Consider the following 66,330-nt stretch of genomic DNA (forward strand, 5'->3'; position numbering starts at 1 on the left):
TGACGACTAAAATTAAATAGATCGAGGTAGTCAATTTTTTTGTTTAATCTTATATTTGAAAGAACATTGTCACGTACAGATTCACACATTTCTAAAATTAAAATAATGTTTTAAATTAGAAAACTATAAATTTGCAAGAAAGGTTAAATTGGGGACATATTTTGAAAATTAAACTTAAATTATGATGTTATCGATTTAAACGAGGTTAGAGAAGATCATGCGTAATGTAATGGTCGACACATATTTGAACACTTCAATTTTTTTTTTCTCTAAAAATATGTCACGGCGCAACTTTTCAAATTTAACACACCATGTTTGATAAACAAATACTGGAAAGTTAAGACGAGGCGAAATCATTGAAAAATATATTGTAGATTTTTACACTGTGTTGGGTTAGTATTAAATGTCAACCATAATAGTTATGTAATTAAAACACTGAAATAGCATGTCCAGCGTCTGTAGTCCAACGGTTAGGATAATTGCCTTCCAAGCAATAGACCCGGGTTCCCGGCAGATGCAACTACTAATTTTTACGTTCGACTCCACCAGGCGCAATTGTTTTTATTTTTGTTTATATTCAGTCGTCGACTAAATGAGAAGAAAATAAAAACAATTGGTTATACACTGGTGCTTTTTTTTTTTGACAAACTTATGCTTTTAATTTACTTCTACGTACAAGTTTGATCAGCTTATACGTAGTACTCGTATAAAACTACCTCCTTCTGCAATCATTATAAACCCCAAAATAGTAATGTATGACGATTAAAATTAAATAGATCGAGGTAGTCAACTTTTAGTTTAATCTTATCTCTATTCTATAAGGGAACATCTAAGGTCAATTTAGTAATTGCACTTTTGGTACCCCTATGAAATAGACTCAAGTGCCCTCCACAATTAATTCACAATTTAGTTCAATTAAAAACTGATCAGCGCCTTTTCTGTCAGGCGGCCTGACGGCCACGCGCCTGTCAGTCCGCTGACTCCCCCACGCGCGCGTGGGATTCACGCGCTACATAAAAGCGATTTTTCATATTTTTTTTTCTCTCTCCTTCCTCCTTCCTCCTTCCTCCTTCCTTCTTCGACAACAGCGAATTCCTTCTTAAACCCTATTCTAATTTCGCGAAATTCTTCAGCTTGCTCCGCCGCAATCGCCGCCAACAACTTTCAGATCCGACATGGCCGACGGCGGCTATGAGCAATTTCAACCACCAATACCGATATTTCCGCCACAATCGCCGCCGACAACTTTCAGATCAGACATGGCCGACGGCTTTCAACCACCACCACCAATATTTCCGCCACAATTTCAACAACCAACACAGATATTTCCGCCACAATTTCAACCACCGATTTTTCAACCTCGCCACCTTCAACATTCTCCTCGATTTCTACCACCACCGAATTTTCAACCTCGCCACCTTCAACATCCTCGATTTCTACCACCACCGATTTTTCAACCTCGCGACCGTCATCCTCCTCCTCGATTTCAACCTCCTGCGCGATTTGATAACCCTAATCAAAGCGACCTTCATCCTCCTCCTCGATTTCAACCTCCTGCGCGATTTGATAACCCTAATCAAAGGGCTTTTACAACAATGCAGCAAGTAACTACTGAAACAAGTTCTGGAACAAAGGAAAATACATCTGAAACAAGTTCTGCAACAACAGGAGAAACAACCTCAGCTTATTTTTCAGGTTTTAAAATTAATTTAATGAATATAGTTAACTAATTGATTACTTGTCGTAACTAATTGGATTGTGCAATTAACTAATTGGTTAAAAAACTACTCCCTCCGTCCTGGAATACTTGACCTGTTTTCCTTATCGGGTCGTCCCTTAATACTTGACCTGTTTCTAAAAATGGAAATATTCTAACAATATTATATTATTTCTCACTCCACCCCTATTAACCCACCTACCCCCTACTCCATACAAAAAATAATTAAAAATTCAACCCCTATTCTCCCCCAACCCCACCTCTTAACCCACCTCCCACTAACTATATTAAAATAATACCCCACTATCAACTACTACCTATTAAATTAAATAAGTCAATTCAAGTCCCTTAAACTCTGTGCCGGTCAAACTGGGTCGAGTATTCCGGGACGGAGGGAGTAAACAAATTGGTTTAAAATAAAGTAATGAATGTCAAAGTATAACTAATTGCTTTGAAAGAATCACTAACTGGTAAAATTAGTTAACTAATTGGATAATAAACTAAATAATTTATCAGGGAACTATTTAAATAAATCACTAATTTATTTAAAAACTTAGCTAATTAATATCAATACTAAACTAATTTTTTTTAATGCTACTTTTCAAATTTCATTTTTCACTAAGTTAACCTTTACCATCAATTAGTTAACATTTTCCATCAATTAGTTAACTTTTTGCAGCAATTAGTTAACTGTTTTCATTAATAAGTTTTCGTTACTAATTCATTAGTTAACTTTTATCATCAATTAGTTAACTTTTTTCATCAATTAGTTAACTTGTACCATCTGATGTGGCCTAAAAGAATGCCACCTGACTGTACTGTCAAAGCCCAGAAAAAAGGCCCAAAAGCTTGCCTGCGGGCCTTTCTCAACTTCACAGGGCCCAGGCCCAAGCGATTAAGAGGTCCACATTGGTCCTAACCAAGCCTCCAAAACCTAAGCAGGACACGTGTCCCAATCTTGCATAAACACTCAATCATGCAGGACCAGTTCCCGAGAAACCCTAGCACTATAAATAGTGCAGATCCCTAGGTAAAAGGGCATTCAATTCATCCCCACCAACAAAAACTTATCTTTGCTCTGCCTTCTCTCTACAAATTACTTATCTCTCTAGCTTATACTTACTTAAGCATCGGAGGGAATATTCCTACGGGAATATTCTTGTTTTGCAGGTTGCCAGAAGTTCGTGCCAGGTCATACTTGATACCTCCGAGGAACGCGTGCCACGTCAGCACCGTAAAAGATCCCACAACATTTGGCGCCGTCTGTGGGGAGGTACAGTGTCATGGCCGAACTACACTCTGACAGAGAGTACGCTGGTGGAGAAGAAGCGAGACGGCACATTGAAGAAGCCAATCGAATTGCAAATACAGGGAACACACCGCGACGGATGCAGGCTGAGGTGGTTGTAGAAGAAGAACCAATAACCGAGGCGTCTCCGCCAGGCGGCCATCTAAGCCCCAGCGTCCGAGACACCGTGTTAGACGAGAATCTAGATTTGCCAGTCTCGGTGGGCTCCCTATGCGAGATCTTAACAGGATTCCAACAGCAAATGAATCAGACCTTTCGACAACAGATGAGCACTACACTGCAAGATGAAATTCGGAAAAATATGCTAATCTACTGCGCTGAGAGGACGGCTCCGCAGAGGTCCCTCAGTCTAGGCGTCAACCGGATAAGCAGAATGCCGCTCAGGTCCAACGTTTGGAGAGCTGGAGAAGGTTCTCGTCCACAAGCAAGCAGGGGAGTCAGCCCTGTGCCTGAGCACTCGGGAAATGGCCGTGACCCCCCCACCTTCTTACCTCGAAGGGACCCGGTCATACGACCATCATCTAGGGGAAGCCCACCAGCCGTCTTACGGCCAGCCTCAAGGCGTCAAGAACATTATGAGGCTGAATCTGAACTATCAGACACCGGGTCCACTCCTGTGATGGAAGATCTGCCATTTATCCCACTACACGTGGACCGACCCAGATGACGCCCCATAGGGTAAGCATGCGCCCCCGCCTGCTATCTAACCGCCGTGAACCAACTTATCATATTCAGCAAGGGCTCAACAACCTGACGTTAAGGCACATGAGTACCCCTTTCTCTGACGAGATCATGAACGCCCCGAAGGAACCCAAAGTAAAAACTCCTACAATTGAAGCTTATGACGGGACCACCGATCCCGATATGCATCTTGTCGCATACCGCCATCACATGTACGTTCATGGAACCAATGAAGCCACTTGGTGCAAATACTTCCCAGCCACGCTCAAAGGAGTAGCGTCTAAATGGTTTGAACGGATGCCCCCAGGACCAATTGCCTCTTTTAACGAACTACAGACTTTGTTCTCTACGAGGTTCATGGCACACAAGGAAGAAAGGAAAACCAGCATGCATTTGGGACGGATCCAGCAAGGGAAAGACGAGGCCCTAAGAAGCTACGTGAAGCGTTTCAATCTGGAGGCGGGACAGATCCCAGACTTACCCGATGGCGTCTCTTTTGATAATTTTATCAGGGGATTGAAGAAGGGATCCTTCAAGTTTGACCTGGTTAAGAAGAGTGTAAGGACTATGGCCGAGGTCCTGGACGAGGCTGAAGCATTTATCCATGCAACAGAAATATGCAGCGCGTCAAAGGAAGGGAGGATTGGAGAAACAACAGACTCCTCCGGGAAGAAGGATAAAGTGGACCGAAAATCCCCACGAGTGAATGGCACATGGGCTATCTCAAAAGAGCACGATACCAACTTTCCTGGGCACAAAAGAGAACGACCGCAAGAAAGGGAATATTTTGAGTACAACACAGATCTTCTCACCATACTAAAAGACGTGGGGACAAGGTACGACCTTGATCGACCTTTCCCCATGAAGTCTCCTGCTGAGACTCGAGATCCCAAATTATATTGCCAGTTCCATGAAGATATAGGACATGAAACCAAGAATTGTAGAAGCTTGAAGAGGGCTTTAGATGGCCTAGCCTCCAAAGGACACCTCAAGAACTACTTATAGAAGAATGCTCATGGCTTTGGAAAAAACCAATACAAAAAGAACAAGTCACCTGCCTCGCCGACTAAGGGACAACACAGCGACGGAGGATTTGTAGCCGTCATATCTGGAGGACCGGCCGCAAGAGGACCTACCATGAGAGGACAGAAAGATTATGCTCGCCGCTTAGGACAAGTGCTGCTGTCAGCCAAAGCGCCCATGGATCCATTCCCAAAGATAGAAATATGTGAGTTAGATGGCGGACGGATAGCCACGCCGCATGATGATCCCCTTGTGGTTGAATTCAAGATATCTAACATGAGAGTTAAACGCATACTAATAGACACGGGAAGCTCGTCCGACATAATGAGTCTAGAATGCCTCAATCGCCTAGCACACGACCCCAAAACCATCGAAAGAATTCACTATCCCATCATTGGTTTTGGAGCGAGTATCATTCACCCTGTTGGCGTCATCACTCTGCCGGTTCGAATTGGGGATAAGAAGAATGGGCGAAAGATGGAGGTGGACTTCCTAATTGTTAAAGACTTGACTGCATACAATGTCATCCTGGGACGACCCACCTTAAACAAGATCAAGGCTGTAGTCGTCACCCATCTGATGCTTCTGAAGTTTGTGTGCGATGATGGAGTCATAGGCACCATACATGGAGATCAACAACAGGCTAGGGACTGTTACCTGACGACCCTCAACCCGTCAGCATGGAAGCAAGATTCTGCTGAAGTCAGAGGAAAACGTAAGCATGAAGATGAACCCCAAGTCACCAAAGAAACTGGACCCGTCCAAATAGAAGCGGTCAAAATTGAAGAAAGTGGCTGAAAGTAGAACATCATTAGGGTAACTATTGTACTCAGAGCCTACAAAACGGCCTAGCTATTGTACCAGAGCCCACAAAACGGCCTGTAAATGCCCGCCTAAGACGCGGTGAATGTAGCAAGCAATTTAGTAAATTAACACTTATCTGACGAATACAAGTCTCAGTTGAACCTTAAAAAAGGAACACTTAAGGGGTGAAGAAACTCACCAGAAAACAATCCCTAAAATAAGTGGCGTCCATATCTGCTAAATAAACAATACCCAGTGCTAATAAACACGAAGGGTTTGGATGTACCTAGTGCTAATAAACACAAAGGGTTTAGACATCCAGCATGACGCCTTTTCTTCGAAAGGCGGCCAAAAAAGGAAAGACTCAAACAAGAGCAAAACATTCAGACATAAGACCTCCTCCTTGGATGGCGTCTAAAAAGACTAATCGTTTGACGACCTGAGAAGTGGCTTAGATTAGCGCCTCAAATTAGGCTGATCACCTAAAACACTGAGGTTTCTGTCCAACAATTGGACCCAAAGAAAGAATTCCTAAGAAATCAGTAACGAACTGATGGAATTAAAATAAAATAAAGTGCACAACGGCACGAATTGTTTATACATAGCGCCCAAAGCGCAAACAAACCAAATCAAATAAATGCCAAAAGGCACCAAAGTTATTACAAACGCCCATGGCGTCATTCAAACCAACTACAAGAAAAACCGCTCAAGGATGAGGGGCAATGGAACTCCCGTCCTGGACGTCTTGGCCTTCAGGGGAGTTCACCTCGTCTTCTTCTATGTCCACTTCCCCGTCACTGACGAACTGGGGGGGATCTAAGCCTAAGCGCCTAGCCGTCGAGACGACTATCTGGTGGGAGATACGGCGTTTGAACCAGGAAAAGTCCTTCCCGTCCATAGACTAATCCCACGCCTTTTGAGCACTCTCCAAGATGGACTCCTCGCCTAACTTAAAAGAGCTTGCAGCCTCCTTGCGCACGGCCTCAATCTTCCCCTGCATGGCCTTGAGCTGACCTTCAAGAACGTTCACCTTGGAAGAGAAATTAGTCACCCGTTCCGAGACGGAAGAGTACTCCTTTCTCAGCACGGCAAGCCACCCCTCATGTTCCAGCAACTTCTCTTCATACTTCTCAGCGTCCTCCTCGGCCTTCTTCAGATCTTCCGTCGTGGATTTGATCTTCTTGTCCGCGTTCAAGTTGATCAACCTGGCCGTCTTCTCAGCATATTGCTCATGATTCTCGATCTGGTCCTTGTGCTTGAGCATCTCATTGTGCATATCAAAGCGATAGTTCCTACTCTCGGCACAGCGAATGAAAAGCTGCCAAAGACAACATAGAATTAAAAATAGCGTACATATATAATCATAACTACAGAGATCCAGGAGTAAGTGTCTCACATCAAGGACGAGAGACTGAATGGACCAAAAGAATCCCAAGTCAATCCCGGGGAGTGACCTCACATATTCCTCAGGGATGGCTGCATACACGTCCGCAAGGATCTTATCCTTCGCCTCTGAGCTAAAACCGGCAGAAGGGGGAATGCTCGCCACCTCGGTCCGCCGCATCCGCTTGAACATCTCAACTGAACCAAACGCCAAGATTAACAAACATCGTGCAAATTCCAACCTGACATGACAGATTTAAAGTACAGAGACACTAACCAATGGGCGAAGCTGCATGAGAAGTAGAGGCATTATCAGTAGAAGGAGCCTTAGTTTCCTTGCCTTTACCCTTGTCCTCCTTGGACGAGGTGGTGGCGTCAGCAGCCTCAGTCTGTTCGACTGCTACTTCGTCAGCAGCTGCTCCGGCAGTACCATCCCTTTCGGTGTCCACCTGGGAAGGAGCCTCCTTTTGCTCAGGAGGAGGAATGGGCGTCTGGGTAGGAAGAACCTCCCCCTCAGCTAGGGGAGCGGACGGTTTTGGTACCGACGGCTTGGTGACAGCATCGGCCGGACCCATCTTCTTAAAGAAGGGTCGTTTTGGCTTAGGAGCCTCCGTCGAAGATGCCGGACGCTTCTTCGTAGCTGGCAAAGTGGGTTCCTAAAGTTGAAGGAAATCAGCGACCAAATCATGATCAGAGGAAAAAAAATATTACCTTGGCGACGTCGCCAGAGGCACCCTCGCTGGATTTCTTGGAGGAGTCCTTTTTCTTGGCCTCCACGGCCTTGAGAATGTCCTCGGTATACACCTCGGACAGCCAAGCGGGTACTTCCACTACACACTTGTCTTCGGAGGATAAGCGATCCATGGCAGAACCTACAAAGCCAAGGGTTAATAAAAAAAATAAAAATAAATAAAAAAAATAAAAAATAAAAAAAATAAAAAAAATAAAAAAAAATGAAGAAAAAATGTTGAGTGAAAATCTATGGGGAACTACCTCTACTCAAATAGGAACAAAGACCAACGACCGAAAGAAAGACTATATTGGTGAACTGGCCGACATGGGGAAGCCAAGCATTAGGCACCCAAGCATGGCTCTTTGACGACAGCTGATACATCTCAGCCTGGAACAAGGGCTTCACTAGTCCCCACTCTCTAGACGAGAGGCGAGGGTAGGCGTCAGCTCTAGACAAATAGCGGGGCCAACGGTTCCACCTAGAAAGACGTCTGCAAAGAGAGAGGTCTTCCATTCGAACAACAGACCACTTCTTCCTCCACCAAACCCAACTAAAGGTCTTACCCACCACCGTTTTATATCCCCGACGGCTGTAAAGGGTGAACCACCCCTGGGGAGAACGAGAAGAAGGGGCAATGACTATGAGACGAAGGAAAGCAGGAAAGGAAGGGGTGACGCCGCTCAAAGCACACTTGGCAATAAAACCAAAAACATTTGCCCAAGAGTTGGGCGTCAATTGAGCAAGGCCAATGTCATACCCCTCTAAGACTTCCATCACAAAGGGGTGCAATGGAAATCTAAGACCCAACCTAAAGGCAGCAGTATAAACAGCTACCTCTCCTTGGGAGAGTTGGTCCACGGAGTCATGAGGTCGAGGGCTCCTAAGACTAAAACCTGGGGGCAAGAGCAGAAAACGCTCAAAGTCACGTCCCTGCTCCCTCAGGTACCTCAGCCATTTCATGCCGAGAAAGATATCAGATGGAAATAGATTGACGTCCTCCTTCCCCCGGACCATAGGAGGAAGGTTTTTTGCAAACTCCTCGTCTGAAGAGCTAGAGGAGTCATCTTCAAAATCCTCGCGTGGAACGCGGGGACGGGAAGCCACATTCTTCCTTCTTCTAGGAGAATGTGCCGTTCTTATGGCCCCGTCTCCTGTATTATGGGAGGAACGGACTCCACTCTTACTTCCTTGGGACGGGTTCGAAAAAGGAACCCTATCGTCCCCCTCTCGCGGTGCAGCCCATGCACGCACGTTGGTTGTTTGTCTAATTCGAGCCATGCCGTCCTGCATAAGGGACAGGACGTCGACTTTAGCAAAAGAATGAAAGGGATAGGTGTCATAACCCCCAAGACGCCTCCACAGAACACTGTAAACAATAAACAAGAGAGGTCCCACAAGCATGCAAAAAACAAAGTTTTGATAGAGAACTTACCAGAAAATGATCAAACTGATGAGAAGTCTTGACAAATCCTCTAAACCCTCAAGAACACTGGACAGCAAATCCAAGAACACTCCAGCGCAAGCACAAGCAGATCTTTGGCAGGACGAAATTTACTTTCTCTCTCTAAAGAAAAATCGCTCTGAAGTAACAAAAGAAAAATGAAAGAGGAATTGAAGCTTTTAAAGGAAAATATAAGCTCTGAAAAGCCCTCACACGTGGCGCTCCCTCCGATCAAGCAGCCTACCCCACAGGGACAAGGGGCATCCTCCTTGAGGGGCAAATGATGTGGCCTAAAAGAATGCCACCTGACTGTACTGTCAAAGCCCAGAAAAAGGCCCAAAAGCTTGCCTGCGGGCCTTTCTCAACTTCACAGGGCCCAGGCCCAAGCGATTAAGAGGTCCACATTGGTCCTAACCAAGCCTCCAAAACCTAAGCAGGACACGTGTCCCAATCTTGCATAAACACTCAATCATGCAGGACCAGTTCCCGAGAAACTCTAGCACTATAAATAGTGCAGATCCCTAGGTAAAAGGGCATTCAATTCATCCCCACCAACAAAAACTTATCTTTGCTCTGCCTTCTCTCTACAAATTACTTATCTCTCTAGCTTATACTTACTTAAACATCGGAGGGAATATTCCTACGGGAATATTCTTGTTTTGCAGGTTGCCAGAAGTTCGTGCCAGGTCATACTTGATACCTCCGAGGAACGCGTGCCACGTCAGCACCGTAAAAGATCCCACAACCCCATCAATTAATTAACTTGTTCCCTCAATTAGTTAACTAATTGATTTCATTTTCAAAAGTTAAGTTACTGTAATTATTGTTGATGTCACAATATGCAGGATGACTATATTTAACTAATATTGTTAACCTAAAAGTAGTTAACTTTTTGCATCAATTAGTTAACCTTTACCATTTTGGTAAATTAGTGAAAAAATTCTTAACTAATTGGTTCCACTACGTAACTAAATAGAAGATTTATTTAACTAATTGATGACAGAACAAAAATAAAAAAAAATTTAATCAAAAAACATTGTAGTTCAATTGGTTAACTAATTTCCTCAATTTTGTAACTAATTAGTTTCTTTTGTTAACTATTACTTTTGTTCATTTTACAGGTTCAAAAGATATTTGGAACAATTTAACAGAGGATGATATTAGAGGACCTTTGACTGGATATACTGGCATAGTAGATGAACTACATGAACTTTATGACAAACATTCAATACTTCTTGGATTTTCAATAAGAAAAAATACATTAAGGAGAGATCAAAAAACGGGAGAGATAAAGGAAAGATACTTTTGTTGTTCAAAGGAAGGAAAGAGAAAGGAAAACACAAAGAACACAAAGAAAGAAGAAGCAACAGTATCAAGTGAGAGCAAACAGAAAGGGCAGTCAAAGAACCCAAGGCAGCAAAACCTTACTAGAACAGGGTGCAATGCATCTATACGATTGAAGTTACAAAAGGATGGAAAGTTTATAGTCTTTCATCATGTTATAGAACACAATCATGACTTAACAAGAGAGTCACTGCAAAACTTTGAAAGGTACAAAACAAAATACAAGTAATTAGTTAACCATTCAATATATTTAGTTAGGCTTTGACATTAATTACTTAAGCGTTTAAATAATTTTGTTTTAATAATAAACTAGATAAAACAATTACTTACCTTTTTCCATCAATTACTTAACTTTTTTCATAAATTAGTTAACCTTTTTCATGCATTAGTTAACTTTTTAAAACATTTAGTTAACGTTTTGCATCAATTAGTTTACTTTTTGCCTCAATTACTTACTTTCCAAAACCATTAATTAACTTTTTCATCAATTAGTTAACTTTTTCATCAATTAGTTACGTTTTTGCATGAATTAGGTAACTTTTGTTTTAATAATATATTAGTTACTTACCTTTTACAACAAATAGTTAACTTTTTGCATATATTAGTTAACTTTTTACAACAATTAGTTAACTTTTTGCATCATTTCCAGATCACAAAGAAAAATTGATGAAGAAAAGGGAAAAGTAATTGAAGGACTCACACTATCAGGAATAACACCAGCAGATTCCTATAGATATATGTGTAATGAAGCTGGCGACGCAAGGGTGGTTGGACACACATTAGTTGACCACATGAATTTCACAAGTAGATTGAAAATGAAAAGACTAGAAGAAAAAGATACACAAGCGGTTGTGAACATGTTAATTAAGAGAGGAGAAGAAGATCCAACATTTTATTTTCGAGTAAAGGTGAACGAGGCAAACCAAGTAATAAGCATGTTTTGGAGGGATGGAATGATGCAAGAAGATTATGACGTATATGGTGATGTCTGTGTCTTTGACACAACTTTCAGAACAAACAAATACAATTTAGTTTGTGCGCCATTTGTAGGTGTCAACAACCATTGGAGTAATGTGATGTTTGGTTGTGCTTTTATTGCTGATGAGAAGACACACACTTTTGTGTGGCTATTGGAAACATTCCTGGAGTCTATGGGAGGAAAAGCACCTATAACTATCTTTACAGATCAAGATCAAGCAATGGAAAATGCTATTGAACAAGTAAGAGTCTATTAACTATTTGGGTTTTATAGTTAACTAATTGCTAAAAATTGTTAACTATTTGCTACTGGTCTTTAACTAATCAGTTGAAAAGTTTAACTAAATTGATGACCATTCATCAGTTGCTTTTTCCATCAATTACTTAACTTTTTCCATAAATTAGTTATCCTTTTACATACACTAGTTAACTTTTTAAAACAATTAGTTAACTTTTTGCATCAATTAGTGTACTTTTTGCATCAATTAGTTACTTTCTAAAACAATTAGTTAACTTTTTGAATCAATTAGTTAACTTTTGCAATGAATCAGATAAGTTTTTGCATGAATTAGTTAACTTTTGTTTTAATAATATATTAGTTACTTACCTTTTTACAACAATTAGTTAACTTTTTGCATGAATTAGTTAACTTTTTACAACAATTAGTTAACTTTTTGCATCATTTTCAGATCACCTAACTAATACAGAATTCTGTTCTGACTTAACTAAATAGTTTAAATTCTTAACTAATACATTCATCAAAAAAATTGCAGGTGTTTCCTAATACCAGACAGAGATTATGCTTATGGTACTTACAAAAGAATGCTGTGTCAAGATTTGGAGACTTAAAAGCTGACAATACCTTCAAAGACACATTCAAGAAGTGCTTATATCGTTGTTACAATGAAGAATAATTTGAAACCACTTGGTTTGACATGATTACTAAGTATAACCTTCAAAATCATGATTGGTTTACAAATCTCTATACAATAAAAGAAAAATGGTGTACGGCTTTGAACAAAGATTTTTTCTCAGCTGGAATATTGTCTTCACAAAGGTAAATGCTTAAATAAAAGTCCACTAATTTTTTTTAATGCTAAACTAATTGCTCAGAATACTTCACTAATTGCTATGAATACTTCACTAATTGCTTTGAATACTTCACAGAATGTTTAACTAATTGTTTCATCTACTTAACTAATTCCTTTGCCTGCTTAACTAATTAATCAGAAAGATTAACTAATTTAACAAAATGTTTAACTAATTGTTTCACCTTCTTTACTAGTTCCTTTGTTTGCTTAACTAATTCCTCTACCTGCTTAACTAATTGAATAGAATGTTTAACTAATTGAATAATAATCTTGTTACACAGGAGTGAGAGCACTAACAATGCAATTGGATTTAAAGGGAACAAATCAACTTCACTAACAGAATTCTTTCACATTTTTGGAGCAACAGTGGATCGTTGGAGATATCAAGAAGATCAAAATGAATATGATTGTGGAAATGCTTTGCCTAAATCTGATTTTCCAATGGTCGGAATGATAAAACATGCGGCAAATGTTTACACACTTACATTGTTTAGAGATTTTGAAAAACAATTCAAGTATGCAATGGGTTGTATCTCAAATGTCAACTACATCAATGGAAATTTCTTTGGTTACAAAGTGCAACATGAATCTTGGCCAGAACATACTGCCCATTATGTAGCATTTGATCCAACAACAAATTCCATTAAATGCACTTGTAGGAACTTCGAAGAATCGGGTTAGTTAATTCTCTTAACTAATTGCATTTTTACATACACTATTTGGTATAAAAACTTAACTAATTGCTTCTAAAATGTAACTAATTGAATTGAGATTTTACATGAACAGATAATATGTTTAACATGTTCAATTAATAAAAGTGTATAACCTAATAGGACAAATAAACTAGTTAACTTTTTGCATCAATTAGTTAACCTTTACCATCAATTAGTTACCTTTTTACAGAAATTAGTTAACTTTATTCATCAATTAGTTTACTTGTACCATCTATTAATTAATTTTTTTCATCAATTAGTTAACTTTTTCATCAATTAGTTAACTTGTACCATCAATTAGTTAACTAATTAATTAAAATATTTTGATGTCACAATATGCAGGATGGCTATGTTTCCATGCAATACGAGTTCTACATATACATTCTATAGTCAACATTCCAGAGCAATACATTTCAAAAAGGTGGACAAAGTTTGCAAAAAGTGAAGTATGAAAGAGAATGGAACATAGAGAAGATAATGGAACAGAAAAGAGAAAAATTACTCCATGGCGTTATGAGATGGCAAGAAATTTGTACAACTTGGTTATTAAATGTCAAGGGAGTGATGCAGCTAAAAAGGTTTTTACTAACTATTATTTAACTAATACATAACAATAAATACTAAATACTTCAAGAGTCTAACTAGTTTGCTTTAAATCTTAACTAATAGGTGCTTAAAGAGGCTTATGCTCATGCTAACGAAAGCATAAATAAGGTTCTAGAAAAAGAAAAAGCAGCACAAAAGGAGGCAGCACAAAAGGCACAAGACGATGTTGAAGCACAACAAACCACAATCAACATAGCACCGTCTACATCATCATCATCATCAAATGCACCACAAATAATAGTTGAAAATCCACCACTAGTGAAGACAAAAGGAAGAAGTAAAAGAAAAAAAATGATACTTTGAGATAAGGACATCGTCAACAGCACCTACAGAATTTGGAACTTTTACACCAAAAGAACAACTTTTTTAAAGCATTATATACTATTGAATGACATTGGATTGAATTTTAGTGTTTATCAAATTAGTTAACTTGTACCACAATTAGTTAACTTGTTCCCTCAATTAGTTAAGTAGTTGATTTCATTTTCAAAAGTTACTGTAATTTAATGAAATATTGTTGATGTCACAATATGCAGGATGACTATGTTTAACTAATATTGTTAACCTTACCATCAATTAGTTAACCTTTACCACCAATTAGTTAACATTATCCATCAATTAGTTAACTTTTTGCAGCAATTAGTTAACTATTTTCATTAATAAGTTTTTGTCACTAATTCATTGTCTAATACCTCACTAATTGGTTTATATACTCCACAAATTAGATTGGTATTTCTAATTGTTGTAAAAGTGTATAACCTAATAGCACAAATAAATTGGTTAACTTTTTGAATCAATTAATTAACTTTTTCCATCAATTAGTTACCTTTTTATAAAAATTAGTTAACTTGTTCCCTCAATTAGTTAACTTTTTTCATCAATTAGTTAACTTGTACCATCAATTAGTTAACTAATTGATTTCATTTTCAAAAGTTAAGTTACTGTAATTATTGTTAATGTCACTATATGCAGGATGACTATGTTTAAGTAATATTGTTAACCTAAAAGTAGTTAACTTTTTGCATCAATTAGTTAACCTTACCATCCATTAGTTAACCTTTACCATGAATTAGTTAAACTTTTCCATCAATTAGTTAACTTTTTGCAGCAATTAGTTAACTATTTTCATTAATAAGTTTTCGTCACTAATTCATTGTCTAATACCTCAGTAATTGATTTATATACTCCATAAATTAGATTGGTATTTCTAATTGTTGTAAAAGTGTATAACCTAATAGCACAAATAAATTGGTTTACTTTTTGAATCAATTAGTTAACTTTTTCCATCAATTAGGTACCTTTTTATAAAATTAGTTAACTTGTTCCCTCAATTAGTTAATTTGTTCCCTCAAATAGTTAACTTTTTTCATCAATTAGTTAACTTGTTCCATCAATTAGTTAACTTTTTCCCTCAATTAGTTAACTAATTGATTTCATTTTCAAATGTTAAGTTACTGTAATTATTGTTGAAGTCACAATATGCATGATGACTATGTTTAACTAATATTGTTAACCTAAAAGTAGTTAACTTTTTGCATCAATTAGTTAACCTTTACAATCTATTAGTTAACCTTTTCCATCAATTAGTTAACTTTTTGCAGCAATTAGTTAACTAATTGAATTTGATATTTCACTAATTGAATTTAATGCTTAACTAATATATTGAATTAGCTTGACTGACTTATGAAATATACCAAGTAAATAATTCAAAATAAGCTCCTACTAAATATATATATATACTTCAACACAAAAGAGCTACTTGCCCAAAATATTCAAAGATTAAATTTCTGTTTTAAATGACCTATTTCTCAAAATATATCAACCAAACAGAGCAGTTAATAAAAATATTCACATATTAAATTGTTTACTAAATAACAACTAAAAACAACCTGATAGATAAGTTTACTGATTAACTGGAAGGTGGCTTATGATGAACAACTTTTGGTCTCTTTTGTTTCGGTCCAAGAGTAGCTTTGTTTTGATCCATATCAGAGAATGACACTGCTTCTACTGTTGGAACTGCTTCAGCTGCTGCCACTGGTTCCTTGTTCTTGGAAATTTTCCTTGATGACTTGTATGTTCTCAAAGGAGCATTGTCATTTTCTTCTAACTTCTCTTGGGCTGCTGCTTTCCTTTTTGCAATTGTTTCTAACCTTTTCCTCGTAGCTTCAGCCTTTTTAAAATCAGCCTGCTGTTTCAACTTAACAGCCTCTTCTTCTTCTAGCTTCTTCTTTGCTTCTGCTTCTTTTCTCTGTCTTTCTTCTTCTTCTTCTTTCTTTTTCTTTCGGCGATCACGAACAGCATGGCAAATACCAACTTTAATCATGTTGAATGATTCCATTTCCTCCAGCACATTAGCCCGAATTTCATTCATATCAGAAAGGACTAAGGCTGAACAAATCTTAGCCCGTAACATTGTCCTTGTACCGCGCTGAAATAAAAACATAAAAATTTAGGATAATGTATGTGTACTAAATACTGTTTGTATGAAACAAAAAAATAGGTTTACTAATAGATTAAAAAAGTTAACTAGTTGCTGTAAAAAGTTCACTAATAGATTTAAAAGTTAACTAATTGCTGTAAAAAGTTAACTAATTGCAGCAAAAAGTTAACTAATTGCTGTAAAAATTAAGTTAACTAATTGCAGTAAAAAGTTACCTAAATGAAATTGGTTAACTACTTGATGGAAAAAGTTGTTAAAAAAGTTAACTAATTACTGTAAAACGACAACTAATTGATGAAAAAAGATAACTAATTGATGGGACAAGTTAACTAATAGATGGAAAAAGTAAACTAATTATTATAAAAAGCTTAATGGATGCAAAAGGTAAACTCAGTAATGTAAACAGTTAACTAACTGAAAAAATGTTAACTAATTGAAGAAATAAGTTAACTAATTGAAGAAAAAAGTTACCTAATTCATGAAATAATTAATTTGAAACTATTGAAATTAGAAAAGATAAACTAATTGCTTGAAAATCTTAACTAAAGTACACTTACATAGGAAAGATCCAAGGGAATATTTTTGCCATTAAAGTACTGCATTGCTGTCATCAAAAAAATTCCGCAATCTACATGATCAGGGTTATCTGATCTCCCAGGAAAGTCCAGAATTGACATTTCAAAATTTAAGCAATCAGCAGCAGCCGCATGGCCAATCTCTAGCAGAAACTGTGCGAATCCTTCAATAAGCAATGACACCATTGCCATATAATCATCCTTAATCTTGTCACACCAAATTATGTTGTCAACATAGACAATACTTTTCTGATTTATGTTCACAATCAACAGAGAGAGGTGTTCTTTGTAATGAATGGGAAAGAAAAACTGCAAATGAATCAAGGAAAAAAAGTAAGAAAAATGAAACTAAAATATATAAAAACTTAACTATTAATTATCACAAATTAACTATTACATATAAAGACATAACTACTAAAATAAAAACTTACCATTCCCACATTTTTCAGATCAAATCTGTGGTCATTGATTTGCACCCAATATTTCCAACTATTGATAAGTTCTTCAATAATTCGATTTAGAGCTTCAGCTGACTTCGTCTTAAGAACACCTTCAAGCTTCCTCTGGCATAAGCAAAAAACCAAATTTAATTAGAAAACAGTATAAACAAATTAACTGAACTGAATACAAAACTAGGTACTTTAATAGTGTAACTAATTGATGGAAAAGGATAACTAATTAATGGAAAAAGTTAACTAGTTGGTAGAAATAGTTAACTATTTGATTGCAAAAGTTAACTCATTGATAGCAAAAGTTAACTAATTGATAGAAAAAGTTAACTAGTTGTACAACAAACTAGCTGAAGTGAATACAAAACTAGGTACCTTAATAGTATAACTAATTCATGGAAAAGGCTAACTAATTGATAGAAAAAGTTAACTAATTGATAGAAAAAGTTAACTAATTGTACAACAAACTAACTTAAGTGAATACAAAACTAGGTACCTTAATAGAATAACTAATTCATGGAAAAGGCTAACTAATTGATAGAAAAAGTTAACTAATTGATAGAAAAAGTTAACTAATTGATAGCAAAAATTAACTAATAATACCACAAACTAACTGAAATGAATACAAAACTAGTTACTTTATAGTGTAGGTAATTGATGGAAAAACTTAACTAATTGTTTGAAAAAGTTAACTAAATGATTTAAAAAGTTAAAAAGTTAACTACTTGATGGAAAATGTTAACTAATTGATGTAAAAAAAAAATAATTGTGGTAAAAAGATAAGTAACTGATTATTTAAACGATAAAATAATAAAACATAAAAAAGTAAAGGACATTAATAAAAAAAAATTACGTAAAATAGAAACAAACCGTGTACTCAAGACCAAAATAGAAATTGTTTCTTTCTTTATTCAACATGAACTGATTTTTGTTTAAGAGAATAGCCCAAATCTCAACAATGTTGGATAAGATATATTCCTCAGGAACCAAACATTGCATTTCCTCCCTTGATATTTTGTGAAGCATCCCAAAAACAAAAACATCAGCCCTGTTACACAAAAATTAAAACAAATAAATAAGGAAAATATTGAATTATGTAAAAATCATAACTAAATGACATATATAGTTAACTAATTCATGTCAAAAGATAACTAATTGTTAAATTACCCTTGCTCAAGTACCTCATCATCCAATTAAGAAACAGAAATCAATAACTTCTTTTTCTAGTCTCCTCAGACGACCGAGGATCTTTGGAAATCTCTCCATTAACTCAGATACGCAGAACACTTCTTCTGTAGCAGAACCAATGGGAAGACTGCTATAAAAACTCCTAGCTTCTCGTTCAGGTTCAGCAACTTCGGGAGCAACATTTCCAGAACCTTCAACATTCTTCTGAATTGGCCCCTTATCACCAGGTCCATTATCACCGGGACCCTTGTCGGCAGCACCAACATGAGAAGGAGACTTCTCAACAAAATCACCACCAGCGTTATCACAACGAGCATCATCATCAACAGCATTGTTTTCTTTTCTCAAGTGTTCAGCATAGGCAAAAATTGAGTCAATAATCTCCAAAAACACAGGATCACTGTATCCTGGACTGTCTGATAATTCTTGTCGCCGACTATTTAACAAATTTATACGGTCCTTATGGAAACTGGCCACAACATATAAATCACGGCAATATATTCTCATTGCTAATTGCAACTCTTTCACACAAAAAAAAGAAAAATATTAAGAAAAGAAACAACAGCTAAATAGTTAACTAATTGAATTATCTAAACAAATATATAATTCATGGAAAAAGATAACTAATTGATGAAATACATTAACTAATTGCTGTAAAAAGTTAACTAATTGAAGGAAAAGGTTAACTATTTGATGAAATAACTTAACTAATTGATGAAATGATGAAACTATTGGAAAAATTCATTAAAAATTAAGTTAACTAATAGAGAAAAAATAGTTAACTAATTGATGAAATAAGATAACTAATTGCTGAAATAAGTTAACTAATTCATAAAACAAGTAATACTTGGTTAACTAATTAATGGAAAAAGTTAACTAATTGCTGTAAAAGGTTAATTAATTTAAGCAAAAGGTTAACTATTGTGAGAAAGGTTAACTAATTGAATAAAAAGGTTTACTAATTCATAAAAAAGGTTAACTAATTGACAAAATAGGTTAACTATTAAAAAGATTCATTAAAAAAACAATACAACAAAAATAAATATGAACATTATAATGACTTACATCATCGCAGGTATCTTGAATTTCAGCATCAGTTTGAAGACTTTCCGGAATTTGGAACTCAATAATCCTGCTTCGATCAGCTTTGGAATTATCCGGTGCACCTTCCGAAGGTTAAGCAGAAGCAGCAGGAGCACCAGAAGCAGCAGGAGCAGCAGAAGTAGCAGGAGCAGCAGAAGCTTCAGGAACCTCGAGTTTGATAGGGTTAAGACCCCCTAACAAATCAGCAAAAGTCTTAGACATGGGATAGCTGGTTATATCAACCAAAGCTACCCCAATACCCATCTTCTCCTCGGAGACCAGACGTTCAGTCACTTGTTCATCATTCCAATGTTGAACAAGTGGGATTTTCTTAGGGGGGACTACACCCCGAAATAACGATCTTTGGAGATAAATTATCTCCAAAAATAGAACCACAGCCACCAACTTTGTCATTCTTGACACTCGCACTCCACCTTTCAACAGCAAACCCAAGCTGGTTTAACACATATTTACACCAATTTTGTTTCACAATCTGTGAAACATCCTCAACAGCCTTCAGAACCTTGATGTCTAACAACCGGTTAGACGTAGGAGCCAAAAAGACACCTATAAAAACAATAAGATAATTACAGAAATCAATTATTCAACCATTTATTTCAATCAATTACACTAAGAAGAAATTCATTAACCAACCAAAGAAATTAGTCAACAATACTCATTGCTGAAAAAAGGTAACTATTTTACGAAATAGTTTAAATAATTGATGAAAAAAGTTAACTATTTTAGGAAATAGATTAACTAAATTATGAAATCGGTTAACTAATTGATGTAATGCTGAATATGAAAATGATAAGAAAATAGGTTAACTAATTGATAAAAATACTTCACTAATTGATGTAAAAAGTTAACTAAATGATGAACAAAGTTAACTAAATGTAAAATAGGTTAACTAATTGTAAAATAAGTTAACTGATTGATGAAAACAGTAACTAATGGATAAAAAACGTAAGAGAGGACTAAGACAAGAAGACCCTCTCTCCCCTCTCTTGTTCACCTTATGTATGGAATATTTTTCCAGAGTAATGAAATTGGTTGCAGCACACCCCAATTTCAAATTCCATTCCAGATGCAAAACTCTTCAACTCAATCATCTTTGCTTTGCAGATGATCTGCTGCTTTTCTGTCATGGGGATGTGACTTCTTTTAAGCTGATGTTGGAAGGCTTAAATCTCTTCTCCTCTACTACTGGTCTACAGGTGAACCCTAGCAAATCCTCTATATACTGCAGTGGGTTAGACTCTTCCACTAAAACTTGTCTCACTGAGCTCCTGGCTATACTGTAGACACTCTCCCCTTTAAATACCTAGGGGTGCCAATTAGCTCTAAGAAAATTCAAGCTGGTGATTGCAATTTGCTGGTAGAAAAAATGGTTTCAAGAATTAAAACATGGAGTTCTAGGCATCTTTCCTTTGCAGGAAGGATGCAGCTAGTGAATTCTGTGCTTATGAGCATTAGTGTGTACTGGTGTCAGCTGTTCCTCATTCCATCCACCATAATCAAGAAAATCAATGCCATTTGCAGATTTTTTCTCTGGTTTGGAGCTTATGATGATGCCAGGCCAGGGAGTGTTAACTGGGATAAGTTGTGTTTCACCAAAGAGCAAGGTGGGCTTGGCTTTAGAAACCTTGCTGTTTGGAATCAGGCAGCTGTTGGTAAATTGGCTTGGGCCATTGAGCAAAAACAGGACAATCTTTGGGTGAAATGGATCCATGCTCTCTATGTTAAGAACAAAAACTGGCAGCTCTATGTTCCACCATTAGCTGCTAGCTGGCCTGTCAAGTTCATTTGCAAAGTCAAAGATGTCTGTAATGACAAATAACAGGGGTCTGCTTGGCTTTCTACTCCCAACTACTCGATTAAAAACACTTACACTAGTCTGTGTACTCAACCTGAAACTAATCACTGGTCTAGTTTTATCTGGAACAGACTGACTATTCCTAAACACAGGTTTTCTCTGTGGCTTGCTCTACTTGATAGACACAAAACCAAAGCTAGATTATTCAACTATGGCATAGGGGATGACAACCTGTGTTATATGTGGTAGTGCTCCTGAAACCAGTGCTCACTTGTTTTTTGAGTGCTCTTACAGTACAGATTGTCTGGTTAGAGTGCTTAACTGGCTAGGTATTAATCACACCAGGAAGAATGTGTTACAAGTCCTTCATTGGACAAGAAGATACTGCAGGAATGATTTCAAAAGGAAGTTCATACTTGCTGCTGTTGCTGGCTTGGTTTATCATATCTGGAGAGCAAGAAACAGCTCAGTTTGGGAAGGAGCTATCCCCACAGTTCCTACTTTGATTCATGCCTTAAAGAGTGATGTGAAACATCGAGTTCAACAAGTCTGTGCAAATAGACTAAACAGTGAAAATAGGGAATGGCTACAAGCTTTTTAATTAGCCTAGGTGTGTTTTTTGGCTCACTGTGTTTGAGTTTGTTGCTGCTTTGGGGTGCCTGTTCCCCTTAGCCTGTGTTTTTTATAGTGTTGTTTCTAGGCTTAGGCCTTTCTGTTTGCTTTGGGGTGAAAGACCTCTCCCCCTTAGCTAGGTTGTAATTGGTTGTTGGTGATTAATATATTCCCCCTTGCTTGCTTGCCAAAAAAAAAAAAAGTAAACTAATTGTTAAATAGGTGAACTAATTAATGAAAAAAGAAGAATAATTAATAAAAAAAAGGTAAACTAATTAATGTAAATAGTTTACTACATACTTGCTGTTAAAGGTAAATAACTTAAGCATAAATAATTTAGAAATTTTTACCTAAAACATATACCACAAAGGCACGTTTAAAATCATCTCCACATTCATCTGTTTTCAAAAAAGACTCCAACTCCGTCAAGGTGGGAGCTGCACATTTGGTTTCTTGTGGAACTTCTCATTCCATCTCTGAATCATTACATGGTTGACATCTCCTTCAACCCGCTTTCTTGGCGTCTCTTGAACATCAACATCCTTGTTCCATGGCAAGCCAAAGACGTCATAGACATCATAATCATATAACTGAACATTATGTGTTTCTCCAAACTGGAGCATATGACCAACACAATTAAAATGCTGAAGTAGCCATGGAACAAGGCATGTGTTGACTTCATGAAGTCGAACACTCAACAAACCACCAAAACCAATTTCTTTAATAGCTTTCACTTTGTTATCATTCTTCTTTATAGAATTAAGAAGATTAATCAACGCCTCTGGTCTAAAATTTAGTTTGTAACCCCTACACAAAACAAAAGAATTTAATTAATGAAAATATTTAACTAATTGCTTAAGAAGTTAACTAATTGAAGAAAAAGGTTAACTATTTGATGAAATAGGTTAACTAAGTAAAAAAAACTTAACTAATCATGCAATAGGTTAACTAATTGATGAAATAGGTTAACTAATTAATGGAAAAAGTTAACTAATTGCAGTCAAAAGTTAACTAATTAATGGGAAAAGTAAACTAATTAATGGAAAAAGTAACTAATTAGTGGAAAGATTCTTTTTAAAAAAAGGTTAACTAATTACTGAAAAATATTTAACTAATTGCAGTCAAAAGTTAACTAAATGATGTAAAAAGTTAACTAATTGTAAAATAGGTTATGATAATTGCAAAATCAATTTTTAACTAATTGTGTTTTAAGGTTAACTAATTATTTTAATTACATAACTACTTCATATAGGTAAAATAATTTGTTTCAAAGCAAAAGAAATTAATTTAAAAATAAATAACAATTAGTCATACCTATCCAACTAATTAAACAGTGATAAAAAACAGTTACAAAGATAGGAGTTATACCTATCCAACTCTACAACTTCCCCGCCATCTTCCGTATATTCTAATTTAACTTTCGACTTCTTTGGCCCCCTTCCAATTTTCCTCTCATCTGCACTCAGCTTTGGACTACCTGGAATATCTTCAGTCGGCCTCGAACTGCCTTCCACATCTTGAATCGACTTCCCAGCATCGTGATAATCAGATGGTTTGTTTGCATTTTTCGACCTCATTATGTGAACTGGAACTATTAATGAATGTAGTTCAATATATTGCAATACGCAAATAAAAAGAATGTGTAATGAACATAAGCAGTATAAATAACAATAAAAACAAAAAAATTTCATTGTGTAACTAATTGCTTTGAATGTTTCACTAACAGGTTAAAATAGTTAACTAATTGGATTATGCAATTAACTAATTGGTCAAAAAACTAAACTAATTGGTCAAGAAAGTTTGAAATTAAATAAATAACTAATTCGTTTAGTACTTGATTTATGAATGTCAGAATATGACTAATTGCTTTGAAAGAATAACTAATTGGTAAAAATAATTAACTAATTGGATAAAAAACTAACTAATTTATCAGCGAACTTTTAATTTTAATAAATCACTAATGTGTTTAAAAACTTAACTAATGAATGTCATTACTAAACTAATAACAACAAATACAAAACTAATTCATGTGCACAGATGAACAAGAATAAAATGGAAAATATGACGAAAATTAAAACTAAAAATACTGTTATCTTAACTAAATACACGAAATTCTAAACTAAAACATCTACAGGTTGATAAAATCATGAATAGTAAACTAAATCTCGCAGTTAAAAAACTTCAAATTATGAACAAATTGAACCAAAAACCCGAAATTATCACAAATCACAATTACAAAACCCTAAATCAAACAAAAAACAGTAAGAAACAAAAACGAACTTCAAATGATAACAAAATTGAAAAAAAAGAAGAAAAAATGACAAAAAAAACTTAAAAAATATTGTCGAAAATGAAGAACAACCAAAATTATCACAAATCACAATTACAAAACCCTAAATCAAAACCAAAAACAGTAAGAAACAAAACGAACATCAAATGATGACAAAATTGAACAAAAAGTAGATGAAAATAGAAAGAACTTACCGAATGTTGAAGTAAATCGGAAAATATCACAATCACACCTTCAAAACCCTAAATCGAACGAAAAAAGAGAGGATAGATTAGTAAGAACTACACACGAACAAAGAAAAACAAGTGAAAATGCAAAAACCTTACAGAAATTGAAGAAATCGAAGAGAAGATCAAAGAGTAGAAGCTTTCTATCTCCTAAAATGGAAGAACTCGGCGGTTTTCTCTCTCTAAAAGATGAACAGTGATTTGAAAATGGGCAAAAACGTGGGAAAGAAAGCCTTTTATACTAAACCCGGAAAAATAACCGTTTTCAACCCGATTAAGATTTGACCCGCGTCCTGACCCGGGTCACGACCCGCGCTCTGACACGTAAGACGTCTGACGCGTCAGACCGTCTTATTGAAATATTTGTAAAAACTGATTATTTAGGACTCGCTCGGTACCATTTTAAGTTTTGAATTGTGAGTTTTATCAAAACCAAAAACCAATTTTAGTTTTGTTTTACAAAAAAAAAAAAATAGATTTAAAAATATTAAAACAACCTCCATTAGAACCCCCACACTAAAAGAGATGCTTCTCTTAAATTTAGGGAGTTCAGTACTCTCTATTTTACTGCACTCCATCTATATATTTCCCACTATTGATGAGTTTTCAAGCTCATAAGGCAAATAACTAAATACCATATTCTATTGTTAATTTTCTATAATCTCATAAATTCTTTATTTTAGTAGATAAAAGTTCTTTGGAAGGCATAAACCCCCAAATTCACTACTCTTGCAATATGTATCGATCATCACCGCCACAATCATGGCTACCAATAATTGATTATTTCTCTCTTCTTTTTACATACCTTTGCAAATCAAGCCCTCTAGTGAAATTTTGATTCAGAATTTCTAATTTGGAATTTTTGAGACCTAATCATCAAGGTAAATTATTTTTTAAAATTGGAATTTCTAACGATTGAATACCAAGATGAGAGAGAAATTTCATGGAGGAAGGAAGAAAGGGGTTGAGAATTTGAGCAGTACCATATGAGAACAGTGAAAACGAGAGGAGAAAGAATGACGGAATGAGCCCATAACAGTGTTCCCAAAAAACGAAACTCCAGAAACCACTAAAAGTGGAAGCTGCTACATATACCCTCAGGGTATCAAATAGTAACATACTCTGGCTCTCATTGGTTGTTTTCACATAAACAACCCCACATAGGATTAAAATGTAAATCTAAAATAGCAACTCCACATGAAATTGAAAATTTTAGACCAATCACAGCCAATCTCTATTATATAAAGGAACAGCTGAGGGCATAATAGTAACATCACTTTTCGTGTCCCCTTGCAAAGAGACGAAAAAACCCTTCACACTAATCAACCCTAACCCTTACAGCTCAACTGTTTTCTCTCTCCTCCTCCCGTTTTCTTTCTCGACCCTCGATCTATTCCTCTACGAATACCTTCGATCTTCTTCGAAATTCTTCATCCTCTCCACGATCTTCTTCATCCTCTCCTTCGATCTTCTTCCTCTCCTTCAATTCGAGCCAACGACGAAAGCCACCCCTGGGATTTGGATTCCTTTGGATTTTCATCAATTTTGTGGTTTCTTCGGATTTGATTCTGTTTTTGCGACCCCGATTTTACAAGTTAAGGATTTGAATTTCTATTTAGTTTTCGTTTTTGCAATTTTCATTACGAGGTTTTGATTTTGATTAGGTTTTAGAAATCTGATTTGGATTCCTAATAGGTTTTAGACCGGCGGATGGAGGGCGGGGATGGCGATTTTCCGACAACAACAACATCAACAATAACAGCAGCAATAATCGCGGTGATTTTCATTTGATTTAATTTTGCCATTTTGTTTTTACTAATTTAATTTTACCAATTTGGGAATTTTTTTGTTATAGGATTTGACAGTTGGTTGGTTGATTTTGGTTGAAATAGTACTTGCTTTGATGAAATTGAATAGTACTCCAATATAAGGCTAGATATTGGTATTGATTTTTTGTTGAAATAGCACTCCAATATATGGCTGTAAAAATTATCGACGGAGCTGTAAAAAGTATTCAATATTGTTGCAACATTTATTATCTGGATCAATTGATTCTATGTTCATTTTCATGTGAGTCAAATTCCAAGTTTCGTTGATTTTTGCTGGTAATTTGATATTTAGGTTAAAAATGACTAAAAATTCACTATTTTGTTGTAGAAATATCACAGAGATGTTGTAATATCTTCCAACTACATTGAATTGGGTTTATTTGAAACTTTGATTTTGAATTGTAATGTTGCTGGTTCTTCCGTATTTTAATGTATGCTGAATTGCTGATGAACAATGATGCATGCTCAGTTCATTATAAATTTAGACAAATCCTAAATTAGTGTAATCATTTTAAGGTCTTATAAGCTCTACTTTCTAAGCTCTACTTTCACAATTTACCATAGTGTAATCATTTTAAGGTCACTTTAATCACAACCTAAACCAGACTCATAACAATCAAATGCGTGTTTCGAGCACAATCACCTCAAAAGCAGTTGAAGCCAAGCTTTTCAGTGAATTACTCAATGAAAGATAGATTTAGAAGCCTAGAAAGGATTAAGAAAACCAATAGAACATAATCTATGCCAAACACAAATAACCAGGTTTAGGTTCAGGTTCAGGTTCATCCAAACCCGAGTTCTGAATTGCAGGTTAAGAGGACAATGTAGGTCACTTAATCAGGCAAATAACGTATATTAAAACTTCAACACATACAGGACACAAGATTGATAAAGAGTTCAGAATAGTCAGCAAGATAACTCCTCACTTATATAATAGAGATTCAGGTTTTAGCTTACCTGAGGTGTCTTCAGAGGGAAAAATTAGTTGTTTTGGTGCCTTAATAGTGAGTCTGTGGTGGTACTTCTGTTTTAATCTGCAACAGGTGTGTTGGGAGCCTGTTGGCTTGCTGCTGGTTTCTTGCTAAGTGCAGGCTGATAGCTTGCATTTGTTTTACTGTTTTCAGATTGGGCAGAACTTCTTCTTTTGGTTGTTTCTGGACTACGATGCTGCTATTTGTTTTGGTGTATGCAGGGGGTTTATATAGCTCTACTTCTAAATGCAACTGTGGTTCGTTGTTTGCAGGAACAAAGACGAGACAAGGGTGAAATATCAGGTTAAGGATTTGCAAGTTTCTGGGTTGGTTTTTGCTATATTGCAAGAATCGGCTACTAAGTTTTGGGTGGGCATCTAGAGTTGGATTCTGATGGCTATGTGGTGACTACACCGGGGACGACGAAGACCAATGTTAAAGGTGTTTTGCTGCTGGTGATGTTCAGGATAAGAAGTATAGGCAGCCCGTCACTATTGTTGGGATTGGTGAGTGGCATTTTGTTTCTTCTATTGACAAAACGCAGAAGATGGTCGACGCCTTTTACTTTCTATTTCTTTCTCTGATGATGTGTTGTTCTGCTCTTTTTTATTTTACCTTCAATCTTTTCTCATCCTTTATTTGTTCATATATGTTCATCTCTGATGTAGGTTATTAATGGCGGATTATTGCAGTAATTGTTATGCATAAGATTGCTTAATTCTTACGGATGAAAATTGTTCATTTTTGTTAGACATTGAGTGATTAAGGAGCTAATTTGTTGATACTTTTCTTAAACTTTCTTTGATTTTATCGTAATATTTGGTGAAATGTGTTTGTTTGGGTGAACATTGAAACAGAGAGAAAGATATTCACGAAGTGTTACAGTCGCATACGGTGTTTTAGAATGTTTCAAAAGGAGTTTTAGCCAAATTTATATACTAGACTTACCTCAACATTGAACTAAAACTCCCCCGTAAAAAATTATCAGTTCTTTTCTATTTTTCTCTGCTGAGATTATGTTGCTTCTGTTCTGCGGTGATGAATTTCTTTTTACTATGTTCTGCTCTTTGGAATGCTTTGTTGCTGCTATATGTTTGGTGTGTTTGGTGGGCTTAGCCAAAGTCAGTATGTTCGTGTGTATTCCTGTGTGAGAGGTAACAACTAACAAGTAATGAATACCTATAACGTGGTATCTCTCACCGGTAGAACTAGAGAATCTTTTTCTGGCAGGCCATATTGGAACTCTAGATGAGATATGACTTTAGATCTTATTTATTTTCTTTTAGGGAAGTCAGAGATTTTTTTAGAACTATAGCAGATTATGTCTTTTTGTTTTGTCATAAATATTACTCTTTGAGGTTATGGAATATGTAGTATATCAAATTTTGCATTTCCTTTCGGTCTAATTTGCAAGATTCTTGCTATGTGCCACCAAGCCCACGATTTCAAACATGTGTCTGTTACCTATATATGCATATGTAGCAGTGTCTCCTTAACAATTTACTTCGTACATATTAATCGATTCAAATGTAAAAATTGCACCATGTACGCTTGAAGGAATTAGCCTTTATTTGACATGTGAGAGCTTGATGCTCTCCTGTTTTATGACCTCACTCCAAAAGTTAACTCATCTGGATAATCTCCCATCCAAAAATCATTCTGATTGTGCTGGAAAGTTCATAGTTGTGATCTATTGCATTGCAAGATTTATCAGGTTTAACATTAAAACTTATATAAGGTGTTGGAAATTTCATAGTTAGTTGTTGGAAATTTCGGGTGTTATACGTCATTGCACCATGTACGCTTCAGTTGGAGGCATGCTTTTTTTAGGCGTGTTGAATTTTTCCAGGACTGGGTGTATGTGGCCATTTTCGTTCGAGTTTCTAAGCTTATGAGAAGCTTCATATGGTAATCCCGGTGTATGTGTCCGTTGTTCAGGGTATGTGTGTCCGTTGTCTTTTTCCAACTTGGTTTTGTTTTCGTTATGTGAGTACACCAAGTATGGTATGTCTGTAATTTCTTTTTGCCTTCTATCAAATAAAATTGCTACTAGGCTGCTGGCTGCAGCACCCCAAGTGAATTATTTGCTGCCATTTTGTTTTTGTCAACAGATTTTAGTAGTTGTAACTTAATTCTCTACTCTTGAATGAATATATATATAATGATTGCCCAGATTGTTCAGGAGATCAAGGCAACCAAGATGGAGAAGATGAGGATAAGCGTGAGACTATGTGGTTCTACCTGGTCGTGATATCAGGATTTGCTACTGGGTTTTGGTGTGTTGTAGGAACTTTGTTGCTGAAAGAGAGTTGGGGACATGCTCTCTTTATTGTATGATATTTATCCAAGTATTTGTACCTTTGTATTTTATTTTTTCTGTATTAATGAAGTATAATTTACAAGGGAGTCAGGGATGCAACTTCTGTTTGTAGTTCCTTTGTTAGTATGGATTAAACAAGGAAAAAGTTATGATTTGAGATAATCAGGGTTTTCGGAGGCTTTGATTCCAATAGAAATGCATAATTAAGTCAATATGTATTCATGGGAGGAGTAAACCTTTATGGTAAATGTAGACATCATTTTGCAAATACTCACGCACGCATCGCGTGCATATAGTACTAGTGGTATCATACCCTAAGGGTATATGTACCCTTTTCGACTAAAAATGGTTTTGAATTTTCCGTTTATTTTTTGTATAAACTGAAGGAAAGTTGATTTTAAAAACGATTTTGACGAAAAGCTTTGTTTTACTTTTTAAGAAAAAAAAAAACAAAAAACGCAAAGTCGCAGCAGTGCCGAACGTACCCTTAGTGATTTAAAAAATTGATTGCAATTATATAACAAATCGGCAATTCTGATTCAATAACCAGCGTTATGGCAAGTCCAATAAAAAAAATCAGGATATTTGATTCAATAAGTAGCATTATGGCAAGAAGTGAAGAAGTCAACAATCAATTAAGCTGATTATTTAAAATCAACGTTATGTTAGGTCATCGATATGGCAGAAGTCAACAATAATTACGTAATTTCTCCACCGAACCTAAAATCAGGAAAGATTTTTCAAAACTAATGGAAAACATCCATGTAATCCCTCAAATTTTTATAAAATATACTTTCAGAAGAAAAAAAATCTTATAGGTTAAGACCTAATAACATTAATTTTGAAAATCTTATGTAACCAGATGAAAAGGTCGTAGTGGTCGCGAGCAAAGCTAAGGCAAGGGTCCTTCAAGATTTTAACTTCACCGTTCTGAAACTCTGCGGCGTCATTGCCGTCTTCGGAAGACAACAATTTATGGGAGAAATAGCCATGCGACATCAAGCGGTCGACGAAGGTGATCTATTCCGGCCATGGATGATGATGTGGAGGAGGAGGCATTGAAGTGTGTTTGGGGTTTCAATGGAAGTTTTAGCAGCTGCGAAAACCACAACAGAAGAAGGCTAATGGAGTTAATGTATGCATGTATTGTTGAAAATGGGAATATTTTTGTTCTCTTATGAAGTTTTTGTAAGAATCTCTATTATATAAGTGAAGAGCTGATGAGTATATGAGTAAATCCACTTTTCATGTCCCCCAAGGAATAGATGACAATACCCCCACCCGTAATTTAAACCCCAACCTTCATTCCAAACCCTAGTAATTGTTAATATTTGTTTAAATGTATTTTTCTTTCGTTAGTCGATCAAAAAACAGACAGAATTAAAAAAATAAACCAAAGGGAAAGAAGAGCGGCGAAAGCGATTTCCCAACCTTTAACTAGACCAACGCAATCGCTATCTATGATGTCGCCTCCACCGCGGAGTTACGCGTCGCCGCCTCACGCAACCCAGGTAATCTTTGTTCTTATTTTATTCATTGATAATGCTTCAATTTCCAAACCCTAACTATATTCCCTTGGAGTATAATGGTTTATCCGGACTAACTTCTGTTTATGTTGGCGTCAATTCCTTTTTTACATTTTTTTAATCAAATGTGATTCATATAAAGTTGTATGTCTCTCTTCCCTCTTTCTCTTCCTCCTTGCTTTTGCATCAATTTTGTTATTTCTTCGGATTTGTTTCTGTTTTTGCGACTCCGATTTTACAAACTAGGGGTTTAAATTGCTATTTTGTTTTCGTTTTTGCAAATTTCATTACTAATTGAAAGAATATTTATAACGAGGTTTTGCTTTTGATTAAGTTTTAAAATCTGATTTATATTCCTAATAAGTTCTGCCTACAAGTCTCAATTTAAATCTGATTTGGATTTCGCAATCGATTTTTTCGACAATGTGTGATTGAATATTGATTTTTTGGTGATTCAATTTGATTGGTGGTTTTGTTAGGCGAATGCGTTTGTGGAAGGTGTGAAGCAAGAATCCGGCGTCAGATCGATGAACTGGAGATATCTTCTGGCGTTGATGGTGGTGATTTGACGGCTGATGGAGTTTATATTGGTTTTTATCTTACTAGGTGGGATTTTAGAAGGATCTGTATTTGACTATGCATTCAGAGCTTTGTTTGGTGAATTTGATAAGTGTTTTGTATTTCTTTTTGCAGATTTGTCTAAGGATGAAGCTAAATATCCGACTATGTCGCATTTGAAGGAGATTGTTGATGGTATTCATAGTTTTGTGGCTAAGGTTAAAGATGACCTCAAGGTAAAGTTTCAGTCTTTTTATTGATTATTTTTGTCTTTATTTTAAGGTTGTTTTTGTTACCAAAGATTTGGACTTTAGGGTTATTATGCTATGATTTGTACTTTGTGAATTCATAAAAACATGTTTAATTTAAATTTTAGGTATGAGAACAGATTTATCGCTGTTGAAGTACTAGCTTTTGTGTTGTTGTCATCCTGCTGCAAGTGGACTTCTGGGTTGTTGCTTATAATTTCTCATTACTTCATGATCACTAGAGTATTATATACAAAAAAATTTAAATGCTCTCGCACAAATATAATCACATTACTCCGTATAGAAGAGATTGTTTGTAATTTTGTTCTATTTTTCTATCTTTGTAGTTGTGTTGATCAATCTTATACTATTATTGATACCGAATCATTGCATAATTCAACAATTTACAGAGTTTTTAATTTCTGAGTGATTTTTATTTGAATGATTTTGATGCGAAATGTGTCGATCTACTCACTTCTGCTTCAGATTTGATTTTTGTTCAATTGTTTTACTGTTGAATTTGCTTTTTCTGTAGCTTTTTAATTGTTAGATTCAAAATTTGTGTAGTTTGATTGGCAAGTGCAAATATCTAAAATGTAATGAGAATGAGGAGGATTTAAAATTGATATTGTTTGAGTGATGAATGTTGTTGGAGATATCAAGTTACTGAATGATTTGGTGTGTTGTTGGATTTTGCAGGAAGCAGTGATGCTTCTAGACTAATAGTTGATTGAGTGTCTGGAGAGAGAAAAAGATAATTTTTACACATGTGTCTCTGTGTTTATTTAGAGCCCCATCGAGCTGGCGGTCGCTACTGCTTGGAGGTTTTTTGTCGGGTACGACAATGGCAGAGGCGACGACAACAAACATGCTGTTAATGATCTGGTAACGTTCCGTGCTGCTAGATCTGTTATGATTTCTATCTGTTATGAAAATTTAATTCGAGTAAATAGGTGAAATAATATATTTAAGGTTATAATAGTAGATATTTAAAAAAAAAATCCCATATAAAATAATATTGTGTACTTTTAGAGTTTTATGATAGACGAAAAAGAAGATCATGGTATGTAAGATCGGAAGTTGAAATGGAGGGATAAAAAAATGACAAAGGCTTTCAATCTCTATCAAATTAATACGAGTCATTAGTGTCACTAGAAGCATCAATGTTTAGCTTTCTTAAGAACATTTCTCTTTAATACATGGTAAATTGTAATACAAGTTACTACGGAGTAATCTAAAATCAACATATATACAGAAAACCCTAATATGAACCCGCCGCAACTGGTGACTGACATCACGCCGGAAGAGGCAGACCAACTCCGGCGGTCGAATAAAAAGTGCAAACGAGGAAGCGAAAGAGAAACAGATGACCCAATACTAGAGGAAACTCCCCCCCTGAAGAAACGATGGCCATGGATATGGCTTATGTGGAAGAGACCCCTGGAATGCGCACACCACCAGTCTCGTATAGCACCGTCGCACGAGGACCTATCCCCGTTGAAAGGGGGAATGATAGTACTGCTCTAGGGGACGAACTAGGAGACGTGTCAGATGATGAAGGAACCCTAAAAGAGGAGAAAGACTCGGAAAACTTCCTTGTGATTAGTCTAACTAGAGCAGAGAAGGCGAGACTAAGAAGGCCATGGAGGAATGCACTCATTATAAAGCTTTTTGACAAGAAACTTAGCTATGCAGTCTTTATCAGAAGATTGAAACTCAAATGGAGCCTGAAAGGAGACATAGCACTCATTGATGTTGGGTGTGCTTATTATGTAGTTCGCTTCTCGTCAATGGAGGATTACGAATATGTCTTAAGCCAAGGACCTTGGATGATTGGAGATAGCTATCTTACGATCTGAAAATGGGTTCCGAATTTTATTCCAGACGAATCCCCAATCTGGTCATTGACAGCGTGGGTTAGAATCCCAAACCTATCGGTGGAATATTTCGACCGCCAATTCCTATTTAAGATTGGAGAAAATATTGGAAGGGTGATACGCATTGACAAGAACACAGAATCAATGGATAGAGGCCAATATATCAGACTATGCATTGAAGTTGATCTAACTAAACCCCTGCTCTCCAAATTTAGGCTAAATGGTAGGGTCTGGAAAATCCAATATGAGGGTTTGAGACAGATATGTTTCAAATGTGGACACCTCGGACACAAAGAAGATAACTGTGTTGTGTATGGAAAGGAGCAAGGAGAACAGGAAGTAATCCAAGAAGAGGTAGTGAATGGCAAAGAGAAAGCAAACCAGGTGGGCACCCACAAAGAAGAGAACTTGAAACCGGAGGAGGTGGACAATTATGGTACTTGGATGATGGTACAGAGGACAACCAAACGGAACATTCCTCGACCAAGAGTTGGTACCAACAGACAACAGCAGCAACATCAATCCCAAAAGCAACAACAGCAACAACAGGCGAATAAAGGAACAAATGGTAGATCATCCACATGGAAAAATGGTGAGACCAACGAGAAAGCTACAGACGCAGTAGAAGACACACACATTGAGAGTTCTCGGTTTGCAGTACTGGATATAGAGGGAGAGGACTTAATGGAAACGGAACAACTCCCAAGAAATGTAACCATGGAAGGTAACGAGGAAGGGAATGACTTGGCTCAAGCGGGTAATACTCCCAAATTGGGAGAGGATGAGAACATGCAAGGAGAGAATAGGGAGAATGATTTACTGATTGTGGAAGATACTAATGAAAGGAACCTTGTTCATATCATTGATCTGGCAAAAGAGGGGACCCCATTTTTTATGGGTGGAAGGAGCAGTGACAATATGCGGGGATTACATGCTAATGCAGAGAGATATAACAAAGGAAGGGGAGACTCCCAGTCAGCTACAAATTCTGGATCCTTTGGAATTAATTCTCAGTTAAAAGATATTAATTCCAAAAATACTCCACAAAGGAGTTTTGATATTAGGAAAAGTCCTCTACCTACTTCTAGGGTTTTAAAGCCTGGAAAGGAGAACTCTCTTCCTAATACACAAAATCTCCCCCTAAACTCTCCTATTAGCCCAACCCTAACTGCTTCGACCGCTGTGCAAAGATCTGACCATGAATTCTCTTCGCCCACCGATCACCTTGGAATGTCGGATCCCCCCGGATTACTTGACATTCATAGACTACACCACAGACGGTCCAACGATGGTATCAGTTCACCCTCTAGTCAGCAAAGTGGAACTCCAAGTGAGTTCGTTCCTCCCACCGACCCACAGTCCACCGGCTCTATTGGCCACGGTCCAACTCGCTATGGAGTTACGAAATCCTATGAATGCCCTTCGGGAAGCACTTATAGGGATTCTGCCTAATGTTCCTTTGAACGTGTATGATCGGTTTCCTAATTTCACAGGTTTTAATATGTCAATAAAACTAATGATGTGGAATGTTCAGGGTGCCGGTAGTCAGGCCTTTCTGACGACAATTCGTGAACTTGTACGAATTAATAACCCAACAGTTATGGCGTTGGTTGAAACCCATATTAGTGGTGATGTAGCCCAAAGATTCTGCAACAAAATTGGATTCTCGGGACACACACGTATCGATGCACAGGGGTTTCGAGGAGGAATATGGTTGTTTTGGCGACAAGAAGTGGTCAATGTTAACCCCATCACCACGAGTACTCAACATATCACTGTCGAAATATCGAAGCTTGGAGAAGTGTCGTGGTTGTTCTCTGCTGTCTACGCCAGCCCCAACTCAGTCCTCAAAAGACAGTTGTGGGAAGAGCTGGAAACCGCAAAGAGAAACTACTCGGGGCCTTGGCTGCTCGGGGGTGACTTTAATGATACAATGACAATGATGGAACGTACGGGACTGGGTGGTAGCGAGATGGAACGCCGGTGTCGACAGTTCTCAGATTGGGTCAATACTAATGGACTCCTCGACTTGGGCTTCACTGGACCGGCTCATACGTGGAGTAGAGGAGACACCCAAACAACTTTCAAATCAGCTCGATTAGATAGATTCTTGGCGAACGAAGATTGGAGGTTGCTCTTCGCGGAAGGATCGGTTAAACATCTCCCTAAATGCCATTCCGATCACTGCCCAATAATTCTTAGCACCTGTGGATTTGCTCCAATTCCAAGCTCCCTTAAACCTTTCCGATTTCAGGCGGCTTGGATATGTCATGAAGAATTTGATGGTTTCATGGAGGAGAACTGGAAAAAGAACGAGCCACTAATCCCATTCCAAAAAGTGTTTGCGGGTAAGTTGAACTCGTGGAACAAAGAAGTTTTTCATAACATTTTCCGCAAGAAATCTGAGTTGTGGGCTCGGTTGGAAGGCGTCCAAAAATCTTTAGCAAGCCATTGCTCGACTCGATTAATCAAGTTAGAAGAACAACTTCGAAAAGAAATGGAAGATGTGCTCTATCAAGAAGAATTGTTGTGGTTTCAAAAGTCGAGGCTGGAAAACATCAGAGATGGAGACCGCAATACAAAATTGTTCCACCTATCGACCATCATTCTCCGTAGGAAGAACAAAATCGAGATGTTGCAAGGCAGTGATGGAAACTGGGTTTCGGACCCAGGCCAAGTAAAACTCATGGTGATGGATTACTGGAAGGACCTGTTCACTGAAGAAAGGCCCATAGGTCGAGTTGATTACATTGCCCCAGGATGTTTCCCGGTTATTTCATCGACCGAACTAGCTAAACTCAACAGAGATTATGTGGATTGTGAAGTTACAGCAGCAATTGCAGATATGAAGCCATACAAAGCCCCTGGGCCGGACGGATTTCAGCCTTTATTCTATCAGAGATACTGGGATCTAGTGAAAGATAATGTGATACGGTTGGCCTTAAGTGTACTGAGTGGCAGAGAGTTCCCGGATGATCTAAACAATGCTTTCCTGGTTCTCATCCCGAAAGTTGATAACCCACACTTGGTTACACAATTTAGGCTAATTGGGCTTTGCAACATCGTTTACAAAGCCATAACCAAAGCCATTGTGAATCGGTTAAGATCCTCCCCTCTCTTATTTCTCCGACACAGTGCTCTTTTGTTCCAGGGAAACAGATTACTGATAAAATTGTGATTGTACAAGAGATGCTACACACTATGAGAAGAAAGCAGGGGGCGGTCGGCTTTATGGCCATCAAGATAGATTTTGAAAAGGCATATGACCGCCTCTGGTGGAGCTTCATCAAGGAATCCCTTATGGAGTTAAGGCTGCCAATCCGAATGATTGAACTCATAATGCAATGTGTGTGTTCGACCAACCTCCAAATACTCTGGAACGGCGAGCCAACGGATGCTTTCAAACCTTCCCGTGGAATAAGACAGGGAGACCCACTTTCACCATATTTATATGTTATCTGTATGGAAAGCCTATCCCACCTCATTGAAAGTGCTACTCAACTTGGTGTTTGGAAACCAGTACGCGCAAGTAGGAATGGACCCCCAGTTTCCAATCTTGCTTTTGCCGACGACCTAATATTGTTTGGTGAGGCTACGGTAGACCAGGCTGCCATAATATCGGCGTGCTTAGATCAGTTCTGTGATGCCTCAGGGAGTAAGGTGAGTCACTCGAAATCGAGAGTATACTTCTCCCAAAACACGACTGATACTGTTCGATAAGAGGTGTGTGCTCAACTCCAAATTGAAGAAACCAATGACTTTGGGATCTATTTAGGTGTCCCTACCATTAATGGCAGGACATCTAAACAAAACTATCAGTTCATCGTAGATAGGATAAATAGAAAACTTTCGGGATGGAAATCAAAGGTAATCTCGATGGCCGGACGTGCCACTTTGGTTCAATCAGCTATAAGCTCGATGCCATACTACGCAATGCAAACAACCAGACTTCCTAGAGCTACCTGTGACGAAATAGACAGATTGTCACGACGGTTCCTGTGGGGTGGCACCGATGATATCCGTAAAACCCACCTAGTGTCATGGGATAAAGTGACAAACCCAAAGTCAGACGGAGGGTTGGGAATCCGCTCTATGCGACAGGCCAACGCAGCTTTCCTGTCCAAGTTGGGGTGGCGAGTGCTTACGGAACCGGATGCGTTGTGGTCACGTATTTTAAGAAGCAAATATTGTGCGGGAAGGTGTGACATTGAAATGTTCACACACAAACAAGGCTCTTCAAATGCATGGAGGGGCATCGTGGAAAACCTTGACACCCTAAAAAGAGGCGTCGGCATGGCGGTAGGGAATGGTAAAGACACTTTGTTTTGGCAACATAGGTGGGCGTCGAAGGATCCGCTGATTGATACAGTGGTAAGTGAACCACCTCTGGACATTAGGGATTATAAAGTCCAAGATATGTGGGATATGGAGCAAGGCTGGAAATGGGAATTGTTTGCAGACTTCCTACCACCTAGCTCGCTACAATTGATTGACTCTTTCGAACTCCAAGCAGATGAAGATGCAGTAGATTGGGTATACTGGAATGGCTCAAGCTTAGGGGGGTTCACCATTCGATCGGCTCTGCAAATAATTAGAGGTAACCCTCCACTAGGTCCACAACCCTGCTGGTCATTAGCCTGGCGTGTTCGAGTCTCCCAACGTAATAGGTTCTTCCTTTGGCTAACCCTCCAAGATAGGTTAATGTCGAACTCTAATCGGTACATTCGCAAATTCACCAATGATCCGAGTTGCTTGCTGTGCGGAGCACAAGAGGAAACCATAGACCACATTCTTAGGAGATGTCCTGCAACCACAATGGTGTGGCGGAAATTTCCGGGCATTAATGATTCCGAAATATTCGGGAGGAGCACCAATGAGTGGATTACTTCGAACCTCCGTAACAGTGACAATACAAGAGATGATGACTGGCCGGTTGTATTCGCCACCACTCTATGGTGGATTTGGAAGTGGAGGAACTCTAGGTGTTTTGGTCATACGGTAGATATTCCGGTAGATCAACTTGGTTTCATCATGGCAAGAGTAGGGTTAGTTAAACAAGCCTTTGACAAAGCTGATCGTGTGAAGGGTACCAACAAGCGTAGACGTACTGAGGTCTATGTCCGATGGGAATCGCCAATGGAAGGTTGGGTTCGCCTGAATACGGATGGGGCCTCAAAGAGCAACCCAGGCGCCGCTGGAGCTGGAGGTATTATTCGAGGCTATGGAGGTGAACTATTCGAAATGTTTGCAACGAATTGTGGTGTTTGCTCATGTACGAAGGCGGAAATATGGGCGGTGTTGCGAGGACTAGCTGTGGCATGGAATGCGGGACATCGACGGGTAATTGTGTCCCTAGACTCGGCGGTGGTGGCCCGAATGTTAGCTGAAGGAGTCACTACAACCTCCCCTTACTTCCACCTCATCAAAAAATGCAAGACATTAATAGACAAACCGGATTGGGCGGTCAAGGTCCAACACGTTTATAGAGAAGCCAACCGGGCTGCAGACTGGTTGGCTAACTATGGTGTGGGCTTATCACCAAAGATGGTTTTGCTCGGGGCGGCCCCGGTGGGTCTTCGTGCTGTTTTATTGGAGGACATGGGTGGAATGGCTCTTCTTAGGAAGGTTCCAGCTGTTGCAGCTTGAGTAGGAAGCTTTCTAAGGAAGATCCTAAGTAGTGTAGTAGTGTGCTAGATTTCTTTATTTTGTTTGCTCTGTTTTCTTAGTTTGTTGCGTTAGTTTTTCATTTCTGTTTGATTTGAATAGTGTAACTTTCTCTTTTTAAGGGCTTTGCCCTTCTCCAACACCAAAAAAAAAACTACGGTGTACTACTGTTGAGAATGCAGAGGCTGCTGGAATTCCACTGCTTAATGACCAATTTGTTGTTAGATTTCTGCCTCAGCCCTGTTCTTAGTGTAGAACCTTAACTAGGTCGGTGATTTATTTGTCAATGAGATCGTGTGGCCTTTGAAGAATCGTTGAAGGTAAAATTCAGAGAAGAGAATGTTGTAGATGAAGCTATGGAAAAAATTATTGAGACATTAAAGCATGATGATAACCAGGTTGTAGGGGTTTATGGATTGGGAAAGACCTCACTGACTAAAGAAGTAGCCAAGTATGCCAAGATCACAAATATGTTTAATGAGGTTGTTATTGCTACTGTGTGTCGAATCCTGATATGAGGAAAATCTAGAGACATATTGCAGAAGGTTTAGGATTGCAGTTGATAGAGGAAACTGAACATGTGAGATCCTTGAGGCTCGCTGAAAGGCTAAAGCAACAAAGCTGGGTATTTATAATTTTGGATGATGTATGAGAAAGATTGGATTTGTTCCAGGTAGGTATTTGTATTTCTTCTGGGAAGGGTACAAGTAATTGTAAAATTTCTATAACAACAAGAAACCTAGATGTGTGCAGTGAGATGTATTACAACGTAAGTATAATGGTTGATTCCCTGTCGCTACAAGATTCATGGGATCTATTTATAAGAAGTTTGCAAGAAATGTTGTGGACATTTATTTAAATTTATTTATCTACATAACTTATTTTTATGGGATATGGATATTCATATATTGTGTATTTCATGCTGTTTTTATTTTGAAATATTTTTACATGCAGGATGATAGAGTACCATTACGCAAGTACATGGCAAGCAAAATAAGCAAGTGAAAAACTATTATGTTAGTTTCTTTACTTTGGTATTACAATTTAGTTATTTCATTATGTAAGGGGATGAATATTAGTTTTACAACACAATTTGCCTACTGTTTGTGGTAATTAAATATTACAACACAATTTTAGTTTTTATACTCACGCATGCATTGCGTGCATATAAGACTAGTATTTTGCATAAACTAGGGTGAATTATCACCGGGTAGGTGCAATGTTTGGATGTGTAAAATTTGTTTGGTACTCATAGTTTGTTAGCGAGTTCGAATTCCAGAGGGGATGAGGGAAGACTCGGGCGATTTAGAATTCCCAAAAAGAAAAAACTAGGAAGTCGAAGACCTAACATTAGTTTTGAAAATCTTTCTTGAAATGTGTATTAAGCAATTACTCCCTCCGTTTCTTTTTGTTTGTTACGTTTGGACTTTTACACGTTTATTAACGTATAAAAAAGATTTTTTTTATTAAAAAAATAAACCCAAGTAAAAGCTCAATCCACTAATCATTACAACAACCAATAAGATTGTTTTATTTATCAAAATGAACCAATAATCAAAAGCACAAAGATCGCTAACTTAACATACTTGGAAATTGTAAAGAAATTTAATGAGTTGAAAAAATTGGGCCAATTAAAATTAAAAGTTGGCACAAAAATAATAGTATAATACATTTATAAAATGAAATATTCTCCCACGTAACAAACATTGTGAAACACCCTAAAACGAATACGTAACAAACAAACAGAAACAGAGGGAGTAGTTAAGATACAACCAGAATTAAAAAAAAAAATAGTCATTTTACAATAATAAATATTGATTTCTTAACATCGACTTACATGCATTCTAAAAATTCATGTGTACGTGCATAAAATACTAGTACTTCATATATCGGAAGAACACTGTCACAAATTCACAATGGCTTGTAAAACTCTTGCGATGCGATTACAAGCGCAAATTTTTGGCTATACCCGGGTACAGCCAAAGCTGGCTGTACCCCCATCCAAAACGATGTCGTTTTGTGTTGTTTAAAATGAACATTAATATACTGGTACAAAAATGAACATTTAATATTTCGAAAATGAACATTTATTTATTTATTTGGAATGAACATTTACTATTTTGGAAATGAACATTTATTTATTTATTTGGAAATAAACTACAAAAATGAACATTTACTATTTCGGAAATGAACATTTATTTATTTATTTGGAATGAACATTTACTATTTTGGAAATGAACATTTATTTATTTATTGGGAAATAAACAATATAGGCGCTTGTAAAAACATAAAAGACCAATGAAGTGAACAATTTCATTATGAACATTAACCATATATTTATTATGAACAAACCAATAAACAAGAAAGAACAAATAATTCAACAAAAAAGAACAAACAATATAAAAAAGAACATAAAATTCCAGAAAAAAGAACAGCCAATACTAAAATTATGAACAATTTTATGATAAATTTTAAAGCCAACATGAAAGAACAAACAATACAACAAGAAAGAAAAAATACTGGTACAAAAATGAACATTTACTATTTCGGAAATGAACATTTATTTATTTATTTGGAATGAACATTTACTATTTTGGAAATGAACATTTATTTATTTATTTGGAAATAAACTACAAAAATGAACATTTACTATTTCGGAAATGAACATTTACTATTTCGGAATTGAACATTAATTTATTTATTTGGAATGAACATTTACTATTTTGAAAATGAACATTTATTTATTTATTTGGAAATAAACAATATAGGCGCTTGTAAAAACATAAAAGACCAATGAAGTGAAAAATTTCATTATGAACATTAACCATATATTTATTGTGAACAAACAAATAAACAAGAAAGAACAAATAATTTAATAAAAAAGAACAAACAATATAAAAAAGAACATAAAATTCCAGAAAAAAGAACAAACAATACAACAATTATGAACAATTTTATGATGAATTTTAAAGCCAACATGAAAGAACAAACAATACAACAATAAGTTTGATGAATGAATTTAAAAAACAACAAGAAAGAACAAACAATACAACAAGAAAGAACAAACAATACAAGAAGAAAGAGTAAAAGATTATGAAGAGTTTAATTATGAACATTAACGTACCATATGATTATTATAAACAAACAAATAAACAAGAAAGAACAAACAATATAAAAAAGAACATAAAATTCAAAGAACAAACAATACAAAAAGAAAGAATAAAAGATTAATGAAGAGTTTAATTATGAACATTAACCAAATGATTATTATAAACAAACAAATAAACAAGAAAGAACAAACAATATAAAAAAGAACATAAAATTCCAGAAGAAAGAACAAAATATACAACAATTATGAAAATTTGATGATGAATTTAAAAAACAAAATGAAAGAACAAACAGTACAACAAGAAAGAACAAACAGTACAATAAGAATGAACAAACAGTACAATAAAAAAGAACAAACAGTCGACAAGAATGAACAAACAATATGAGCGTGTCGTTTTTTGGGTACAGCCAGAGCTGACTGTACCCGGGTACAGCAGTTAGCAATTCCGATTACAAGTTCGATTTGACTATTCTTTTGTTACTTGTTAGGCACAAGCCCAACGCGAAAACAGGGCCCGAGGCAGACACGAGGAGGTTCAAATTTTATGGTTTCGAAGTTAAGAAAGTCGGTGAAAAACAGAGTTATTGTTCTAATGTTCCGTCAATTGATCTATCATAAATTGTATGTAGAGGAGAAGACGAGTTAGCTGGATCAGAATTTTTCATGTAAAAGATAACGTAAGGTTTAAATTATAAGACTTCAATTTGCTCGTACACATATACGAAGTACTATGTATGCTAAAGTCATTTTGAGAATTGACAATAGAATTAAATCTAAATGTATGTTGTTGTCGATTTATCATAAAATTTAAACGAGAAGATTCATACATAATGTAAGTGGACGATGATATAGGTCGCAAGTTGCGACAACATTATGTTGTCGCAATCTTACGTGTCGCCATTTCATTGGTACAAATAGGTGCCATGTAGGATACACGTCATCAATTTTTTTTTACTATCAATTCAATATTTTTAATATGAAAATATATAAATAAGGCAGTCGATACAAAGAAGGAAACAAATATTTATTATATTTATAGTAAATATATATTTCCTTTTATCTTATAAATTACAAATTAAAAATAAATAAATAAATTATAATCTAATAATATAATTTTGTGCAATTAAAAAAATACATCAATTTAATTTAAAAAATACACTAATTTATAATTCAATAATATATTTTATGTAATATAAATTCATAATTATATATTACTTTATATTATTTTAATTTTAATGATTAGATGTGACTCGGTTTTTATCCTCAATTTCTTTTACATTGCAGATTACAACTCACCAAACTGAAAGTATGATTTTTAGGCAGACAAAAGTTCTTTAGGCGACGGTTATATGTGAAACATCTATTGAATATTTAACTAAAAGAAGAATTAGCATATTAATTCACAAGCAGAATCATATGAAAACAAAGACACGTTAACAATCGATTCCCAATTTTTAAGCCAATTCGATCCACAATTTCAAGTCAATTCATCCACAAATTTCTAATTCCCATTTTTTTTTAAAAAATTGATTAGCTTGATGATAACTTCTTGCTGATGATTGATTGATGACAATAAAAGAGAGATTGAGAAACATGCTTAATTGTTGATTGTTGTTGATGGGAATTGCGCCAATCAACAATGGGAATTAAGCCTAATCAACAATGGGAATTGCGCCCAGGGTAGACAGGAAGATGAAGGTGAAGAACAAATCCAATAAACCAATAAAGATGAAAACCTTTTCCTAATCTTTTATTTTCTAATGTACTGTATTTTTTATTTTCTAAGTATAAATTAGTAAACGTGTTTTTTATTTTAATTTCCTATATCATATAAATAATTAAAATATTTTTTTTCTAATTTCCTATACAAATTAGAAATATTTTTTTGAAATAAAAAGTTACATTATTCAATTTGTAAATTAGAATATTAAGATTTTCCTACCTTTTTTGTAACATGTATAATAGGTTACATAATCTAAATATTTTAGTTTCCAAATACATTTATGACACATAGGCGTGCCATGTCACCATTGTGACACAGCTTAAAGGTCGCATGTTGCGACCTTTATCATTTCCGAATGTAATAACCATACACATATTTAAACACTTCAAAATCTGTTCTCTATAAATATGTTGAGGCACCTATGTCAATAAATAAATAAAAATAAATAATTTGATGCACCTATGTCAATAAATAAATATGTTGAGGCACAAGTCGCACAACTTTTCAAATTATAACCCACCTTGTTTGATAATCACTATATTGTACGTAGGACAAATGAATGGCCGGAGAGTTAAGACGAATCAAAAATCATAAACAAGCTAGTATATTGTGGAAATTACTAATGTTACTTGTTTGGATTTGCGACTAAGGGTTTTTAGGTTACTAACAAAGTCAACTAATATATATTTGCATGTAAATACCTGCAGCGTCTGTAGTCCAACGGTTAGGATAATTGCCTTCCAAGCAATAGACCGTGTTCGACTCCCGGCAGACGCATATTTTCAGTGCATTACAGTTTTTTGTGTTTGACAGCATTAATAACATTAGGCAAGGTGGTAATTGATGTAGACGGAATTGGATCCTAGGTATTGGGTATCACCCACTCAAAACTTTACCAACTAAACTAGTTGACATCCACTTGTTTGACAGCATTAAATAACATGTATTTGAAGTTTTGAACTAATTTATTCTGAGTCTTTGAAAGAGATCCACCCCCATTAGATTCTTTATTTTGTTTAAAATTGATAGTGATATATGCAGCTCTAAAGTTATAAATAAGCAATTTACTTTATTCATAAATTGAAATTAATTTAAGAATGCAATGTACGCGTGGATTGGTGTAAGTAAATAAAAAAGTACTTGGCATCGAGTATTATAATTGATATCTTATTAAAATACATGAAACATGATATAAAATACATGAAACATTACTTAAAGCTAGTACACTTGTAGCAATGTAGCATATATCTTGGCCAACATTATAAAATAACATAAGTTGCAATGTTTCACTTAAAACAAAGGTAATTAATACTTATACGTAGTATATGTTGGTTATGGTCGAACAATTAACCAATGTTGGCAAGTTTAACATCACCAACAACTTGCTGTCCGCGCAGGTTGCCAAGGTTGCCACCAATGCTACCAATATCAACACCTCCTGATTTTTGGCTACGGTTTCCAACATTGACATCTCCGTTCTTTTGTATCCCAGATCCGTTCACATTACGACCTGTAGCGAAAGATCCATATGGAGAATAACCATTATTCGGGTAGGAGTAGCCAGCTGACGGGTTTGGGTTTGGGCTTGGTTGATAATTATCATTTGGACGAGTTTGAGTTTGAGTTTGAGTAGGGGCAGGGGCATAATCAGCATGACTTGGAGAAATTGGAACAACATTGTTAAGAGTATCGACGAGACCCATGTTTTTCAATTGAATGTACTACGTATAAGATAATGTTAAGGTACGTACTTTTGATACGATATATATTTGGAAGAGCTGTTGTTAATCCTCTCTATATAGACAACATTTTATTGTACCTAGCTAGCAACGTACCTAGCATAGAGCATCTGCTTGAAATTGAAGCAAAGTACTCGGTGATAAGATTCGCGATAATGGTCCAAATAGAATACTTCCTCCATTTTTTAATAATTGCACCATCTTGGTTTTAGCACTATTTCCATATTCTTATATAGTTATTTTTTGTGATTTATATGTAAGGAAATATATATTCATGTGGGATCTTGTTAGATTCGTCTCGAAATATACTTTCAAATTATCAATTTTTTATAATTTTTTAAAATGTATAATGAGAGATATTAGTGGTTAAAATAGTGCATTGGCAAGCGTGAAATACCAGATGGTGCAATTAAAAAAAAATGGAGGAAGTATATATTTATTTGGATAAGATTAAGAATTGTTTATGCCTTGACATAAACTTCTCCTGTTACAATAATAATGTCACGTAACAATGTTATTCTCTCACCACTTTCTAAAAAGAGATGTGACTAATACTATCGATCTTTTCTTTTGTTGGCTGAAGCCTCTACCCACTATAAAAAGTTAGAAAGACCAAATCAGATTCAATTATTATCCACTTGATTGTCACTTTAAATTAGCAAGAAATTAAAAGTTTTGGATGCTTCAAACTAGTGCTTGATAACTAGAAAGTATATATACAGTCATTACGGATGTAACCTTTGAACATATCCTATGAAAAACGTGGCAAAGGAATGTTATAACTTTCTACACAAAAATCTTAGCTCTTGTAAAGCAAAGGAATGTTTCAAGGACATTGGACGGTGGCTGAAATAGGTGATTCTCTACCCACCATGTTTCAAAAGCATATATCCTTAGACCTTAGGGTAGCTACTTCTCTTCAACGAATAGACATACCGCGTAACATTCAGGTTATCATGGCATACTCCAAAATTCCCATGGAATGAAACTTCTTACAACATGTTTTTGAAAATTGGAGCCGGAACCTGTTACAACAAGTTCCTTAAATGGGAATCGGAATTGTTGCAACAGGTTCCTGAAAATGGGAGTCGGACCCTGTTGCAATATGTTCCGGGTCAGGGTATCAGTTACATTAGAGATTTAAATAAATTGTTGTTAACTTTAAAAAAAAAAAATTAATTTATGATTTGGACTTCGATTGTTTTGAAGTTTAATTTTAATGGTTAATTTGTAATTTATATTTTCCAAAAACAAACTTGAAGTCTTTTATGTTTTGGGCTAATACCATTTATATTTGGTTCCGATTCAAGATTTTGGTGTACTCAATATAGGAATTGGCAGGTTATTACAGGGTACCTGTTCCAAAATACTTGAGAATCGGAACTTGTTGCAACGGATTCTTAATTTTGTTAACCGGACGAAACCTGGATAACATAGTCTGTTTCAGGAACCACCAGTTCCGTTTCAGGGTACCCTGATTTTTTACTCACCCCTGATAGACACTATTAGATAATGGCAAGATTTTTGAGGGAAAGATAAGTTGAGGTTATTCACTAGCTTGTAGTTGTGACCACCATGTTTGAAAAGCATATGTTCCCCCTTAATTCTCTTTGTAACAAGTTTACGACGTAAACTGTAGTTATAAACTCCATATAGTACATAAGACATGATTAGTTTGGATTTGCATGCAAAACAAACATTGATATAGCCCTCTTTATTCAATGATATTGAACATGTATAGTTCAAATGGTACAAGATTACTTAAAAACATAAAGGATAGACAACTTTAATTTGCAACCCTTAGGGCAATTACATAATAATTAATTAAACATATTAAGCCTGTTTAACTATGATGGACGTACATAAGTTACGCAAGCTGTATGTCGTTAATACATTGTTCATCAATCATAGTAGTTTCGATTGGCAACTTTGACGTCTCCATTCGACTGTGTGCCAGAATTATTAACATTAAAGCCGGAATTGTAAATATTCCCTGCAATCGGGATATAGCTACCCGGTCCCCAAGGAAACATCACCGTAGGATATCCATGGCCTTGATCAGCTGTAGGCTGAAAAGAAGCTGCATTTGGTGGGGATGAATGGTTCTGGTTTGAAGGAAAACGAGGAGGATAACCGTATTTTTCATATTGTTCTGGTGGATAACCAGGTGGGAAAGGTGGAGGGTAGCCATATTTTTTCAATTCTGAAGGATAACCTGGTGGGAAAACTACTGATTGCATGGTTACGTTCTATATTATATATGCTATAGCTACTACGAAAGCCACACCCCTTATATATATATATATATATATATATATATATATATATATATATATATATATATATATATATATAGAGAGAGATAGATGATATTAAGACTTAAGTGTATACGGAGTAATTTACATGTAAGTATTAGACTAGTTATCTCACGTTGTAAAAATAGAGAGATATTGACCAACATATAAGATTAATAGGCTACGTACTCCTAGTTATAACTAACTGGTTTTAGGAAGGAACCCCATAAGATAGGCTTAAATATGTGTGTTCGGACTCAACTCTTGTTTGGGCTCGATCATATTAATAGAAATGATATATTTGTAACTTTATTAATGTCACAATTATTCGCATCTATTTGTAACCCTAGCCTTTTTGGCCTTATTATTTTGTGCACTCAGAAGTATCTAGGATAATGCTCTTGATCGATTTAGCTGATATACAATTAATACACACTTGCATATTTGGTTTAGCTCTAAAAAGTGTCTAGCTAGTTGACAATGAGTATATGGTTAATTGAATGCAAGTTGCTTGTTCGATCAACATACTAGCTAGACAAAAAGCATCAAAATAACACACAATTTTCGAGTTCGATCTTCACATTCATTCAACTTGAAAATCAGATCGATGACAACAATTTGTCGAAACGACATAATACAAATTATAACACATCTTTAGAGAATTATGTAGTGCAATTTTGTTTCGAAATCTAATACATAATTAAGCTGAAAATACGTAGAGATAGATGGAATAATAATTAATTCAGCTTAGGAAAGTTAAAGATGGATTTAGCAACGGCTACCAATGTTGCCAAGGGTAACATCACCAGCAATTTGTTGTCCTTTGGTATTGTCATGATTCCCACCAATTTTGCCAATATCAACACCTCCAGATTTCTCCTTGCTATTCCCGACTTTAACGTCCCCGTTCTCCTGCGTACCGGACCCATTCGTGTTACCACCGGAGTTGAAAACGCTACCCGGAAACGCGTTATAAGGGGTCGGATACCCCCATGAGTAGTAAGGAGGATAACCACAATTAGGAGGAGGATAATTACATGCTGCATAAGGAGGATACCCTTGAGTAGGGGCTGAAGCAGGAGGATATTGCATGGTTGAATTTACTTAACAAATATCTAAGGCCTTTTTTTGTCAATTGACTTTGGGTTTAAATAACAATGTTTCTTGGAGTGTTGAAATTGTTGTCATACTTCCATACCCTTTTATAGATCGAGGTGGGATATTATATGAGAGTACCTGATTCAAAGTATGTGAAAAACTAATACTTGGCAACTTGCTTGTAAAAACGTACGGGAGAATGATTTACAGTTGGGCACCTGTCAGCCCGTATTATAAAAATAAACTAGTTTTTTGGCTCGGGCGATGCCCCGAGTCATTACTTGGATAATTTTAACTATACCTTTTTGTAAATAAAAAATATAATTAACTCCTATTCTTATTAAGTTATTGATTTTATCATCACTAACTATATTTCATTTGCAAAAAATAACATCTAGCATGACATGGCCAAGTGGATAAGGCATTTGCATTTGAACCAAGTGATCATGGGTTCGAATCTTGTATAAGCTATACACGTGTTTCTAATTGATTTTGAGATTTTGGAATATATATAGAAGACATGGAATGACATGTGTCAAATTGGAGGAGAGCACCACATGGCATGGTAAACTTTCTTACAAACGCTTTTTAATATATAGTATAGATAATAATACTATTTTTAAAATTATTGTGATCAATCACTTTGTTCCTAGAATTGTTGATAAGATAGGATGGAATTTTACTCATGATTGGACTTAGATCGATAAAGACTCCAAAGTTCTTGTCATCCATATAATAAATCCATACAATAATTATGATCAATGTGATAATAAAAACTAAGGTTGCGTACGTGATGCCGTCACATATTCTATATTCATCACTTGTTAATCTTAAGATCAATCTTTGAACATAAGTTCTTTCTTTTTATAAAACTTTGAACATTCATCACTTGTTAATCTTAAGACCAATCTTTGAACATAAATTCAATCTTAAGATCAATCTTTGAACGTAGATAATTAAGTAGGTGCCACGTAGATATTTAAATTAATGAATTAATTACTAATATATACAATTCCATCTAAAATCAAACGCTCTAATAATTAAAAAATAAATCTAAAATAAAATTCATCTAAAATCAAACACTAATCTAAAATAAAATTTAACCCAAAAAATCAAACATTAATCCAATATTAGAGCGCCACGTAAGAAATCTATTTGTTTCGGCCAATGAAAAATAAGACTTTAAAATTATTTTTGAATTAAAAAGTCGAATGCCACGTAGATATTTTTATTAATTAATTATTAGTATTTCTTATATACAAGTTCATCCAAAATCAAACACTATAATAATTAAAAAATAAATCTAAAATGAAATTCAATCCAAAATTAAAAAAAAAAAAAAAAAAACCAATCTAATCTAATATATAAAATATAACAGTTGAAATATATAGGAGTTTTTTTTTAACGTAACAATTTAATAGAAACCGTGCATCGCACGGGCTAAAATCTAGTATATATATATAAAGGAGGCATATTTGATGAAATATTAGAGCGCCACGTAGGATTACTAATGGTTTCGGCCAATGAAAAATAAGATTTCTAATTTATTTTTGAATTAAAAAAAATCAAGTGCCACGTAGTTAATTAATTAGGTCCACGTATATATTTTAATTAATTAATTACTAAAATACAACTCCATCCGAAAGCAAACACTATATTAATCAAAAACAAAATTCAATCCAAAATCAAAGACTAATCTAAAATAAAATTCAATTCAAAATCAAACACTAATCTAATACTTCCTCTGTTCCGCAAATATCGCGCCATATTGACTTTTACACTATTCACGTTGTACCTTTGACCATCTTTTGTAAAATATACGTAAAAAGTATGTAATCATGTAGGATCTTAGTAGATTCATATCGATATATACTTTCTAAATATTAATTTTTTATAATTTTTGCTTATACATAATTCAAGAGATAATAACGAGTCAAAGTTATGTGTTGGGAAGCGTGAAGTCAACATGGTGCAATATTTTCGTAACGGAGGAAGTATATATATATATAATTGAAGCGGACATATTAGCTGAACTATTGGATTTTTAAGAACAAAAAAACTCTAGCTAATATATACAAAGTACTTGAGTAGCAATTACCATAAATCCTCTTATAATTGGATGTGAATACAATCAGCAGAGTAAATAGTCAATAAAATTAAAACATATTTTTTGTTGAAGAATATTGGCGTGGAAGTTTTGGAACAAAATGGTGGATTACCCAATTGTTATGCTTGATTGATAGAAATAAAACATATCTTACTTCACCATTTTATTAATTCAAAGCATATATATTAATAAAAATGAAATAGATTTTTTAGAGGAGATAAAATTAAGTTCTAGATAAGATTAAACTAACACTACAAGAATTTGTATCTTTAACGACAACCTAATTACGACGGATCAAAAATCCTGTCGCAAAAGCCTTTTGCGACGGGGCTAACAACCAAACAATGACGGGAATAACGGTCGCAAATGTCTTTTACGACGGGTTTACGACGAATTTACGACGGGATTTCTATTAACGACGGCCCCCTTTTATGACGGGTTCGCGACAGGAAATCCCGTCGTTAATCAACGATTATTGGCCTTTCGCGACGGGATTTCCCGTCGTTAATAGTACAATTTCTTGTAGTGTAACATACGAGTCACTCTGTACAAAATTGAATTTAACATAATAAAAAAAAAATTATAAAGACGAGTTTGGAATAAATAGATCTACGACATAGATAATTTTACGTAATAAAATTAGATAATAAAAATAAGTTTGAAATATAATATACTGCGTAGTATTATGAAAGTAGAGAGAAAGGGAGAGAGAGGAAGAGAGAAACTCTATGTCAGTTATATCTTATTCATACATATTCATAGACAGATATATAATATATACACATACATATATTATATAGGGGTAAGGGTATAATGGGCATCCATCCTAATATATATTTTATAACACGTAGTATATATTAAAATTGAATTATATGATAAAGATTGATTACAAGGAAAAGAAAATAATAAATACAATACAAGTTTTATTATCATATCCAACATCCAATAAATGTAAAGTTCATTAACAACACAAGCCTTAAGTAGCAATTAAGTACCCTAAAACCTCTTATAATTGGATGTGAATATAATTGGCGTGGAAGGTTTCGGCTAATGAAAAATAAGATTTCAAAATTATTTTTGAATTAAAAAAGTAGAGTGCCACGTAGATAAATAATTAGGTGCCACATAAATATTTTTATTAATTAATTATTAATATTACGCATATAAAATTTCATCCAAAATCAAACACTCTAATAATTAAAAAAATAAATCTAAAATGAAATTCAATAATAAAAAATAAAATAAAAACTAATCTAATGTAATATATAAAATATAGCCGTTGATATATATACGAGTTCTATTTTAACTTAACAATTTAGTAGAATCTGTGCATCGCACGGGCTAAAATCTAGTATAAATAAAAGCGAGAAAGTTTTTTTAGGTGTTAGCACCCGGTTCACCCTTAGGGTTAATCCAGATTCAAGGCGAGTTATGGGTGGATATGTTCTAGTCCCCTCCTAATTGTTATTGTGGGGGATCGAACACGAGTTCTCCCTACCAAGTTCACCTCAATCACCACTTAGGCCCTGTTCTATTCACCTTATTTCCACTTATTTCAGGAAAAATAAATTCAAATAAGTTCAATTAAGTTCAGATAAGTTCAGATAAGATAAGTTCAGAAAAAATAAGGGTTGACCAAGTACAACTTATAACTAAAATAAGTTTTGATAAGTTTTAATAAGTTCAGATAAGTTCAGATAAGTTCAGTTAAGTTCAGATAAGTTCAGATAAGATAAGTTCAGAAAAAATAAGTGAAAATCAGGTGAATAGAACGCAGCCTTAACCAACATACAATTGGTAAAAAAGATAGAAAGTTAAAAGGGCTTGTTGTGGTGATTTTTTTTTGGTTTCGTTATTCCAAAAGATCTTGCACGCACGAGGTGTCAATAAATTAATTAGGATAACTTTTACCCAAATTTTTTTTGTGTAACTTTTACTATGTTTGATAAACTTTTATAAAATAAAATTGATAGATAAACATTTTAAAGGGTTAAATAATTAATTTTATACATTATTATTGATTTTGAATATTAGCGTTTTGAGTTAATTTTTATTTTGGTGTAAAATATTTATTATATACCCTTACCGAATTTACTAGTACTAGCTCTAGTTAATAGTTATCCCATGCAAATGGGATAGGGATGAGAATAATTCTGTTGATGAAATTCACAGGTCAAATTATTCCATATTCTTATTATTATGGACCGACTAAGCTAGTAGCATATTAGCAAATAGCATATCATATACTCCGTACTCGTTTATGTATATATATGATACGGAGTACATATCTACTCCGTATAATGCATGAATTGATTTATGATTTTCTGATTGGCCAAATTAAATGATAGAGTCGAAACTAGATCTGCATGTTAGTTTCTTAATTTCCTACAGGCAAACAAGACTAAGCTAGCCTTAGTTCTCGACTTCTCTTAACCTGAAATGATTGCGTTCTGGTTTGAATTTTCTGAAATATATCGATCTTGTTTAAAATAGTACTCGTACTGCAATAAAATATAGTACTACTCCCTCCGTCCCGGAATACACGCACCGATTTGACTTTTTGCACTATTCTCATAATTCACTTTAACCCTATTTTATTTCTATTATATGAAAACAAAAGTTAGCATATAATATATTGTTGGCTTCATCTTAACAAATATTTTCAAAATATTAATATTTCATAAGCTTTTATAATATGTAGTTAAAGATATTGGTGGTCAAAGTAGTGCATTGGCAAGCGTGTCGACTCGAACCAGTGCGAGTATTCTGGGACAAAGGGAGTACGTTCTAAGGATATACGAGTACTCTCAATTGTACTATTATAACAATCTTTAATACGTAGTATTATACATGTGAATTACATGCACCCATATTATAATAACGAATATATAAGTACTCTTAGGCTTTGTTTGGTAAGGCGTAAAACGTTTTCATTGTAAAACGATTTTCCATGGAAAATAGTTTTCAAGGGAAAACACAATTCCAAACTAGTTTTCCTTTGTTTGGTAACTTAAAGGAAAATGGGAGAAGATGGTGAAGATTGAGGGAAAGAAAGGAGAGGGAGGGACGGAAGAATGAAGGAAAAGTGGTTTCCTCCCTTTCAAATGGAAAAGGGTTTTCCACCTTTGAGGGAGTCATGAAAAAGCTTGGAATACTTTTGAAAATTATTAAGTGCACCAGGGTGAACCGTATATCCAATGGTATTTTAATGACTATTGGGGGTCTCTATAACATTTTCTCCTCACATATAAGGAAAAAAAATAAAAAAAATATACGGGTGCACTCGAATATATCTAATATATGCTCTAGAATACTTTGTATATTGTTCCTATGAGGCTATGACTCACCGAAAGGGCCAAACTACAATAGAATCTAGCTATATATGTACTCCTACTAACTAGAAAGTCGGCAGCAATCCCATCCAGATCGAATTGGTCTGTCCAAGTACGACTCTTATAGTCTGAGTAAACTGATATGCAGGTGCCTAAACTTTGTCAAAAAGAGCAGTTTAGTCGCTCAAGTTTCAAAAGGAGCAGTTTAGTCCCTCAAAATGGATGAAATAAGCTGCTTTTTGGATTCTGTTACTAACGCCTGTTAAATGAATTAAAAATAAAGGCAAATTAATATAAAATGCAGAAAAGGACAAAATAATATTACTTTTACCTATAACTATTTAAAAAATAAAGGCAAAATGTCTATTTATAAAAACCAGCAGTTGGAGATCTAAAAAACAGATTATTTAATAAGGTCATTTATACAAAAATTATTAACACTTCCGTTAAAAAAAAAGGATCCTATTGCCTTCCAAAAATTATTTTAACACTTCCTAAAAAACAAAGCACAATTGCAATGGCATAATTACCTGGAAAATGGATCCCCTAAGTGTATTATGTTCATAATTTGTCTATTGAGGTCGGCTTATCGTCCTCCGTCAAAACTAAAATAACGAAGAACACAATCACCCAATGACTCATTCTACGAGCTTAAACGACCTGTAAATAAAGCACTCAACTCTGATTTCTCTTCGGCATTGCATCAACCTCCCACCATGCATTAATCAGATCCCCACAAATTATCATACCGAGCAAGAGTACAAGTCCAAGAAACAACATTTCTCACATACATTTCATCAAACACCTTATGTGCATCCCGATTAACTTACATTTCCCGTAAATTCACCCGAGCTCAAACCCATAAACTCCATCATCATCTTCAATCTCATGTTTAATCAGCAAGTCAGCAACTCATACATGAAATCTAACGAGCTTACGACTACTAGTACTCTGCTCAACCATATGAAAGTCTTTCAATTAAATTCTTGTTAATATCCACTTCAAAACCCTTTTTCTGGGCTCCAATCCTCCAAATTGTGTGTGTAAAACGCAGAGAAGTTGTTGCACAATAACGGTATGCTGCCCCCAACTCTTTGACGCCGAAGATCCTCCACCGCCGCCGCCACCGTCAATCGCTACCCTCTTCCTCGAATCTCTCTCCTCCTGCATGTAGCTGAAACTGTCGAGATCGCTCGCCGGCAAAGAGATCGACGGCACGTAATGATCCGATAACGAACTCTCCCCAAAACTACTCCCACTGCTCTGCCTCTGCTACCCGATCGACGGTGGAAACAAGCTTCTCTCTCCTCCTCCAACACCGAAAAACTTCGAAGCCATCGTCGACTTGACTTAAAAAGTGTGCAGTTTGATATTCTAGCAGGCATTTCCATGGAAAATTCAATCAGAAAACTCCTGGGCCTCGTAGAATTTTCAATCAATCCAATAAATAGTTAAAAAAAAACCTAGAAATTGAGTTGCAATGAATCCCTAGAAGGCTAGAATAACGCCATTTTCATCAATATCTCATTGTTTTTCTTAGATTTTTCCCCTGAAATTTTGTCTCTCTCTCTTTAACTTACGTTCTCTCTCTAAATAACAGTGTAAATGAAGAAAAAATCATATAAAAAGGTTAAGTAAATTGAAAAGGCTAAAAAATAATCAAAATCAGCTGTTTCCATTAATTTATACACGTGTAAATTAGTTTCTTTTTTTCTATAAAGCATTTTTATTATTATTTTATTGACTTTAACGGAAAATGAAACGGTGTTAACAAAAGTAGCTTATTCCATCCATTTTGAGGGACTAAACTGCTCCTTTTGAAACTTGAGGGACTAAACTGCTCCTTTTGGCAAAGTTTAGGGACCTGCATATCAGTTTACTCCTTATAGTCTTATTGGATTCTTTTGCCAAACAACTTTTGTTCACTAATTAAGGGGTTTATGTCCCATAAATACTCATCTGCCCTATTAAATATTACAACTACCCCTTTCTATATTTACCCCTTTATATTTTTTACCTTTCACCTTACTTTCATTAACCATTTTACCTCCAATCTTACAACTCACCTTCAACCTTCCAACATTCCGGCAACCACCACTTTGACCGGTCCTCCGGACAAATTTTCGGCGACCTTAAATCCGGGGGCTTCCACCACTCCGGCAAACACTTTTTGCGGCGACACAAATTTCCGTCAAAACAATGTGTCGAAATTGTACGAGTCATCCGGGGGAAATTCACGTCATACCAAGAGATAATTTCTTTTTTTGTCCGACAAAATTTATAGAGGCTTCTTCATTTTAAGCTTCTACCATGGTAGAGACTTCTACAGTTAAAGCTCAGACCATGGTAGGAGCTCAAACTGCAGAAGTCTCTACCATGGTGGAAGCTTAAAGTGAAGAAGTCTGCATATTAATTCGATTTTAATTATTGTTGAATTTGAAATAATTATTCCGGAAAATATTAATTAAACTTTTGCGTTTTGAGTTCGCACCATGGTGGAGACTTCTGTTGTTTGAGCTTCTACCATGGTGGAAACTTAAAACGAAGAAGTCTACACCAGGTGGAAGCTTAAAACGTAGAAGTCTCCATGCTAAAAAAAATGTAATTCCATTTTTTTTAATTAGTGATATTAAATACGAAATAGTTTTGGTAATTATGTGTTGAATTGAAATAATTATTCCCGAAATAAATTAGTTAGACTTTTTCGTTTAATTAAGTTCGCACCATGGTGGAGATCGACTTCTATTGTTTAAGCTTTTACTATGGTGAAAGCTTAAAACGAAGAAGTCTCTACCAGGGAGAAGCCTAAAACGCAAAAGTCTCAATGCTAAAAAAGAAATGTAAATCTATTTTTATTTTATTATTGATATTTAATAATTTCCTGTGATTTTTCCCTCCACGTTTGAAATAATTATTTCGGAAAAAAATAGTTAGACTTTTCTGTTTTGAGCTCGCACCATGGTGTGGACTTCTGTTATTTGAGTTTCTACCATGGTGGAAGCTTAAAACGAAGAAGTCTACACCATGGTAGAAGCTCAAAACGAAAAAAGTCTAACTAATAGTTTTACATAGAATTTTATTTTACTTTTATTCGATTGAATTTGTAATTGATATTAATTATTTTTTGATTAATTTATTAATTATTTTAATATATTTTAATTGTTTTAATATATTTATTTGATTAATTTATTAATATATTTTACACTAATTAAATAAAAACATACTATTGCATTTTTTTTTCGCATGAAGACTTTTATGTTTGAAACTCCTTCCACGGTAGAGACTTCTTCGTTTTAAACTTCCACCATGGTGTAAGCTAAAACAACAGAAGTCTCGACCATGGTGCGAGCTTAAAACGAAAAAGTCTACCTAATATTTTCCGAAATAATTGTTTCAAATTCAACGATAATTAAAATTGAATTAATATGGATACTTCTTCATTTTGAGCTCCTACCATGGTGGAAGCTCAAACTGAAGAAGCCTCTGTAAGTTTTATCGGACAAAAAAAAATGTACCTCTTGGGATGACGTGGATGTTCCCCCGTATGACTCGTACATGTAAGAATTTCGATGCATTTTTTCGCCAGGGATTTGCATCGCCGGATATTTCCCTCGGCGGAGTGGTAGCTACCCGGAATTTGGGTTGCCGAAGGTCTGGCCGGGGGTCTACCGGAGGTCTGGCCAAAGTGGTAGCCGTCGGAATGTTGGAAGGTTGAAGGTAAGATGGTGAATAAAATAAGGTGAAAGGTAAAACATGAAGGGGTAAATATAGGAAGGGGTAGTTGTGACATTTAATAGGGCAAATGAGTATTAATGGGGCGGGTTTAGCACTCCACCTAATTAAGGACCAGTTCGTCATTTTTTATTTATAGTTTTTTTATTTTACAAAACTAAAATTCTAGATATGAAAATTACAAAAAAAAAATCCAGATTTTTGTTGTCACTTTTCAAAATCAATATGATAAATATAAGTGTGACTATTTTTTTGGTTCATGATTCAATTTAAATCATATGACTTTCAAAAACAAAAAACTGAAAACTGACATACCGAACCAAACCTAAACAACTTATTTTTTTAACCATGCAAAGTTCTTTCTCCATCTCACAAAGCATTTTCTGTTTTTTCTTTTTGGGCGTTCTAAACAATGTTTCCTATTTCTATTTTAGTCATATCATTTTCCCACTTTTCAGACATTTGAGTCAAAATAACAATAAAAAAAAACATGATTATTTTTTTAAAAAAAAAAAAAATCAATCCAACCATCACCACATCCATTTTTTTAACTTTTTACATTGGGCATCATTGTTTATTGGTTTAAACCGATTCTTTTGGGAGTTAAGATAAATTAAGAATGGGATTTCACCTTTGCAATTTGCCACCGTTAAGGACCCGAGCCTTTTTTTTCACCGTTAAGGACCTGTAAAGTATATTCCCACGAAAATTAATTATTCATGGTTAAAAGGTTAGAGCATGAATAAGTGGAGTCTCTTAGGGGGCTCTTAAGGAGAGAGAAAAATAAGAGCTAGCTCTTAGGTGAGAAATGGGTGGCTCTTAATTTAGAGTTTACAAGATAAAATTCTGAAATAAGAGCCAGCTCTTACTGTTAGGTTATGAACAATATAATTCATGTGAAAAAACCATAAAGCCAAGAATCCAAATTAATAGTCACATAATCAATTAGCATAATTTAGTATACATACAATGTGATGCGTGTCTTCCCTACCTGCTCCCGAACCGAACAAAAACAAGTAAAGAGCTTCAAATGTCGCCCCTCCGTATATCACGTTTGGATCCGCCATAGGTTCAACCAACTAAGATATTCTCTAATTAAGGTTTTATGCACTCGGGAACTCACAATATGTGATAGGCAAATATTAAACACTCTTGATTTTAGTGTCTTAGCGAAGTTGTTAAACTATGTGATCATGAACCTCATATTTATAGGGTGGAAATAGAGAAGTTTATTCCTACTAGGAGTCCATTAACTAAAACCATTAGGATTCTAGTTAAACACAACCACTAAGTATTCTAGGAAAATCAAACACTAATTAAGTATTAGATTCATCCTAAAATTCTAATTATGTAGGATTTAAGAAAACATTAGCTTGAGGCCCAAGCTACTTGCCGCGCAAGTAGACTTGGCGCCCAAGCCTACAACAAGCGCACGACTGGGCATGCATGCTCGCTGCACACGTGTGGGGCCAAGCCCACGTTGCAGCTTGCTTATTTCCCACGAAGCCTTGGCGTGCATGCTGCCTTGGCCCGCAGCCCATGCTGCCTTTTTTATAACATGTTTAATAAAAAATATAAGTTAAATATTTTAATTTCCAATTTAAATTATGACACATAAGCATGTCATGTCATCATTGTGACACGCCTTAAAGAGTTAAAGGTCGCATGTTGCGACCTTTTGAAGGAAATAATGCCCTTGGTCCAAGTATGCATTCAATGTTAAGTCTAATAAATGCGGTTCAGTATTAATTAACAAGTTAATAATTCAGTGAGATCAAGTGAGCTGAATGCCTAGCTAGAGGCCGCTTCAGTTCAAGTGGAATTAATGATATTAATCCACAGCTTACTCTTGACTGAACCCGTAGGGTCACACAAATAGTACGTAAACGGATCAAGTATTTAATGGCATTAAATACTCCATCTATGGATATTCGGAATCGACGGATCTTGGTTTCAGTGGGAGCTGAGATCGTCACAGGCAAGAAATGAATACTCCGGAAACGATGATATTGCCGGAAACGGAAATATGGATCGTATCGGAAATATAAATATTATCCAAGTCGTAGATGTTGCCGGAAACGGAAACATGGTACGTATCGGAAAATATTATCGGAAATAGAAATATTGCCGGAATCGGAAATATTGCCGGAAACGGAAATATTGTCTGAATCGGAAATATTATCGGAATCGGAAAATAATTCCGGAAACGGAAATATTAAATATTTGTTCGAAACGGAAATTAATTCCGGAATCGGAAATGTTAAATATTGTTCGTATCGGAAATGAATTCCGGAATCGGAAAATTAATCGGAAGCGCGTCGTACGAATTAGCATCGGACGAGCTTTCTAGACGAAGGCCCAGCACCAAGCCAGGCCCACGTCCAGCAAGGGAAACGCGCGCCACAACACGCCAGCCCAAGGCTGCGCCAGGCCCACCGCAAGGCAGGCCCAGCGCGCGCCCAAGGCTGTGGCAGTCGTGGGCTGCGTTGCTCGGGCTGTGCGCGCGCGCGCATGGCGCCCCTCTTGGGCTGTTGTGCGTGCGTGGGTGTTTGTGTTCACATACGAAACCTAAAACGTACAGGATTCGTTTAATGATTAAATTCCTAATCCTATTTGATAAATTAATTAAATAAGAGTTTCACTAGGATTCTAATTTAATTAATTCGTATCCTAGTAGGATTCCAATTCTCTTTCCATACCCCTATAAATATGTGGCCTGGGTTCACAATTTATAACGAGTTTTCAAGTATTCAAAGTGAGTTTTTGAGAGAAAAATTCAGTCACATATCTTGCCTAAAAGTGCCGAAAATTATTAGTACCTTAAGGGCGATTCTAGTTGGTCAATCTTAAGGCGGATCCGGACGTGCTGTGGACTATCTACGGAGGGACGACACTTGGAGTCCTAAAGACTTATGTGTAAATAATATGTATTCCTGGCTAAATGGTTTTTCCGCATGATTTATGAATTGTCATATGTATCAGAACCTAACAGTGGTATCACGAGCCTCTTATTATTTTCATAATCTAAATTGCATGAACATGGTTAAATATTACAAATTTGCAAGAATTAAAAGGGGTGATTAATTTTCGTAATTGTTAATTAATTGCAAATTGCGTTTATTTAATTATACGTACGCAGTTTTTCGGCAGTTTCTTCGTTACTCATCCAAATCGAGTGATTTTTGTGTCAATTCCGCATGTAAAAGGCATTCTAAAATTTTGACAAAAATAGTTTTTTTCTGCCGAACCCTGAATTCTCCAATTCGAAGCCTAACTATGACTTTTCGAAGGTTTTAGTTTTTCGAATACAAAATTTTGTAAATTTAAGATGTTAAATTAAATATTTGCGATTCTTGTTGATAAATCTTGATACCCAATATGTACTGTGCTTCTCCTAGATCTTTCATCGAAAAACATTTCCCAAGCCAAATCTTGACAGAGTTCAACATAGGAATGTCATTTCCGATAAGTAATATGTCGTCGACATATAATACTAGGAAAGCAATTTTGCTCCCACTGACCTTCTTGTATACACAAGATTCGTCTGCGTTCTTGATGAAACCAAAGTCACTTACTGCTTCATCAAAACATATATTCCAGCTCCTGGATGCCTGCTTCAATCCGTAGATTGACTTCTTTAGCTTGCATACCTTTTTAGCATTCTTTGGATCCTCAAAACCTTCAGGCTGTGTCATAAACACAGTTTCTGTTAAAATGCCGTTTAAGAAAGCAGTTTTGACATCCATCTGCCATATTTCGTAATCGTAATATGCAGCGATTGCTAACATTATCCGAATAGACTTTAGCATTGCAACTGGTGAAAAGGTTTCATCGTAATCCACACCGTGGACTTGCCTGTAACCTTTTGCAACCAATCTAGCTTTGAAAACTTCTAGTTTCCCATCCTTGTCCTTTTTCAGTTTGAAAACCCATTTGCTTCCAATGGCTTGGTAGCCATCTGGCAAATCGACCAAATCCCATATTTGGTTTTCAGACATGGAGTCTAATTCAGATTGCATGGCTTCTTGCCATTGCTTGGAGCTAGGGCTCGTCATAGCTTGTTTGTAAGTCGCAGGTTCATCACTTTCAAGTAATAGAACGTCATAGCTCTCGTTCGTCAAAATACCTAAGTACCTTTCCGGTTGAGATCTATATCTTTACGATCTACGCGGGGTAACATTTCTAGTTTGACCATGATTCTCACCAGATTCTTCTAAAGATCTCTGAGTTTCATCCTGAATGTCATCTTGAGCATTCTCTAGAGTTTGTTGTTCGACTCGAATTTCTTCGAGGTCTACTTTTCTCCCACTTGTCATTTTGGAAATGTGATCTTTCTCCAAAAAGACACCATCTCGAGCAACAAACACTTTGTTCACAGATGTATTGTAGAAGTAATACCCCTTTGTTTCCTTTGGATAGCCCACAAGGATACATTTGTCAGATTTTGGATGAAGTTTGTCTGAAATTAATCGTTTGACGTATACTTCACATCCCCAAATCTTAAGAAAAGACACATTTGGAGGCTTTCCAAACCATAATTCATATGGAGTCTTTTCGACAGCTTTAGACGGAGCTCTATTTATAGTGAGTGCAGCTGTGTTTAGTGCATGTCCCCAAAATTCTAATGGAAGTTTGGCCTGACCCATCATTGACCTGACCATGTCTAGCAAGGTTCTGTTCCTCCGTTCCGACACACCGTTCCATTGTGGTGTTCCAGGAGTAGTCAATTCTGATAGAATTCCACATTCTTTCAGATGGTCATCAAATTCATAGCTCAGATATTCACCGCCTCTATCAGACCGCAGTGCCTTAATCTTCTTGCCTAATTGATTCTCTACTTCACTCTGAAATTCCTTGAATTTGTCAAAGGATTCAGAATTATGCTTCATTAGGTAGACATAACCATATCTACTGAAGTCATCAGTGAAAGTGATAAAGTAGCTGAAACCACCTCTAGCATTTGTACTCATTGGTCCACATACATCTGTATGGATTAAACCCAATAGTTCATTTGCTCTTTCTCCAACTTTAGAGAAAGGTTGCTTTGTCATTTTGCCAAGTAAACATGATTCGCATTTACCATAATCCTCTAAGTCAAATGGTTCTAGAATTCCTTCCTTTTGAAGTCTTTCTAAGCGTTTCAAGTTTATATGGCCTAATCGACAATGCCACAGATAAGTGAGATCTGAATCATCCTTTTTGGCCTTTTTGGTATTTATGTTATATACTTGTTTGTCGTGATCTAATAAATAAAGTCCATTGACTAATCTAGCAGATCCATAAAACATCTCTTTAAAATAAAACGAACAACTATTGTCTTTTATTAAAAAGGAAAATCCCTTAGCATCTAAGCAAGAAACTGAAATGATGTTTTTAGTAAGACTTGGAACATGGAAACATTCTTCCAGTTCCAAAACTAGCCCGGAGGGAAACGACAAATAGTAAGTTCCTACAGCTAATGCAGCAATCCGTGCTCCATTTCCCACTCGTAGGTCGACTTCACCCTTGCTTAACTTTCTACTTCTTCTTAGTCCCTGTGGATTGGAACATAAGTGTGAGCCACAACCTGTATCTAATACCCAAGAAGTTGAATTAGCAAGTATACAGTCTATAACGAAAATACCTGAAGATGGAACGATTGTTCCGTTCTTCTGATCTTCCTTTAGCTTTGGACATTCTCTTTTGTAATGGCCTATTCCATCACAATAAAGACAGCTTGATGTGGATTTGTCCTGCTTTGATTTAGCATTGCCCTTGGACTTTCCACCTTTCTTGAACGGTCTCCTTCTAGCCTTGAGTAAATCTTTGGCTTTACAGTCCAGTATTATTTCAGCCTTTCTGACAAGGTGAACAAATTCTGCAACTGTTTCTTCTCTTGGTTCACTTAGGTATAGTTGCTTGAAGCGACCAAACCCACTGTGTAGTGAATTGAGCAAGATAGAGACTGCCATCCTTTCGCTTATTGGTGTTCCTAGTAGACTTAGGCGATCAAAGTATGAACGCATAAGATCCACATGGAACCTCAGTGGGACGCCTACCCTCTGTTTAGTGCGAAGGAGCTGAACATGTGTTTCTTGGACCTCCATCCTATAACACCTGTTGGGAGAACTAACCTTTAGACCAGACATTGATTCAATCAACTCATGGACGTTCAGGTCCCTGTCCTCCGTGCTTCCACGACATATATCCCTCAGATTCTTGATGAGCGTAAAAGGTTCATAGGCTACAAACCTTCTAGCCCAATCATCAGGGATATTGTTCAGCATGAGACTCATAACCTTTTTGAGATCCGCATCCCAGGCGTAAAATCTCTCAGGGGTCATGTCTCTGGCATAGTAGCTTGGCATGGGATGTGACAGTACATACTCAAGTCCATTGAGTTTGACTATTTCAACTAGCTTAGCTTCCCATTCAAGAAAATTTGCCAGGTTCAGCTTGATCATAAGCTCAGAACCTATGATGATGTTTTGATTGTTGTTTGCCGTATTAAAAACTACAATTGAAAAGAATAAACAAATAAATAACCATTCACAGTTTCTCTTAATAAACTTAAATTCTAGCATACATGCATAATTCAATGTTTATTAAGCATTTTATTCAAGTTATGTGTTCCGGCAGGTGTGAATAAAATGATTCCAATATCCTAAAATCATTGAAGAACTAAGCACAGTTTGTCGACTTAATCCTAAAACATCTTAAGTAAGCAAAAGCCTTTTGCTAATAGTCTAGAGACTATTCTTGGTTGATAGGTACGTCTAAGAACTTATTAGGTAAACCTATCGATTTTGCCACGACATAAAAGGACTCCTTACTTATATCGTTGAGTTTCACCAAAACTAACATGTACTCACAATTATTTGTGTACCTTGCCCCTTTAGGACCAATAAGTAACACCTCGCTGAGCGAAAACTATTACTAGATTGATGTAAAGGATATCCAAGCAAGTGTATATTTTGGCATGGCACCTTTTAACTCAATTTTTAAGTTTGGAACTTAAGGCTCTTACTATGTTGGTTAGATTTTAAGTGAACTAAAATCCTTAATCATGCAACATAATCAAGCTTTTGATCTCATGCATTTTAAGACATATTTAAAAGCAATAAATAACTTAAAACATGCATAAGATAAATGTGATCTAGTATGGCCCGACTTCATCTTGAAGCTTTAACTTCAAAGTCCGTCTTGAAAATCTCCGTGGGAGGCACCATTTTCTTCAAATAGGATAAGCTATAATTAAAACTAATTACAACTATTTGATGGTACGCAGACCATATTTGAATTGAAAAATAACTTTGGTACTTTAGACCAATTACATTCAAATTAATGGTACGCAGACCATATTTTCTATCCTATTTGGGCCATACTAGTCACTTCATAACCTGCAAAACAGTACATATACAATATATACCATTCACCCATTCATTATCATGAATGGCCCACATAGCTGGTTAGTAAAACACATTATGCACCACGTAAACATTTGCAGCATTTAATCAAGGGCACCAATAATCTGCCAATTATTCAGTCCTTATTAATTCTAATCAAGTTGTTTTAACCTTAAGGATTTGTAGACCTAATCAAGAGTTTATGACTAAAAGCGCTCCCACTTAAACCAATAAATTCATATGCTTTACTAATTTTAAACATAAAAATGTATTTCTAGTCTAACCGGAAACATACAAATTTAATTAAAATTT

General features: G+C 35.7%; 4 protein-coding genes and 1 non-coding gene across 5 annotated transcripts; 4 read left to right on the forward strand and 1 right to left on the reverse strand.

The window, feature by feature from the left end:
• The first annotated feature begins 1,175 nt into the window (after positions 1-1,175).
• Positions 1,176-5,528, forward strand: LOC130471994 (early nodule-specific protein 2-like). Its single transcript, XM_056842391.1, has 2 exons — positions 1,176-1,695; positions 5,410-5,528. The coding sequence occupies exons 1-2, from the start codon at positions 1,176-1,178 to the stop codon at positions 5,526-5,528; spliced, it is 639 nt and encodes a 212-aa protein (XP_056698369.1).
• Positions 5,529-6,435: 907 nt separating this feature from the next.
• Positions 6,436-7,781, reverse strand: LOC130471995 (uncharacterized). Its single transcript, XM_056842392.1, has 4 exons — positions 7,629-7,781; positions 7,195-7,573; positions 6,931-7,115; positions 6,436-6,852 (listed from the first exon to the last, which is right to left on the reverse strand). Exons 1-4 carry the CDS (start codon positions 7,779-7,781, stop codon positions 6,436-6,438), a joined length of 1,134 nt encoding a protein of 377 aa, XP_056698370.1.
• Positions 7,782-9,389: 1,608 nt separating this feature from the next.
• LOC110780199 (protein FAR1-RELATED SEQUENCE 5-like) lies at positions 9,390-13,185 on the forward strand. The gene is made up of 5 exons (XM_056842393.1): positions 9,390-9,402; positions 10,213-10,642; positions 11,085-11,655; positions 12,187-12,296; positions 12,786-13,185. Exons 1-5 carry the CDS (start codon positions 9,390-9,392, stop codon positions 13,183-13,185), a joined length of 1,524 nt encoding a protein of 507 aa, XP_056698371.1.
• Positions 13,186-13,674: 489 nt separating this feature from the next.
• Positions 13,675-14,163, forward strand: LOC130472343 (uncharacterized). Its single transcript, XM_056843027.1, has 2 exons — positions 13,675-13,795; positions 13,887-14,163. Exons 1-2 carry the CDS (start codon positions 13,676-13,678, stop codon positions 14,124-14,126), a joined length of 360 nt encoding a protein of 119 aa, XP_056699005.1. The 5' UTR covers position 13,675; the 3' UTR covers positions 14,127-14,163.
• A 30,874-nt stretch (positions 14,164-45,037) lies between these two features.
• Positions 45,038-45,108, forward strand: TRNAG-UCC (transfer RNA glycine (anticodon UCC)). Its single transcript has one exon. It is a non-coding gene; the product is annotated as a tRNA-Gly (tRNA).
• Positions 45,109-66,330: the final 21,222 nt, after the last annotated feature.

The sequence above is a fragment of the Spinacia oleracea genome, chromosome 4 (genome assembly GCF_020520425.1).
Source record: "Spinacia oleracea cultivar Varoflay chromosome 4, BTI_SOV_V1, whole genome shotgun sequence".
Lineage (NCBI taxonomy): Eukaryota > Viridiplantae > Streptophyta > Magnoliopsida > Caryophyllales > Amaranthaceae > Spinacia > Spinacia oleracea.

What these genes read in the sequence shown, in the direction of transcription:
- LOC130471994 (XM_056842391.1), top strand. Translation starts at nt 1,176, where the DNA reads ATGGCCGACGGCGGCTATGAGCAATTTCAACCACCAATACCGATATTT. An exon ending in AACCTCAGCTTATTTTTCAG is followed by an intron (nt 1,696 to 5,409) that starts GTTTTAAAATTA and finishes TCAACCCGTCAG; the next exon opens with CATGGAAGCAAGATTCTGCT.
- LOC130471995 (XM_056842392.1), bottom strand. Translation starts at nt 7,781, where the DNA reads ATGGATCGCTTATCCTCCGAAGACAAGTGTGTAGTGGAAGTACCCGCT. An exon ending in CCTCTGGCGACGTCGCCAAG is followed by an intron (nt 7,574 to 7,628) that starts GTAATATTTTTT and finishes CTTCAACTTTAG; the next exon opens with GAACCCACTTTGCCAGCTAC. An exon ending in TTCAGTCTCTCGTCCTTGAT is followed by an intron (nt 6,853 to 6,930) that starts GTGAGACACTTA and finishes TGTCTTTGGCAG; the next exon opens with CTTTTCATTCGCTGTGCCGA.
- LOC110780199 (XM_056842393.1), top strand. An exon ending in TGGAAAATGCTATTGAACAA is followed by an intron (nt 11,656 to 12,186) that starts GTAAGAGTCTAT and finishes AAAAAATTGCAG; the next exon opens with GTGTTTCCTAATACCAGACA. An exon ending in TTCAAAGACACATTCAAGAA is followed by an intron (nt 12,297 to 12,785) that starts GTGCTTATATCG and finishes CTTGTTACACAG; the next exon opens with GAGTGAGAGCACTAACAATG.
- LOC130472343 (XM_056843027.1), top strand. Translation starts at nt 13,676, where the DNA reads ATGGAACATAGAGAAGATAATGGAACAGAAAAGAGAAAAATTACTCCA. An exon ending in GGAGTGATGCAGCTAAAAAG is followed by an intron (nt 13,796 to 13,886) that starts GTTTTTACTAAC and finishes CTTAACTAATAG; the next exon opens with GTGCTTAAAGAGGCTTATGC.